This window comes from Manis javanica, chromosome 4 (genome assembly GCF_040802235.1).
Source record: "Manis javanica isolate MJ-LG chromosome 4, MJ_LKY, whole genome shotgun sequence".
NCBI classification, from domain to species: Eukaryota; Metazoa; Chordata; class Mammalia; order Pholidota; family Manidae; genus Manis; species Manis javanica.
The window spans coordinates 152,026,299-152,098,159 of record NC_133159.1 but is presented as its reverse complement, the minus strand read 5'-3'; the positions used below and the strand labels follow the sequence as shown (position 1 = coordinate 152,098,159).

Here is a 71,861-nt window from a genome sequence, read left to right as displayed (position 1 = left end):
GTCAGTGCCTTCACTTTCTCACTCTTCTCAGAGCGACTACGGGAACGAATTCATTAGGCGTTCGGTGGCAGAAGCTTCACGTGTTGGCACAGCCCTGTGGCACCGGCTCTTCTTAGACTGTTAAGGTCTGTGAAGGTCAGCCCACTGTCAGGGCATTCATTAAACCGGGCGATGATAGGTCATGATCGGAAATGCATGGAATAGTGGGGCGAGGACTTCTCTTGCTCAACCCACACCAGCTGCTGTCACTACAGGGAGAAGAAGGCAACCAACAGGATTTCCACTAAATACTAACAATGAGATTAGGTACTTTACATACACTGTTGTCTTTGTTCCTCACAAGAGCCCTATAAAACAGTTATCGTGGTCCCCATTTTATTGATGAGAACACTGAGGCTTAGAATATTTGTCTATTTGTCCAAGAACACTGAACAAGGCAGTTACAAAAACCAGATTCTTTCACTTGTCTGTGTATCTTAAAAACTCATACTCCTCCTCTTCCCCCTCCCTACCCCCACCTCAGGCTTCTGACTGTGTGAGAAAGAGGTGTGAGCTTTGGATCGGGAGTCAGAAGAAAGGAATTCTCATGACCTTGAACGCTCTGGGCTCCTGTCTCCTCATCCAAAAGTGGAAGAAGGATGTGGAGCCTGTAGCTGGTGCAGGAATGACCCAAAGTGCTTCCCAGTCAGCATACCGGGCTCTGCTCCCATTCCTTATGTCCACACACATGTGCTAGGCCACAGCTTCCCTGCACTCCCCAGGGAAGCCACAGATTAATTGCTTTGTTCACTAAATATTTATTGAGCACTTTCTAGGTACCTGACATTGTGCCTGGGTCACACTGATGAACAAGTTATGGATCTTGTTAGTAGGGGACATAGGCCATAAAAAAGCATTCACACATTTTAAAAAGTATCCAGAAAGGAAACACATAAGGCTTTGAGAAGAGTAGCTCGACTTTGGAGGGCAGCCAGAGGGGGCATGCTTGGGAAGGTGACATTTAAGCTGAGCCATTCAGGCTGAGGAGGAGGTAGGAGTTCTAGGAAAAGTGGTAGGAAGAGTTCCAGGCAGAGGGAGCAGCATGTGCAAAGGCCCTAAGGCTGGAGAGAACTTCACAGGTTTGAGGAGCTGAGGCTTGAATAAGTAAAGCTTGAAATACAGTCAGGAGCCAGAATCTGCAAGGCAGAGTTTGACAACTATGGTACAGGCCTTAGATTTAACTAAAATGCAGCAAAAAGCAAGAGAAGGATTTTAAATAGGGAAGAAAAGTGACCCAACACCCCCTGCCTTTCTTAAACCTAGTGCCTTTTTGGTGTAAATTCCATTGAAGTAAAACATATTCAGAAAAGTCCACATACATTATAAGTTCAGCTCGATAAATTTTAACAGTGTGGAAATCTCTATTTGCCAGCATCCAGATCAAGAAACAAACCATTACCCCAAGCTCAGAACCTCCCCTTAGGTCTCGTTCCATTCACTTATTCACTGGCTTATGTTGAAGCTAGCTCCTAGTGGCTAGCAAGTGGTGATCAAATTTTCAGGAATTTACGAGCTGATTGTTAAACACAGCCACTATTAAAAAGAAATGTATATAAGCCTCCAATTAAATTAGTTATGTTAAAAGCAATGAATGGTAAGAACTTCTAGACAATGCAAACAAATGTATGGTGACAGAAAGCAGGTCAGTGGGGCCTGGAGATGGAGTAGGGCAGGGAAAGTAGGGCAGGGAGAGGCAGGAGGCAGGGGTCATAAAGGGGCACCAGGATATTTTAGAGGCATTGGATATGTTTATTATCTTGATTGTGGTGATGGTTTCATGGGTATATACAGGTGTCAAAACTTACCAGATTGTGTACTTAATCCTGTGCAGTTTATTGTAGGTCATTTATGTCAGTAACACTGTCAAAAAGAAAAGTGGTGCCTGGAACAAATGCACAGAGTATTTGCTCAAAAAGTTAATAACTAGACTAGGAGGGTTTAAGGATGGTGGAAATCAATAGTGCAGTTGTACAGTTGAGGTTATTTTAATCCTGTATTCTCAGGTGACATTAGCTGTTGGGGCTTTTAAATTTGTATGTGAGTGAGGTGCTGGGAAGGTCAGCTAACACACAGGAAAAGGTAATAAATATTCAAAATTCACCACTTACTACATAGTCTACATTTGCTATTATTTATGCTCTTGAGGTTATTTGCATTTATTGTATCTGTCCAGTGGAAATCCCACATATGTATGCTACAGCACAGCTTTTCCTAACTCTGTATTAAGTGACATCATGTTAGTAGCATGAAATTGGCCAAGATTGGGGTATTTACACCAGGGATATCAGCCAATACTACAAATCATGGCTTTATTTTTTGGAGAACCAATTGTTAAACATTTATCAGCCCCCTACCATTACCCAAAGAGTAACCACTACTAGCCTGGCTTCTAAACCCACAGAAACTTTATCCTTAGCACATACTCTTTGGGATCCGATCTCTCTGGCTACATCCATATTGTATTTGAGAGATTCATCCATGTTGTCATGTGGAGGGAATTCACAGAGAGGAGAATGAATAGCAGTGGTACGAGGATGGGAGAGGTAGACATTAGTAAAGAGGTACTTTCTGACCAGATTGTGTATCCATACAACTATTGGATGTATTAGATAATATCTAACAGTGGTGTTAGAAATGAAGACAGAGTGTTGGGATGGAACCCAGTGTGATTGCCCTTGACCCCAGTGTCAAAGAGGGTCACAGCTTCAGAACAGTTTCTGGGACCAGGGACTGCTGTGGAAGAGAAGGGATTGAAGAGGTAACATGTGCCTCACCTAGAGGGGGCACCAGCCAAAGGATTTGTAACTGATCGTTGGCGGTTTAGGGTATACAGGAAATGAACATATGGTAGAGGAGACGAGACTCTTCCAGACAAGGCAGACTGCAGCCATGAAATGAAGACTCCCATTACTTTTGGGTAAAAAGCAAGCATTATTGTAGATCCTTTGTTTCAAAGACTTCTCTGGTTTGAAACAGGATGGGGAAGGTGACTAACACACAGGAAGAGAAAGAGGAGGAATTTTATCTGGGTAAAATTATACTGATAAGATATGGGAAGGAGAAAACAGATAAGGATTACAGGGAGGAGATAAGGATTCTATGGAGGAAGGTTGATCATTTTTTCAAGGTTCAATATACAAAATTATGAATGAGTTGAAGAGGAGGAAATATTTCCATTCTTTTGTGTTTGTTCATTCATCCATACACTTAATATTTATGTTTTACTCAGTAGGCTAAGCGTATGTGTTAAAGAGGCAATGTCTGAGCCTAGAACTTTGCTTTTAGAGGCACAGTCTTACTCTGATAGATGGTAGGGGTAAGACCAGGCTGTTCAAAGGAAGGTGGTGGTGGGGAAATACCGGGCAGAGGAATGAAGCCTGCTTTTCCTCCCCTCCCTCCCTCCCACCACAGGAAGGAAGATGCGCCCTGCCAGGAGGGAGAGCACTTGTCTCCTTCATTTCTCATTTTTCAACTGACTAGTATCCTAGTGTAGAACTGTCTGGATATCATGAGAACTAGTGTCAAGATATGCTCTGAAACTGATCTAGGATCCAGGGCAGTATCTCAGGGACCCCATAAATCGGAATAACCTCTTTGTGGGTTGAATTTTGTCCCCTCCAAAAGATACATCCAAGTCCTGACCCCCAGTACCAGTGAATGTGAACTTATTTAGACATAGGATCTTTTCAGATATAATTAAGGATCTCAAGATGAAATCATCCTATATTTAGGATGGGCTTTAAAGCCAACAACTGCTATCCTTATAAGAGAAAAGAGGAGGGATATTTGAGACATACAGACAGAGGGCAAAGGACATGTGAAGGTGGAGGCATTGACTAGAGGGATGCAGCCCCAAGCCAAGAAATGCCTGAGCCCCCAGCAGCTGGAAGAGGCAGGGAAGGATTCCCCCCAAGTGCTGCTGGAGGGACCCTGGCTTTGCTGACACCTTGAAGGTCTCCAGAACCGTGAGAGAAAAGTTTCTGTTGTTTGCAGATACCAAGTTTGTGGTGATTTGTTAGGTGATTTTCCTAGGGAAAAAAATGACACACCTCATTAAAAAGGCAGATACTTGGACCCTACCCCAGACACCTGAACAAGAATCCTTAACGGCAGGCCCAGGAACCTGCATTCTAATGAACTCTGGTAAAGTTTGTAAAGTTTGACAGCCACTGATAAGGAACTAACTGAGTGTGGCATCTGTCTTTGGGACTACAGTGGCCCGATCTCTCAAAAAAACTTTTTTTTTAGAAAAAGAGGAAATCCCATAGGCTGCCTGCCATTTTCTCAGCCAAGAACCCAGGATTATTAAGCAATGGTATGCGATACCCAGATTACTAGTTATTGGAGACTTACAATTACTTAACCACTGACTGCAGAGCAACAGGAGCCACAAGCCTAAAAGCATGGTGCAGGTCTCATTAGGCAGGAAATCTTTCTGATTCCATGTGTGCAGACACTAATAAGGAAGGCAGGCTGAGTGGTCAGGGGTTCGTCTCAGCAGGTAAACAGAAACCCAAGCTGGAAAGGTAATGGAGAATCTGGGAAGCCTTGATAACAAACACGACTCACACTCAGATTTGGATGAAAACTGACAGGCAAAGGAGGAAGGACTGAGCTCCTGAACTCTGTAAATGATACTGTTCGCTCCCTCAAAGGAAAGCAAGTACAAATTGTTGAAATGTGAGAGTTAGAGAAAACAATGCTTAGACCGGCTGATGGTACCTCTGGATGACCCAGGCAGATGACTGCCTTCTGTGTTGCCACATGAAATCTACATGTTTCCACCTTCAAACACTTACTGAGTGGCTTCTGTGTAGTGGGTACAGTGTTAGGTATAGTGACAAATATCAAGCAGAAAGAACCGCACCCTCAAGGAGCAGTGGGGGGAGATGGACAGGTGAGCAGGCATTTCAGGAGCACAAGGGAGGACCAGCTTTTTCTGGGAGCGTCAGGACGGTTTCAGCAAGGAGTGGCAGCTGGGCTGAGCTGGGAAGGTTGAGACAGGCATTCATCAGACAGGAAAGGGAGTGAGCATGAAGGTGTAAGCATGGCAACTCATATTCATTGAGCTCCTATTTTGTGCTAGGCACTGGACCAAATTCTTTATATGCAGTATTGCATTTAATCTCACCTGTGTGATGGGTGTAATTGCTTTTCTTGTCCTCTTGGTAGGGAAAACGAAGCACTAAGAAGCTGAGAAACTTGACCGGACTAGCAGAGTGTGGAGTCAGAATTTGAGCTCTTTTTCCCTGAGCTTCCCCCTGAAGCACAGCATGCTGTCTCCTGCGGGTGGGGTGAGGGGTGCATGGACAGATAGGCATCCCAAACTGGGGACCCCTTCTAATTCCGTAATTCCACTCTTACTCATTCACTCTTATTCATTCACTTATGACCCATTCCTTGGCCCCTCAGAGTCCCACTAGGCAGGGGAATCAGTGAGGGCATCAGGTGTAGGGGTAGGTATGGGGCAGGAGCCGGAAACGAGTGTGGAGATTGCTGCTCAACTGGGATGGGCCGCCTACTGCCCGACAGGAAGAGAGGTTCATTCCACATGTAGCATGGAGACACTCATGGCTCGTAAGCAAGGAAAAAGAACAAGAGAGAGTCAGTACTTTTGAAAGAATTTTAGTGGAAGATCAGTGAGGGTTGGGGAAGAGGGAGGGTTCAAGAAGAGCAGTAAGTGAGGAGGCTATTGGGATCCCCTAAGGGAAACCTGAAAAAAGTCTTAACTAAGGCAGTGGCAGAGAGAAGGGAGAGGGTATTTCTGAGAAGCAGTTAAAGATGGCCTTCGATTTTAAATACTGCAGGGAATTCTCAAAAAGTCAAACTGGAGGCTAAGGAAGGAAGAAGGGTTAAATCTTCAGCTTTTAGCTTGGTGACAGTAAATCGGTGCCATCAGGGGAGGGAGAAAATCCAACAGGAGGAAGAGTGAGTTGGTTTATCTGAGGAGGAGGAAAGAGGGATGGTAAGTAGGGTTATATTGCAAAGAGAATGAGATTCTTAGATATTAGGGACTTACTGTTGAATTAGAAAATTGTACTCACTAGGCCATACTGTTACACTTTTTATTTTCTATATATTTTGATGGTTTGACATCTTAAAAACCTGGGGGGGACTGCCCCTCTGGGGACTCTAGTGTCCTCATCTAGAAAATAAAGAATGCAGTGGGCCTTTGTGGTCTTGTCTGTCAAGGAGTCCCTCCTCTTGGGAATTGCTCTTCTTCTTTCCACTCCAATCATTTAGTCCCAGTCAGAGGGGTTATGAAGAATGGCCATTCTTACTCTAGTGAAGTTTGCATCCCAGAAACTGAACAGCTTGTGGTTCAGAGTGAACTATTCCATGCCTGTGGACCTGTGCTTGGCGTACTTCTCCCATGCCCCACCTCCCTGATCTACTCCTGTTCTAGCTACAAAACCTTCCTTAAGGCCCCTCGGTGAAGAAGCCCTTCCACCAGAGTTAATCATTCCCCCATTCACACTCCCTTTCTGTCTATCATTATGCGTCTCACACTGAGATAGGTATGTGGTTAGGTGGCTGTCTCCCTATCCGAGTGCAGGGAACCCCATAAGTCCTCAGCACTCAGTGCTTGGCCCAGAAGAGCCCTCCATTAGTGTTTTGTGTGCTGAGGAGTGAACGAGGGTGTCATCTCAGGAAGACAGACCTGCTGACAGCTCATCACTCTTCCCTGCCTGTTAAGAAAAAAGAAAAAGAATTAACAGATGGAGAAGAGTGTGCTTGGAGCCCAGTAGAAGCAGAGTCCAAAGCATTGGGAGCACTGCCTCCAGCACTCTGCAAAGCCCAGCAGATAGGACTCCTGGGAGACGCGATGGGTAGGAGTCGTGCCTGTCAGTAAGAAGATCCAGAACTACCTTGGGCCAGGCATGACCCTTCAGGATGCTTCCTCCTGTTTCTCTCACCCTAGCTATGAGTCCCCGTGATGGAAGTGTCCATGTCCGCAGTCACTCAGTTGGAAAGAAGTCACAGCTAGGCTGATATCCTTATTGCTGTCCACTTGCTCCTCATTCTGACTCCATGAGCTCAGATGGAGAAGGGGAAGCAGGGAGCACACTGACCAGCTGACACAAAGTTTGAAATATTGCTGGAAGTGCAGACATACCTGGCATGCCCAGACCTCCTTTTCTGAAAGAAAACTGCATCCAAATAATCTGGTGGCATTTGGCTTTGCCACATGTCTGAGTTAAACCATCTGCCTTGACCTCTAGTAATTGGACCGATTACCAATGTTCCAACAAAGACACCCATTTATAGGCATAAGTTTGGCCCATAATTTAGGGGATGGCTCATGTGAAACTCCCCCAGTGTAAGAACCCCATATAGCGTGGTGCCAAGGCCTATGAATCAGAGTCTTGTCTTGGAATGAAGCCACAGTGAGTGACAGGAAGCTGGTCCTGTGTCCCTGCATGAGAGGTCATTGTGCCAGCTCCCCTCAGGTCTGCAGGATGCCTGTACATGGTCCCTGAGCACATGTTGCTTTTAGCAGTTCTGTGGTCTTCCTTTCCGCCTGGTTAGCCTAACAACAAACTTATCACCTCAGGGCATCTGCGCTGATATTTCCCTTGCATCTACAAGAAACTAATATGCAGCTTGGAAATTATATTTTCGAGTGTGCTAGCACATCAATTTTGCTAAACTGATCAACCCTGCATCTTAAGTAATTTGAAACTAAATTCTGAGTCATGGTGATTCCCTGCCTCTATAGCTCAGTTGTCTTTAACTTCAGCTATATTTATGAGATTTGAAATGGTTTTAAAGTGTTAATCCACTAATTTCTATTCCTTACCCTTTAGTAAGGTACAGGGAATGGGCAGCCATTCCCTACTCTGGCTGAGGAGCTACTAGAACCTGCTGTATTTGATGTTGCATTGAACTTCAAACTTTTATTTTTTTTGAAGACTGAGAGCAATAGACAGAGGCTACCCTAGTGACTGGGGGGAAAGGGTGAGGACAAAAGGACGTATGTGTTTGAATGGAAAGTAGCTTCTGATATCCTGGACCACATAAACAGATGTGCAGACTCACAAGTGGGAGCATTTCTACAAAGAAGCAGAGAAGCCAGAAAATGCAAAAACGCCTCAAGTAAGAAGCCCTTACATTTGTTTAGCCCTTTGAAGTGGACCACGCACATCAACATGTGTTATCTCATTTGGTCGTCCTAGCTATCCTGCAAGCTGGGAGACACAGCCATTTGTTTATATTTCACACAAAGAAAACTGAGAATAGAGAGGTTATCCAGGGTTACAGGACTGAGGTAGCATGTGGGCCAGTTGCAAGCCCGATGAGTTTATTCGGTGGATGCTGGTCATTCATTTACGGTATGGAGGTCAACATAAGCACAAGCTTAGGAGTCAAAGAAAGCCATTTTCAACTCATAGCTTCTCTGTGTATTAGCTAGCCATAGGACCAGAGTAAGTCACTAATGTCCCTGGGCCTCACTCTCCTCATCTGTGAAATGGGGAGAATAATGCTGCGTGTCCTGTACGTTGCAGGTAATAAATGAGATCATATATTGCAAGTGTTTACCACTGTGCCAGAGCACAGTTAAGCACACAGTAAGTGTGCCTTCTTCACCTTCATGTTGTTGTTACTGTTTTAGTAGGAGGAGGAGGAAACGCTGAGGTCGGCCTGGTGGCAAGCCCTGTGCTCATTCTGCTGCAATGCACTGCAGTAATTTTTTTCCCCTCTCCCCTTACCACATATATTTTCCTTTCCTTTCCTTCTCTTCTACACAATTTTCCTTCATCTACTTTTCTATCACACATATATAGAGTCTCTGGCTTAAACACTTACTACCTCTTTTGTCTGTCTCAGTCTTTGCCACACAAAGCTACTAGAGCACCGGGACTCGGAGAAGGGGTGGGAGAGGCTCGCCGTGCTTCCTCACACAAGCCATGCCTTGGAGGGGACCTCAGCGTTCCCAGCATGTATTTTCTTGGTTGGGGTTTGCATGGTCCTGACCAAGGGACTAGATTTGAAGGTCTCCAGTAGTTTAATTAAATACAATTTTCCTTTGTGGCATATTAGCTGGGGTAGAGGTTTCAGGAAGGAGAGGAGGGACCAGCTGGGTTAGGCATGTCCAGCTGAACTCCCTTGTGATGCCTTTCACTCCTGAATTAATTCCCTGGACAAAGTGCCCTTTCTGACAACAAGATAAACAGGTTCACCTAGAGGTTGGCCCGCTGGTGTATAAAGCCCTTCATAACCACAGAGCTCGGCTCTGTCCATCCTAGACTCCACCCCCCAACCCCAGTAGGGTACAGTGGCAGGCATTGTGTTTTCAAGGAGGCTTCACACCCGCTGGGAATCTGAAACACAGGCGCAGCTTAGTGTGCAGAGATCTTTCTGCAGACCTGCAGGGCTGGGGCCAAATGACCGTCTCTCCCCTGCCCTCCCTGGGCTGTGGAAAAGACAGCCTTAGCCAACCTCACTACTCAAACTCCTGAGATGACTGGGCAGGTGGAAACCACTGGCTGGGCAGAAGGCTGATTTCCAGAGCTTCAGGGCACAGTAGGGCTGGGCTGGCATCTTTTAAGAAGTTGATTCTGAGAAACCTTTCTTCTGCGGTCATTCCTATTTTTAGAACAGTTCCACACCTCAGGAGCCTCTGCTATCCTTACCCCCTTGGAGAGACAGAAGAGTTTTCCACTGACTTGTCAAATGTTCTTACAGTATTTATTTGTTTGGATTTTTCCAAAACAGAGATTTAGTTTTGATCTTTTTCTTTCTTTCAGGCACATGCAGGTTAGGACACAAACACTGAAACATTGATAGCTGTAACCAAAAACATCTAACAGACTCTGAATATTTGCTTATATACATAAAAAGCAAGTTGGCATTGCCTCTGCCTGTAGGCTCTTACTTAAGTTAATGTGGACAACTTTGTAGAAGGTCTTGTGACAAACCGAATGAGCCATTGAGAGTGAGCCATTTATTTCAGCCATGAACTTTAATGAACTTTGTTCTGTTGCTTGATAGGAATCAGAGCCCAGGAAATTTAGAAATAGCACTATTCTGTCCTTGGACGTAAAGTACTCATTTTCCTTTGGGATCAAAGGTTTTGATACCCACAAATGTACTGTCAAATAATTTTCAACAAATGCATCAAAGCAATTCTAGGGGGAAATGCATATCTTTTCAACAGTTGGTGCTAGAACAATGGATAGCCCCATGAAAAAAACAAACAAAATAAACCTCAACCCCTATCTCAATGTCATACCCAAAAATTAATTTGAGATGGGTCACAGACCTAAATGGAAAAGCTTAAGCTGTGAATGTTTTAGAGGAAAATATCTCCAAGACGTGGGTAGTCAAAGATTTCTTACTCCACAGAAAGTAATAACCCTGAAAAACAAATTGGTTAAATTGAACTTTGTTTATCCAAGAGAAATGAAAACATGTTCACAAATTGTGTCTTCCAATTTCTTTTCTCCATATCTTTACCCATGTCATTCCCTTCTGGAATTCCCTCTGCCTATCCCCATCCCCAATTTCCACATGTACAAGTACTGCGCATCCTTAATGTGCTGGTTTGAGGAACCCTTCCCTGAACAAACCTCTGTATCCTCCAAGCCTCTTTGGTTCTCTTTCTGTGTTTCTCTTAGAATGTCCCTTTCAATATTGGTATTATGGTTACATATGGCGAATCCCCAGCTAGTCTGTAATAACTTCCCATGGCACACAGTCTCTGTTTTATCTTTGTACCTCACTGAGAGCTTTACACAAGTTATTTTGAACAAGTATTTAATGAATGAATGAGTGAACATCCATCCAATGACACACTGGACCTATGGTCAGAGGATCTTGGTCCAAGTCCTGGCTCTGTCTAGCAATGTCAGATAAATTTTATGATCTCATTTGCCTTTATTTGAAGATAAAATAACTAAAATGATTGTGGCACACTGTTACTTGGTGACTCCCCCATCCCCCAATGAACTATGCCACCCAACTTCCAAGCCTTTGTGTAGTCCCTGCTCACATGACTCAAGGCTTAGCCAAGTGTTTCGCTTTGACCAACGGAACATTCACAAGCCTAATCTTGATGAGCATAGCATATAGGGGCTTATCTTGGATTGCTGGCTCTTGGCAGCCCTGAGCTGCCATATACAACATCTGACTACTCTGCTGGGAAGACCAGGTAAGGAAGAGACCTTGTGAAAATAGATAGGCATTGACACTACATCCCAGCATCCTTGTTGAGCCCCTCCCAGACTGCAGAATGATGAGAAATAATAAAGTAGTGATTGTTATAGGCCACTAGGCTTGTGAGTGATTTGTTATAAAGCATTAGAGAACTGGGATCACTGCTTCCATCATGGAGTTGCTAGGACTAAGTGAGATGACATACATGGAGGGCTTCGGAAGTGGACTTGTGCTAAGCATGTGTGAGGAGCTGTTGTTTCTGAGCATATGTACAGGTTGGCATCTGTGCTCATTTGCAGAATACGTCCATCAGAGAACTAGCTTGTGCAATTTAAAGGGTCTCACTATCCCATAGGCATAACTTTTGGTTCATTCTCCCCCTCCTCCCTCTTACCTGGGCAGTGATCTGCCACCAAAGGGGAGGGGAGGGAATGAAAAATAAAATAAAATGATTTACAAATAGATCTACAGCCAAAGGAGGGATGATGTGCCCACTTTCATTTATCTTGTTAGGGGATGGGGCTAATTTGAGTACTAGTGGATGCTTGTAATTTCAGGACTCTACAAATACACTGGAGGACAGAGAAGGCTGAGCCAGAGAGAAAGGAGAGGGGCCACCATGGTCTAAAGGACGGGTCCTCAACCTGGTCCATGTCTAGAGCTGATCAGGCTCAAAGAAACCGAATCATATGGACCAAATTCCCAAGGGACTGGTTGATCAACCAAGATACTAATTTATTTATTTGTAATAAATTAATTTTTAAATGATGGTGTTAGGCTCTCTCCAGTAGTAAGGAAAACATTACTGTGGGAAACCAGGTTACTTGAACTGATAAAGGTTTCAGGGAAGAGTGAGGAAGGGCAAGAGACCATGAACAGGTGGTACATTTGGGATGTGCTGAGTGACGCTAGTGGGCTGATACATGAAGCGGAGGTTACACATCCTTTTGTGCACTTGGAATCTGCAGTCTGTTTCTAACCAGGCTGAGAGGATGCTCCTAGCTCTTCTAGTTTGTGGGTTTACGGGTAGGTGGATTGAAGGAAGGGAAATAGCTTCTCCCTCTTCAGAATTATGGTGGAGAGGGAGTCCCTTCTTTTGTGAAAAACAATATATAGAACTGAGGGATTTGGAAAGTTCATCAAATACCATTAGCTCCACACCCAGCTCAGACACCTTCTTTGGGATCCCTCTCCTAATAGTAAGTGCCCATCCATCCATTTAGCTCTTTTAAGACTGTATTATAATGTTCACATGAATGCTAGACCCTAAGCTATTCAAGTTCTTGAAGGTTAGAATTATGTCTTATTTATCTTTTTATCACCAGTGCTGCATAGTCCTTGGCATACAGTTGGTGTTCAATAAATGTAGGTGGCATAAGCTAAAAGTCTGATGTTTTCAGAAGTTGGCTAAAATTAGAAACATTACAACACTATCTCAGTAGAGATATCTCATGCTACCTTACCTTTATAACTTGAGAGTGAGGAAGACAAGGTCACACGCAGCTCAGAGAGAGAAGGCACTGGCCAGCAGTCACCCTGCCTGGGGCACCCTGGCTTTGTGGCCCTCCTGGTCTCCTGGCTTCTGGGTGCCTTCTCTCTTACCCCACCCTCCTGGGGGGCTCCAGGGAAGTAGAACCCGCCATATCCCATTCTAGAGACCTAACCCTTAGGAAGGCCTTTATTCTTCTTGAAAGAACATTTTCTTTCATCTGTGCCCATTCCTCCTTTCAGACCCTTTCCCAGATCCTGCTGCCTTGATATTAGCAAGGAGATGTGGGAAGAGAGAAGACTCTGCCTGTCCACAGCTTTCCAGGCCTGAGACCAGCGCCTGTGCCCACCCCATACCCACATCGAACATGGGGTCAAACTGACAAAGCAAGATGCTGCAGCTGCTCCTTGGGCTGTGAAGGCCAAGACCCCCTTAGGGAATACTTTACAAAATCACTTTATTGACCATGCGGCCCTTGTAACTGGACTCAAGCAAGCACCTTCATTTGCATTCTCCAGGAGCAAATATTCCTAAAATCCCTTTCAGTGTGTGTGTATGTCTGTCCTGCCCTCATTCATTTCAGGCAAGGGCGTATCCATGTCAAAACCACGCTGGACAGGGTGTCCAGCTCCATCAGGGACTCCCCTTTCCACCCTACTTTTTTATCACATTATAACTACAAAGTAGTTAATTTTCGGTGGTTGTGGATCAGGCAAGAGAGAGGATGCTAAGGTTAGCTCTGGCCAAGAGACATATTTAGAAGAGAATTTAACTCCCATTCGGTCTAAACCAGTCACTCTTAAACTTGGCTGCTCTTTGGAATCACCCTGGGAGCTTGAAAAACTAATGATACCCGGTTGTCAGCCCAGTGGTCTGATTTAATTGATCTGGGATGCGGCTGGGGCATTTATCTGCATATTTTTAACTGCCCAGGTTATTGCCAGGTTGAAAACTACTGAGATAAACTCCTCATTCTTTTTCCGACCCTGAAAAAATTAGATTCTCAGCTCGGGTTGATGGTATCAAGCACCTGTCCCTTCGCAGTTCGCCCGCGCTGCATGGTTCCGGAAAAATCCGCGCGCGCGACGATGCTAAACGAGCGGCGGCGGGGGCGAGGGCGGGGTAGGAGGGTGGGGAATCTAGTAGCCACGCCCCTGCACGCCTATCGGCGCGCGGTGCGGGCCCTGACGTCACTCTTGTCAGGACCGCGGCACATGGGCGGCCGGTTGCTCTTAGCCCGGCGCTGCGGGGCCGCCGAGCGCGGGGGAGCTGCGGCCGCCGGCGCGGGGAGGGGGGTGGGGTGGGACGGCACGCAGCCTCCGGTGCTGGCACGAGGGGCTGGGGCTGCGCGGTGCCTCGCGTCCTTCTGCAGCCGTCTGCATATTTTCTAATTTCTTTTTCTCAATTTTGAACATTCTACAAGACGAGGGGTTCGAGGCAGGTGAGAGCATCCTGCACATCGCGGTGGAGCCGAGCGCTCTCCCGGGACCGTCTGCACTGGGAATCCGAAAGTTTTTGTTTCTGTTTTCTTATGCAGATGTATTTACAAAGATACAAGTGATTTTTTTCTTCCCTCGTCTCCACCTCCTTTGAAAGCGAGTACTTTTGGCAAAGGAAGGAGGAAAAAGCTCTGCAACATTTTAGGGAGAGGTTAAGGTGGGGTTTTTTTGAGAAAAAATATTGAGTGCATCGCGATGGAGAAAATGTCCCGACCGCTCCCCCTGAATCCCACCTTTATCCCACCTCCCTACGGCGTGCTCAGGTCCTTGCTGGAGAACCCGCTGAAGCTCCCACTTCACCACGAAGACGGTGAGCGCTGCCCTCCTGTTTGCCCTGCCCTGGGGAGGAACGACGTTCCTGGGGTCCCCCTCCTGGGCTGGGCACGCCTGCTGTAGCATCCATCCCCCCTCCCTGTACCCTGGCACCCTGGCTCTGCTTTGATGAAATTGAGGCGCTCACCCATCATCCCTCCCCTCCTCAAAAAATGGGACTCCCTCCCTGAGCAACGTTTAAAATAGCACTGGGGACCTGGCCCAGCCTCCCTGGGTCCAGCTGCTTCGGCTAGGTGGGAGATGTAACTTGACAGGTCAGTTTTCCCTAGATTGAGGCTTATTGCACGCAGAGTGAAACCTCCAGAGTGAGGGCCGAGCTTGGGGCTGGGGAGGAGAAACCAAAGAGTCTGGTTCTATGGGCAGCGGGGTCGGGGGAAGGGTCTCACTGCGTAGCGTGGGTTTGGGGATCGTGCTGATGTTTCTGTTATTAGTTGGTATTTGGAACTCACGAGGTGTGAGCGGGGACGCGCGTTCCCCTGTGCTGGGTAATTCCTCCAGGGGAGTATTGGCTGGGGCTGGCGGGGGGAGTGGTCTCTCGGCTGGAAGCCGTGCACGGTGCACGCCTCCAGCCCTGACACTTTCCCCGTGCACTTTTCCTGGTGGGAAGGGAGCGCCAAGCAGGTTCACGTGTAACCGCACAGGAGCCTTCTCTGGCTTGAGCCCTTTCTTGGTAAGTCCCAAACCTCTCCCAGGCAACGTGGGCTGGAGTGGGAGAGGAGGGGGTCGGGCGAGGAGGCGCCTTACCACGCTGGTGCCGCCAGGAATTTGATGTTTGGGTCTATGAGGTTGCCTGCCTTAGATACACTGCAGCACATGCGAACTGTGAAACCCGCAGTGTTGAAAGATCATTTGGCTACAAATAGCTTCGGAGTACTCGCATCTTCTTTGCCAGCAGAAGACAACCTGTTGCATTGCTAGAGTGGAGGGGTTTGCTTTGCTGTCTGCAGAGCGTAGCTTCCCTTTAATTGTCCTTTAAGGAGTAGCACTGGGGAGGAAGGTGCTGCGTGCAGTCTTTTGCGTCTGTGGATGTTTTAAGTCAGATTCTCAGGAGGTGAGACTGTAGGGGATTAGAATGGATGGCGGTGGAGGCTGTGTCTCTCTGAGGAAGAACTCAGAAGCCAAATTCTGTAATCCCAGTACTAGCATGGGCAAAATCCAGAGCACTGGTTAAAGGTCCCATGGGATGAGTGATACTTGCATGTAGAAAGTAGCTGCATGCCCCCATCATAGGTATGTAATCACCTTTTCCAACAGCTGCTTTGACAGATTGCATGCATGTAAAATTTTTGTACATTGGATCATACTTAAGCATACATGTGGGAAAGAGGAGGAAGAAAACACTGTGAGTTTTTTTTTTTTTCTTCTTAAACTCCTTTTGTAAAATACAGTGTACTCCAGTGGCTTTAGAAGCAAACACATGTGGGCTCCGGAAGTTCTCAATTTTCTTCTCTGCCATTACGAGGCCTCGGTCAAGTTCCTTCAAGTCTCAGAGCCTCCATTTCTTCATTGTAAATGGAGAAGATTGCTCTTTGCAAGTTTATCATAAGATTTTTGGGAGATGATATATGGAAAGAGCTAGGTGTATAATAATAGCTCAATACATGGTTTCAAAGAGGGGTGGAAAATCCCTGCTTTACCAAAATTAGAATCACCAGCTCACAGATTAATTCAGGCTAAGTCCAAATGACCTCATATTGTAACTAATGAATTTCCTGGAAGATAAATCATGCCTGGTTATCGGCTGTTTTCTTAAAAATCACAGCAGTTCTATGCAATGGCATGTGACCTTCCCTTTGGGGATTTAGGTTATTTGTCTCCTCAAATAATGCACTGAAGACTGTGTTCTCTTGTTTGTATCCTAGATCAGTATGTAGCCCGGTCCCAAGGACTAGTGCCTTCTTTCCAAAGTAAATAGGAAGATGTTGAAAAACAGGCAGAGATCCATGTCCTGCTTGAACTTTTAACTCTAGATCCACAGAAGCCAGGTGCCGGAGAAGAACCCTGGCATTTGTGAGAAGCAGTTTTGTAGAAGAGACCAGGAGGGGTGATAAAAAAGTGAAACATTTTCTCTTTTCTTTTTTAAAGTCCAATTTTCCCCTTTTTTTCTGCAGCATTTAGCAAAGATAAAGACAAGGAAAAGAAGCTGGATGATGACAGTAATAGCTCGACGGTCCCCCAGTCGGCATTTTTGGGACCCACCTTATGGGACAAAACACTTCCCTATGATGGAGATACTTTCCAGTTGGAATACATGGACCTGGAGGAGTTTTTGTCGGAAAATGGTATTCCTCCCAGCCCGTCCCAGCATGACCACAGCCCTCACCCCCCCGGGCTGCAGCCGGCTTCCTCAGCTGCCCCCTCCGTCATGGACCTCAGCAGTCGGGCCTCTGTACCCATTCACGCTGGCATCCCATCCCCAAACTGTATGCAGAGCCCCATCAGACCAGGTAAACTCTCATAAGGTTCTCTGTTCAGCCAGGGAGGCACGTGAAAGTGAGGGGTGGGGGTGGGGCATAAACATCTAAACAATCAGGAAGGCTATAGCTCTAAAAGTGGATCCTGCATTTCACCCACTAACATCCCACTTCAGTGAGCATCCATATCATCTGGAGGGTCAGCTAAATGCAGATTCTACAGCCCTACCCTTAGAAGTCATGCATCTTTAACCAGCTTCCTAGGGGAATCTGATGCAGCTGACCCAAGGGCTGCAGTTTAAGAAAAACCAGCCCACAGTTCCTGATGTGGGTCATTTAGGCACCTATCTCACCTCCTGTCCCTTTTCCTCATTGTCCGGGCACGTATAGATACCAGGAGCTTGTTGAATGATTTGGATAGACTCTCTAAAAAGCTGTGGTTTACCTATGTTCATTCTTCTTTGGCCTTAGGAAAAAAAAATGTGAATTAGGGGTGTGAGGCAGACAGCTTTTCATCTGGTGTTGTCAGTGATTGAGAAATTGAATCAGAAGCAGCTCTCAGTTTAAGCATGGCTTAGCCTTCCTCAGCGCCAGGCCCCATCTCTCTCTGTCATTATTGCTATAAACTGAATTGTTGTTGGCCTTTTTTAATTTTTTCATATTTATCTGCCTATCACACTTAATCCGCTTTTATCAAAGCCCACAAGGTCACAAGGTTGGCTGTAAATGGTGTTGAAATATGTGAAAGATCCCCTGGAATGACCAGAACTTTAAAACCCGCTGCTAAGTGCTCAGATATAAACAGAGATTGAAGCAGCTCTGGCTTCATGACTTTAGCACCCTGTAAGGACAAAATGAACAGTAAGAAAAACCATTTCATGTGCACAGGTAACCAAGAACAAAGATTCACCAGATAAATTGTTAGGAAGGTCGCTGAGCTGAGGGCCTTAGATGCAGGAAAAGACAGACGCGAGACATATAGGAGACTTGTGCTAGAGATCATTCTTGAACCCCGTGTCCTTTACTGGGGTAGAATTTCTGTGACATGCAGAGCGAGATTAAAATGGAAGGAAATGATGCAAAGGAGAAAGAGAACACCCCTGTCTTGAAATATTGGTATTGGGGTTAAAGTCTTCCCACTTGGATCTCTCTTTGCTGGCCCCTTCTACAAAGCCCACTTGGAATTATACCTCAAAGCTACAGACTGGAAGGGGAATTAAGTCTTAACCTCTGGCTGCCCCAGGAGGCTACAGAAGTGTAGACTCCTTTATGTGCCCTGGAGCCTGTGTTACTTGGAATACTCAGCACCATTGTCTTCAGTTTCTTCCCAGGAACAGACAACCAGTGAAATACCTTTTTAAAGTGGGAAAACAGACAGGGAAAAGGGAACCGAGCCCTGGAAGAAGGGGACTGAGCCCTGGGAGAAGGCACTGCTGTGCTTCATTTATTCTGCTCTGCAGATGAGACCACTTTGTAGCTGTGTGACCTCAGAAAGTGACATAACCTCTCAGAGCCTCGGCTTCCCTTTGTATGGAAGGGTATAATTTCTAGTTGGATTGTTATGAAAATTAGAGCTAATATGCATAAGGGGTCAAATGCCTAGCACTGAATGTTCTTTTAATGAGAGTGGTTGTGATCGTTGTTACACCTATGTCAATTTTTATCTTTGCTTTCAGTCACTGTCTTCTAAAATATCTGCTTGAAGTAACTAGGTACAGTATGTAACTCCTCCTGGAGGGAAATGTCAGATTTTGACCAATAGTGACCATATTGGTGTGTTGTAATACTAACGCTTATATTCAATTGACAAGTATTTCTCAATCCCTTGCCAAGAACAGGATGTGTGCCATGTTTGAAATACTGTATTTTTTCCCAAGAGGTAGGCAAATATTGAATCCCCACATCTTGGTTCCTACTGAGAATCAAGAATTAGGGTTTGGGAATTTGAGGCTCCCTTAAAAGTCATTTGTCAGAACTCACTAGAATCAGGATCAGAAATGACGAGAGAAATGATAATGCCACCCTCAGATTTGCAGTCCCTGGCAAAGAACGCCTGATTTTCAGCAGCTGTCATTTTGTTCGGTTATGGAGGAAAGGCCCGGAGATCAAAGTGGACACCGGGAGGAAATACACTCTTCATTTAAATATCTTTTTTAATCATGGAAAGACACTTCAAAGTAATCTCATTTGAACTGAAAACTCAATGATACTCCTACCAAGAAAGGAAAAAAGTTAAAAGCTCTTTGAATACCAAATGCAGCTATAATAACAATAGTACTCTGCTATTCATACCATGTTGGTTGTTAAAAAGGTTCTAATGCGAAATAAAATTCTAGGGGATATGGACTGGGTGGAGAGTATCTCAGAAGCAAAACTGAAAAAGGAGGGTTCTCGATGGTTCTGTGTAATCACAGTAGTGCCAGAATAGAAATACCAAGTTCATCTTGAGGAACTTAAGTCCTCAGGAGAGAGGAGCCTAGATGTAGCCCTGGGCATTCTGGGAGTTGTATAATTTCAGTCTAGATCAGGGTTTGTTACCCCTGGCACTATTGATGTTTCAGGTAAATCTTTGTTGAGGGGCTGTCCTGCCCACTGAAGGATGTTTAGCAGCATCCCTGGCATCCACCCACTAGATGCCAGTAACACCTTTGCCCCTGTCCTGTGACAAGTAAAAATGTCACCGGTCACTGCCAGATGTCCCATGGGGACAAAATCACTCCTGTTGAGAACTGCAAATCTACATTTTCAATTTGGACAGCAAAATCTGGGCTTACTGGAGGATCCTATCACACATATGGGTGCTTCTTACTTCCTGTAATGCTTTCTGGCAAAACTTTGGAGAAGGTCAGGAGACATTAGGTTGCTGAGAAGAAATATAACATTAATAAGCTCATAGTTACATACTTTTTGTTGAGAAAACTAAGACATCAGGCTAATCAGGAAATAATTGCAGAGCAATTTTATTGAATATTTGTTTTCTGCTATTTGCTCAGCATGCTTCTTTTGAGTCATGCTCAATAGCATTGTGTCATTAGTACTATCTGTCTAGCTGAAAGGAAATGAAGCCGCAAGCTGACAAATTATGCATTCCTAGGTCTATCCCAAGTGTGTCTTGGAAAAACAAGGTGAGCATTCTTATTAATTCTTATACAATTGGCCATGACTGCCATCAACCCCCTTTCCTATTTTGTGTACCCATCCTTATTCCTCTCGCTAGCTATCTGAGCAAACAATGAATCAAATATCTGAATAAATACAGTTTTCCTTGAAGAAATAACCCAGGAATCCATTGAGGCCTCCTGTGGCTAGGGGTGATTGCTAAGCTTTCTGGAATGACATCTTAATTAAGGAAGAGTGGTGTTCCTGAAAGGTATCATCACCCGCACGGGCTTCTCAGGCAACTGAGGTGCACCCTCCTGGCTGTTCCCAGCCAGCAGAGGTGGCAGGAGTCATCCTAACTGCTTCAATATTTGCATTTCAGATGCTATCAGAGGTGGTCCCCCCGGAGTGCTCTCCTGGAGATAGGTGCTGGGTACTGGAAAAATAAGAATCTGTTTGCCCTGAGAATGAGAAATTGCTTTAAGGACAGTAGTCCCTTTAGGGAATGTCATCTTTAGCAGACAAAGACAGAGTTATTTTTAAATCACATGCTTGCAAAGCCAGATTCAAAATCGTTTCCTCTGCTGGTTTTTCTCTGAATAGCTTGAGGGGGTTCCACCACTGTTAGATCCATAGTCCCCTGAGAATTAAGTCTCTCCTTCTAGGACAGAGACCAGGTTATGATGAAGGCCGGTTGCAGAGTGAAATGAAAAACCCTCCATGTGGTGGTGTGTGGGGTCAGGAAGGCACAAGAGGGTGGGACAAGGAGCATGGGGAGGTCAGCAGAACCCATTGTACCTTTGCAAGATGGAATTTGTGTTCTGCTTCTGCTGACCTTCCTTTGTGATAGGGTTTTGGGGTGGAAGGGAAATGCTGACTGTGGGTTCTGAGTAATGATGTAGGGGAAATCTGTGCTGGTGGTTCTGGGATCATGGAATGTCCTGCGCAGCCAACAGGATTCTCTTGCTTTGCCCAACATCATGAGACGAAACTCTAGGTCCTCCCTCCCTGGAAGGGGATGCAGTGCATCTGTTTTCCATATCTGCAGGTTGGGAGCACCACGGCTGACAGTTGCTATGCACTGTGTCTCAAGTATCTCAGAAGTGCTTTTCATTCATCAGGAACAAACTGAGCGTGAAGGGAAGAGTCAGCTTTGTTCTAGAGGTGGGCAGACTTCTTTCTGTTTCTTCGAAGAGTGTTTCTTCTTCACCAGACCCTGTACAGGACAGGCTTTCCTGTTCTCTTGGCTTTGCCATGTTGTGACTTTCCCAGGACTGTAGTTCTTGGCTTCTGCCAAGAGATATTCTCAGATTGGTATGGAGAGTGGAGCAGTGTGGTGGTTACAAGCGTGTAGGCTGTGGACCCAGAGACTTGGGTTGAGTCCTGGACCCACGTAGGCTTTCTGTGTGGCTCTGTAACTGTGCTGCGTCACTAACATCAATTTCTTACCCTCTTTAAGCCTCGGTTTACTTGTAAGTAGAATGGAGACTATAAGCAGTCTCCCTTTTACACGGGGTTTTAGCAGGGTTAGATAAGATAACTCCTGACAAAGCTGGCACGGTGTGTGGTACCTGAATACTCTGTGTCTGGAGCTGTCATTACATGGGCGTGGCATGGGAGTAGGGGAAGGATGACTGTGCTCCCAACCCCCATTCTCTGTGTGGGCATTCATTCAGCCAGTCCCCTACTCTCTGCAAAAATAAGACATGCACTTTTTTTTTTTATTCCCAGCATGCCCAATCCGTATTCTGTGTAGCCTGCTTGACTTTTCACTCCTTCATCCTGGGTTAGGACAAGTCACTTGTCAGATGTTAACCCAGCAGGATCGCTTCTGGGTTAGCAACTCCAGTTCTGCCAGTATGGAAACAACCACTCCCTTGGTGCCCAGCCCCCAGCTCTCGTACGAGCCGGGCAAGCCTGGCTGCCTGCCCACATGACCGTGTGCTCCAGGCACGTGGCTGCACCCTGTGGAGCTCACACACTCTAGGTGGTATGCTGGCTTCCACCCTCCCTGCTTCTCTTCCCGGACAAACTACAGTAAGTGCCAGTGAGAAATTTTAATCCTGACCCTGGCATAAGAAAGCTGAGCTCTGTAGGGCACTTCATATGCCAGGGAAATCTGCCCTGATCAGCATTCTAGCCAGACCCCAGACTCAGCCCTCTCCTGTCTGCCGCCCAGAGGCCCTGTCTTCTCTGCACCACTGTGGCCGGCAGGATTCCTGTAGGCCAGCTCCTGCCAACATCTTGACAGAATCTTTCCAGTTCAGCACTGTGCCTACCAGACTAGAAAAATAACAATATAAAGACAGAACTAGGTAGAGGAGAAGGACAGGTGTGGGGAATGTGGGAAGAAAAAGTCCTGGCACCATCCTAATGTAGAAAGCCAGAGGCTGAGACAACAGCAGGGTTCACTAGGTCCCTCAGAGAGCTTCCAACCAGCACTAATAATCATTTTTACCCAGGAATCATTTTTTATGTCTCAGCAGTAAAAGTGGAAGGAAGAGGGAGGTAGTAGAGGAAGTACTAAGATTTTTTTTTAAATTGGAAAAGAATCTATGAGAGGGAGGTGTGTATGTGTGTTGAGGAATGGGGTCTGAATCTGATTCTGTAATGGGAATGGTAGAGAACATTTTTCCTTTCTTCTAATATTTGGGATTCTCCCACCAATGTCTCAACCTGAAGTCATTAAACCATTGTTGTGGAAAAAAACTTAAATTTCCTTAAGACCTAGGTGCCCACTGGCTCACCTTGCGTGAAGTCCTTCAGAAAGTGCCGTGTTTGAGACAGCTCTGTATGGGCAATATAGCAGTGTTTTAGAGCATCAGGTCCGATAAACAAGCAAACATGGGTGTGTATCCTGCCTCTGCCGTGCTTGCTTATGGTCCGGGGCAGGTCATTTAAATGATCTGAGCTTCCGATTTCCTGTCTGGAACTTTGGAATAACCATTGGACCAGTCTCATAGGACTGTCTCAGGTCACATGAGCCAAAGCATGTAGAGTACTTGGCACAGTGCCTGGCACGCAGCAAGTGCTCAATGACAATTGGCTGCTCTGGGCAGCATTCTCCCTCCTATAGGATCTCATTTCTCAGAGGAGAACTGAGCACTGGACTCACAGGGAGTCTCCATCCTTTAACCTTCCTAGCCAGTTAAGGCCTGTGGTCAAGGAAGTTGAATTTCTCTCTGCTTCTCTGCCTAGTCTTGCCTACCTCTCTTAGCCTCTGAGTTCTAGGTAACCTTTTATTCATTCCTCCTTGTTCATGAAGTTAAAACACTCAAAATGCAATTCAAGGAAGTTCTGGATTAGAAGATTTCTCCGTGACATAAATCAATCAGTCAACCGATTGATGTTGCTATTGAACTTTTAATAACAGGCATTCATAATTATACCTGAAGGAAATGTAATGATCTCAGGGGTAAAGAAACTGTAATGACGTGTTGTGATGCTGCATGATGAGAGAGGTCTAGTTTATCCTCCTGCTCGCAAGCAAGACTTTGCGGAAGCATTCCACAATAATAACTCCTCCTTCCCGCAAATGCTCTTTTAATGGATACAACCTTGATCTTTCTGCACCTTCATTTGCTCATCTGCAAAGTAGCATCTTTGCTGAATCTAAAGCTAAGCTACATGAAGGGCCGACATGGCTCCTGGCTCATAAAAGACCAGTCTTTATCGCAGTTCAATTCTGTTACTTTTCTCTTGTAAATGAAATGAAGATTAGAAAGCTGTAGCGGAAGAAGTTGAAGGAGTGAGAAGCAACATGGATGATCCCCAGAAACAGCATCTGCTTTTGCTTTGTGCAGCATCTTGGGGAGCACAGACAAGGTACAACCCGATTGCTGGTCTCAGGGCAATGGTAGTTCAGTAGGCAAGGTAGAACTTTCTGTAAAACGGATGAGCAATAGGACAAATAGCATGTCTTGATGCCAAATGATGAGTACACAGAGGTCTGCAATATCTACTGGGAAAAGGAGGATGAAAGAGAAGTCAAGAAAGTGAGTAAAAATTTAAAAATGAGTGAGGGAGGAGTGCAGACAGAGCAGCCAGACCTCACGGGAAGCAGCCACTGCCAAGGGCAAGAGTGCCTTTGGTGAGGCTTCCTGGAAGAGTTGGACCTTCTGTTGGGCCTTGGAATGAGAGGTGGAAGAGACAGACTTGTGAGTCGGCAATGGTGCAGTGGTGTTGTGGAGGCAGGGGTGCCCATGGAGTGTTCGGGGAACAAGGTGTAGATCCAGTTGACTGGTGCAGAAAATTCATGTGAAGGAGTCAAAGATGAATGTGGAGTAGCAGGTGCCAGCCAGACTGGCAGCTTCATGAACATCAGTCTACAGAGCTTGAACTTTATCCAGTAGGCAGTGGGGAGCCACTGAAAGTTTTTGGGTAGGGAAATGGCATTGTGGACCTTCCCACGTGGGTTCAAAGTTGATTTGAAACATTTTTAGATACTTCACAATCATTTCCTCTGGCAAGCCAGGACTTCCTTATTATTATTATTTTGAAAATAAATACTCTCCCTTGAACATCAAACAGCTTTTCAAAACACAATGTTCTAACGATCTAGAGAAAGTAATTAAAAAACACAGGGTTTAGGTTTCACTTACAAAGCCCATAATTTTGGTGATTGGGGGAAATACTCTTTGGCAAGGTAATAATAGTTTGGGGGATTTGCATGGTTCAGACTTTAAAAGTCCAAAAGGAGGCCTGGTCTCATAGGAGTAGAAAAATAGATTTTAATAACCCAATCCATTAAATTCATCACTTTTCAATGCCTCTGTTTTATAAAGCTTACTAGGTGTACAAACAAGTATATTCAACTGACTTTTATGAGTAGATTTTTTTTTTCATATATGTGTATCTGAGAGAGAGAAAGGAAAAGACAGCGTTAATGCCTCAGTGATACGAATAGTACTTGATTGTAAGGATTACCTGCAGCAGTAATATCAAACTAAAAATACTTAACCAAGTTTCTGGCCAGCTTATTAATTTTACTCCTGAGAGACAAAGGAATCATTATTATAGTTTTACATTCTTGAGTCCTGACTTTGTATTTGTGACTCCCTTCTTCCCTCCAACTGGAATTAATTGTATATCATGCTTCGATATGGTGGATGTGGGGTGTGCATATGTATGTTGTATTGGGAGGGCTGCTACCAGAAAGGGACTTTGTGAGAGGGGACAGGGTCTGGAGGAAAGGATGGGGGTGCTGAATGGCACTTGCATGAAGTGACTTGCTCAAGTTCCCCCGAAGTGTGCTCTGATATCAAGCCACGATTACAGAAAGCTGGAGAGCTTGCCATAATCCTAACCTGTTCACTTAAATAAAAATAACAGTACGTGTGTGCAGTTCCACCTCTAGCTATGTACAGTAGACAATTACAGAAGTGTTGGCAGAATCTAGTGTCTGCTGGGGAAAAACTCTACAGTTACTTGTTTCTGTTAAATTGGCTTCTGGTGGATACCTACTCCGTGACTAAATGTGAAAATCTCTAAGATGTTTGTTTTCCTTCTTTTCTGACTTTTACTGTCTCAGTTTCCTATCCATCCAGCTCCTAATGGAAATCCAGTCTCATTTTCATTCCTGAAAAATTACACAGTTCCATGGGCACACAAGGTTCCTGAAAGTTTGTGTTTAGAAGTTTAATCTAGGATTTTTTTTCTCTAATGATTTTTGGAAGAATGGTTTGGAATTTGGAGTCTTATAATAAGAGATGGCCTGTGGCAAATTAAACCTTTTTCCTCTCTAATCTTGCCTGGGAGACCCTAGATTCCTAAACACAATGACTGCATGCTACAGAAAGGTACTTGAGGGAGCTATAACACTAAATCATCTGTGACAAAATGTTCTCTTAGAAAGTGGGATTGCATAAATGGATCAGCAAAAATAAGTGCTTTGGCACAAACTCCTTGAGTGGGGAAGAGCAATGCTTTCTTTTCTAATTAGCTCTGGGTAACAGTCTGATTTGATGTCTTTGCTGTGGAACCCAGGCATGGAGAGTAGAGCCAAGAAGGAAAGTCTCATTGCACTTCTGTAAATTCTCCTGCACTTAATGGAAAGAGTTAAGCGAGACTGTCCATTCATGCACAGTAAATGCCTCTTGAATTGAATTGAATGGGAGAAGTGGAGGTGTGTTTAGGGAAAGATGCCACCAGGCCCTGACCAATGGGAATCCACACTGTAAACCAGATGAACAAGATCATCCAGATACCCAGTAATCAGATTACCCAGCTGAGAGGTCTCAATACCCCAAGATATGAAGAGTTCCTCTTAGGAGAGTGGCAAGCAGTTAAACTCCATCTGCCATAAGGATTGAACAAAGGACTTAGTTCACCTTAGAATGGATTCATTATGCTGTGGGCTAAGTTTGTTAGTATCACTGAAGGAGCTTATGGAGGCTTCTACTAGAGAAAACTTTAAAATGGGATAGAGATCTCAGATTCAGTGAAAATAATACTGCTTTTAAAAGACCAAAGGCTACTGAAGGATCTGTAGAGGAAAAAGTAGGTAATATAAAATGCAAAGACAGAAATAAAGCCATGATAAGAGTTTCTGAGAATAAGAAAAGATGAATTTGTAGAACTGATGTTGTAAGAATTTCATAGAATTCATTTCATTACCGTTGGTTTCTTTATATTAATATACTTTCCTGGGGAGGCTGATATCTTTTTTCCTAGTAGAAAATAAAGTATGTTTATTTCAAATGGCCAGTAACAGCACTGAATGATTTTTAAATTAATATTTACATCCATGTCAAGAAAAATAAGTATTTATTCTTAGCATATATTATAAGTGAAGTTTACCCACATATAAAAGGACATTTAGTGGTATTTAGTTATTGTATTCCTTAGACTCTTGAAGATGAATGATGAGAACTTTCAGTATTACAAAAACTGAATGTGAAGAAGCAATTCGAGCTTGCTGATACTCTATTTCTCTTTTTACCCTCATGATTGCTTGGCAACTTGTATTAATTCAGATTTTGTGATCATTTGATCTTTAATTGATTAAACTGAAATTTGTCTCTTTTTCTTCTTTATGATGAAAATATTACTTAACATTAATTATGCAAACATAATCTTAGGAGGCACATTTAACTTACTTGAGCACAGATTAGTCTTTAAAGACCTGCATGTACATAAATTAAATGTTCTTAATCACAGTGTGTATTAGCGAATAGCAGAATTCCTGTCATTTGGACATTTCTGTCATGTGGATTGGCATTCCCCCCAAACTGTTGCAGTTTATCTCTGACTGCCTCCCTCCCGCACTTGTGTCACCCCACTTAATTGTCATATTTTTTAACTTAAATTTTCATATCAGTATATGGACCCAAAAGAGCCTTTCTGTTCATTTACCTACAATCAGAGAGGATATCGCAGGGCAGGGGATGGTTGTTTTCTCTCTAACTTTACTCAGGAAATAGTAAACAGTTGTCCTGGTGGAGCAATTGCTGTCATTCTTCCTTTTGCTCATCGCGGCGCCACCTGGCGTGGTGGTTCCGGTGTGGCTCTCGGCTCTGCCAGTCCTGGCTCCATGACTCCTCTGCTTTGTTTTCTCCTCTGTAAGTCGGGGTGATAATACCTGCTCCAGGGGATTCCTGGAGGAATAAATGAGGTGCTGTATGTGAAGCACTTAGAACAGGGCTCCCTCTAAGAGTGGTAGCTGTCATTCCTTCCGTTTTTATTGTCTCCCTCCACCTCCATTGTCATCTCTGGGACCCTTAAGCAGGAGCGCATCTTGTGCTATAGAATGATGGCCTGGAAACGGCTGCCTTCGCTTCCAGGCACTGCAGGGAAGAAAAGGTAAAGAAGAGGCAGGGCTGTGTGTTGACATGTGTGAAAAGGTCTACTCCACCTGGAATGAAGCCCGGTCTGTGGTCCTGTAGCGGTGGGACTCCCTGCTCTGCTGGATGGCCCCACCAGGAGACAGGGGCCCCACGGGCCAGGGCCAGGTCATCTACCTCCGTCTCCCTTGCCATCCTCTCCCTGCCTGAAAGCTTGAGTGGGGCAAGGGAGACACAGAACTTGCGTATACTTCCTCCTGCATGCCATCAGATGTGTGACCTGGGTTTCTTCTTTTTCCTTTCTGGTCAGGCCTCTGGGTCATGCAGTGGAGACCTGGCAGTCCCCTGAGCTGTTGCTAATGGCCTGCTGAGTGTCAGGCAGGCCGGAGGGTCCCAGGGGTAGCCGACTCCCTGGCCTTCTGCTCCCCCTAGTGTAAATCTTTCAAACATGTTCTGCTTAACTCTCCCTGCCAAGATGGAAAAGTGACAGGAGGGCTCCACATAGGAAAAAAAGGACCCTCGGGTAAGTGGAATAGAAACCTGAGGAAATTGAGAAAACAAAAGTAGATAATTTGGAAGAAAAGTGTGAAAATAGTTATTATACAAAGGAGGCAACTAAAAGTTGATTAACTTCAGACTTAGGATTGACCTGATATGACTTTGTTTTTCAACCAGATGAGATGTGGAGTCCTTGGCACGGTCTTTAGGTTTTGATACAGTACGTTGTGTACTGTACATATGGGTGTGGCGGGATCAAGCTTTTAAAGGTACAGCAGTCCATCTTAAGGGAAACAGACTGCATCGCATTAAACTGGTCATCAAATCAGGCAGTTTTCCTCTCTTGAGAGGGACGTTTGATTCCATTTCAAGCTCTCTCAGCATATTTTTACATCTAACCAAATATCTCTGAGCTTTTATGAAAGGGTGGGCACAATGCTTCTATACTGAAATCAGCTAAATGTACATGAAATCATAGTAATACCCATAAAGCCAGGGTGGGCTAAGCACCTAATATGTAAGAGGTTGTAGGAAATCAACCCATATTAGAGACGACATTGGTCCGTGGAATTTAGTCTGCTTCTGAGAGGATTGAATGTTGTAGGTATGTTGCCAAAGGAGATTTTCTCTTCTCCATCAACCCTTCTTCCATTCTGATTACAGGCAGCTTAAAAATAAATGTGGGCATATCACAGTGGCCAAAAACCATGGAGATCAGGATGAAATCATTTTCAAGGCAGAAATAACATGCCTTGATAAAGACGTTCAGAGAAACACAGTCCTAACAGCATCAATATATCCTTGTTGGACCCCTTAAGTATGAAACTGAATTGAATTTGCAGTCAGAGGTCTCCTGAGAAGTCGTGATACTTTGGGAAAGTCATTTAAATTCTTAGCCCCTCATTTCATCACCTGGAAAATGGAGGCCTGTTTCACAGGATTGTCATGAGGGTTCCTCATAACATTAAATGGGCTGCTCAGTGAACAGACCTGGGACTGCCTGCTCAGAGTTATTACTTAGTAAGTTTCAGTTCAGAGTGAGACTCCAGTTTTTAAACATCACTTTCTTCTTGTAGTTCAATCTTTGGAGTCTTACTTCCAGATTGTGAGGCTGAGTCTTTGTGAACCCCAGGATGCTTTTTGAGGTACAAAGATCTAACTCATAGTCACAGCTAGGCTGTTCATTACCGTAAGCAAATTGTCAACCTCTCTGGGTTTTGCATCTCCATCTCTAAGATGGGAATAATCCAAGTCCTTCTTATAAGTATGTCCTAAACATGAAATAAGATAGCCAATTAGAAAATTGACCAAACAAAATTCAAACCAAAGTTTAAATTGGGTTAACATTATTTCCTTTGGGTTTTAGGTAGCAAGAGGGAAAACATGTAGCAACAGTGTCAAGGTAGACCGTTTACAAACAACACTCAGCCAGTCTAGGTTTTAGGGCTGGTTTGCCTGGACTGGGTTGTGTGTCCCTGGATAGGTTACTATACCTTTCAAGTCCTCGGTTTTTTATCTGTAAAATGTGGGTGCTCCTTTAGCTCTGTGACTCTGTGTTCTAAGACTATTATGAGCTGGAAGACTAACTTTCAAATTTTGGTGCAAAAATGTAATGCCCCTTGGGGTGATGGTATTACTCACAAGCAAGTAAATGCATTAAGAGTCTGACATTGTGCCACTCAGGAAGGATGACAGTTTAATAACTAAATCTGAAAAGCAAAAGATATTTGGTGCCTTTGGGGGGAAAAAATGTGACAGCATTAAAGCCAGCTACTTCCTTAAAAGTGGTCTTCATTCTGAATGAAGGAACCACTGGCTTCTGTCTGGTATTCAGCATTCCAGAGTAACCCTGAAAGGAAGTTGACTGGCTGGAGTCATTGCTCCAAGGGTTGGATTTTTTGGCAGTGGTTTATTAGCCAGAAAGACCAAGTTTTAAAAAAAGAAAAAAAAAAGAGGGGAAGAATCCCCAAGGCCCACAGCTACCTCTTTTGATTGCAACTTTTCTGGAAGGGCAGTGACCAACTATGCTTTTGACTTGCCTGTCTCGAGGGCTAGATTCAGTGTGTAGGATAGCCGAGCCCCCACCACGACAGACAGACAGACAGACAGACAGACAGACAGACAGACACACACACACACACACACACTCTCTCTCTCTCTCTCTCTCTCTCTCCCTTTCTCTCTCTCTCTCTCTCTCTATGGCAGTAGACTTCAGCTTGCAGCCAGCTTCAGTGGATTAGTAGATACCTGGAATGTCATCTTGCAAGACTGAAGCTTGGTCTGGGCTCAGTGGGAGGAGTTCTGTGATTTATTAGGGATGTCTGCCATGGGCTTAGACCATCCTCTTGCGAGGTGTTTGCTGTCCAGCAGAGCAGGTTGGGGAGATCCTGTAGTATTTGCCCCTCCACTGAGCAGATCAAGGACTTGGGCCAGTGCTGTTTCTGGTGTCGTGGAAAAGTGTGTTTCCAATTAGAACAGACATACAGACACCTTCTTTAAGAGGCACTGGAGAATTTACCAGTCTGCTTACAACTGGGGATTACCCTCAGTTATTCATACCAATGGAACCAATGTTCTGGGAGTTTCTTTCTCTTCAGCTTTAGAATGTGGTTTTGGTTTCTGCGCTGTTCATCTGCTTTCCTGATGATGTTTGAACTCTTCAGATTTTTCTTTCTGTAAAGAACCCTTGAGGAGGGGTAGTGGAATGCTCTTCACAGCTCCCCTATTGTGTTTCCCATAGCCAGCCAAACATCTCCCAGACCTCCCAGTCTCCCCACTTTAAATCCATGAATACACTGGAATTATAATAATTGCATTTTATTGAGCACTTACTCTCTGCTCATAGATCAAGGTTCCTGTGTGACAAGTGGCAGTTCCTGGAGTGTGTGAGGCAGTGGGGTGAGGTGGGCTCCAGGTTAAACATTGTCCATGGAGAATCTAGAAACACACTCACCGAAAGTGGACCCATCTTCCTCTGCTACTGTGATTTCCTATTCTTTCCAATGACTGCACTTAAAACTCTGCATACGATTAACTTTAAATTATCCTGAGGCCGTTTAAATGGTTTGCAGATTAACCAAGGTGAAGGCTCACCTGGGCCTGGGAGGCGCTCACTGGCTCAGCTGCTCCATAACGAGCTGGTTATGGCCAATTGCCTGCCCCTGGTCAAGGAACCGCACTGGGCTGCTGCAGGGGAGGGGAGAGGAGATGAGCAGCAGTGTCTCCTAGGGCCTTATGCTCCCTTCAGCCCAAGGAGCCCCCAAGCTCAGGAAGTCCTGCACTCTTCAGCATAATCCCGGAGAGGCTCCGGCGCTCCCTGAGGTCGTGGTGATCTACCCCTGCCACCTTCCAGCCCCAACACACTCTCCAAATTGGGAAGATCAGGTTGGCTGCAGATCGCAGTGAACTGGAGAGTCCTAACGATGAAGTGATCTGATATGTTGAAAGGAGGCCCAACAAGCAGGGGTGGCTGATCCCCCTTTCCTCCTCAGCCTGTGAAACGCCCTCGAGCCCCTCCAAAAGTGAGGACTGACAGGCCGAGACCCTGAGCAACAGATTCCTCCCGAGGTCATAGGAGGCCAAAGCCATATTGGCAATGAGGCAGGAGTCGCCACAAAAAGTAGGCTCCTTGTGGTACAGGCCTTTCCCAGGCAATTGTTTGGGCTGCTTATGATTCCCTCCCCACGGTTGCCTAGCTATGGAGAACGCTGACTGCATTTGCCAGGCCCCTGTGGGGGAGGGAATAGAAATATGTGTGTTTGCCGCACCTTACACCAGACCAGAGTACCCACAATTAAACCTGGGAATCAAACTGCCATACTTGAGATGATCTCAGTTTTGGGAGAAGGAGCCCAGAATCCCAGGTATACTCCAAATCTTGAGAAAGTGTCCACAAAGGGCTTTGGTTTGTGGTCTCCCAAGAAAGAATGAACATTTGCCTAGGATCATGTTTGATGGGGTTGCATGGATTGTTTTATGTTTTTGTTTTCTTTAGCAGCATTCACCTGAGCACCTGACATGTCTTTCCTTCTCTCTGTTCTCTGTTTTGCATTTGCCAGGCCTGGAAGGCCTTAGCTCCATTCAACTGAGTATGCCAACCACTCTGGTCCCTTTTCAGCAAGGGCCATGTGTGTCCCTGGGTCCTTCTCTCTGGCTCACATTTCCCCAAGGCTGCTGGTGTGTACAGTCTAGAGATCACATTTTATTAACACAAAGAAATCTGCTCAGGCTGCCTGGCTGTTGCAGTCACGTGGAGAGAAATGTGCTCCTTTGGTACACCAGCCTGCAGTTCTGTGCAAAATACAGCCGGGGGCTGGGCACCGAGCCAAGCTTACATTTCACTTTGGAACACACTTTCGCATCACTGCTTGGCAGAACATCCACAGTGGTGTCTATTTGGGGAGTAAGTTAGAGAAGTGTTGTTTCCCTCTTATGAGTGTTGAGAGATAGGTAGGACCTTTAGAACATGTCTGACTTTCCCCGTAGTCATCCTCAAGGTGCCCAGGTAATCAGGTGCTCCAGCTAACTGTGGCAGTGGCAGCTGAGAGAAGCCCCCTCCCTCCCAGGTTCTCCTGTTCCCCTTGCTAAATCAGTAAACATAGCCAGGACTTCCTGGGACAGAGAAACTTAGGCCAAGGTAATAACATCAAAACCAAAGTCCTGGAACTCTTGAGCAAACTGGTTACCCTCTCAGATAAAACAACTTTGTTGTCCAAATCTTTCTTTCCAAAGATCTAAGACTTTTCACATGTTGGTTCAAGGCCAACTATTGAAGGAAGGAACTTCAGCAAGCCGCCTGGAATGGCAGACACTGTTAGAATAAACAGATGGACCTCTTCCATTCAGTTTTCCTTTACTGGTTTTTTTTCTTTTTTTTTCTTCCCTTGTACCTTACCATATTGTAATACCCTCTCTTCTGCACCTTTACTCCCATCTCCACCTCAGTTTTCTCAGGGACTACGCTGATTGTTTTGCCTTTAGTTAAAATATCTAATTTTAGAAAGAGGAATTGGGCAAAAGAGGTGGTATAATGTACTTCTTTTGGTATCCCTGCAGTTCTTATTGGAGGCTGCCTGAAGCCTGACTTGGGTTTGAAAATAAAGTTGGTTCTGGAATTTTAAACCCTCCTTCAGAAAGATCAGAATGGTTCGGAAACAAAGATTTATTGGAATACTACTGACTTCCCTTCTCTCAGTGAAATAGACCCATCTTGTAACAACGGACTGAACATAAACTCTTCTTTCCCCATCTCACTAACCCATAAATCCCAGAGCGGTTTCCTGAGTGCCGGGCTTTATTCTGATTCTAATGTTTACTGCTTTGGAATGTCGCTTTTGCTCTCAGGACCATTCAGCAAAGGAACAACTGATCAGGATTTAAATAAGCTTTTTCTAGCAAGATGCCTGTTCCCGCCTGCTGCTTCACAGGACAGGCTGCCCATGGGAAACCCCCTTGTTGTAAAGGGTCCCCAGAAACTCAAGAACCTGGATGCTGGTCACTTGGTGCAGCAGCTTTCACTGACTCTGCAGAAGGGAGGTGACAGAGCCCATTCCACCTGTCTCAAAAACCTGCTGGTAATTAGCATAAACAATAATGCCAAGTTCTCACCTGTCTGGTAGAGGCATAAACTCAGTGGGGAGTGGGTGGCTAGAGTGCTACTTCACAGAGTAATACTGTTGCAATCACATCAGTCATTCCAGGTGAGGTTAGAGAAGGTTATGGGCGAGATGAAAGTCACCCTGCAGTTTCAAAGAGGTCTCCTGAAAGTATTGAGAAACGGTTGAAGTTCAGACATTTATCTGAAGCTTTATTCCCCTTCCCCTTGTGAGCAAGACAGGTATTTTTCAGTCACATTTTCTCTTTTGATCCACAAGAGCTCTGGCAGATGATCGAGATGACACGTAGTCAGCGTCAAGTGTCAGTTCTCCATTTCTCGTGTGGATTATCCGCTCGGTGTATTAGCCATGGTAAATGTGTAAGCCCTGGCTGGTTGCCATTTGCCACCCAGCTGAACACCTCAAGGCTTCCACCCCATGCCCTTACTAGGGGAAGCATTCAGGGAATGTGACTTCCATTTTATAATTAACTGAAGCAATGCACAGTGTACTTCTTAGTGCATCCGGATAGCAGGACAATTATCTGGACTGCTTTGAAAGTCAGGTTAAGTGGTTGGGCCTGAGTTTGGCCTAGCCTTATGCTAGTGTGAGCACGTTAATCCTGCAGGATCTTTTTATTTTACAGATGAATGTATGTTGAAACCCATCTTCCCAAAGCACTTCTGTGTACTCAGGGTAGGTGCCTGTGATGTTCTGCAATTGACTTGCAGGTTTCTCAGAGGTCAGGACCAAACTTTTATCTCCAGCACCTTAAATGCATGCTTTACACATAGTTGGTACTCAGTAAACATTTGTCAAATGACAAATAACAGACACATTGCTTTCATTATAAAGAGTACTCATGCACACTTTCATGTCTTTAGTGGTGCTGGCAGATTTTCACTGGACATGGCAAGTCTTTGCAAAGGGCCATCATGGTGTGTTGAGCCCCTTGGGGGTGGAGCTGAGTCAGGGCGGCCTCGGAGGAGACGGAGGGCCAAGAGATTCCTGCTGATGTACTGACCAGTCCAGGACCCTTCATAAGCCTTCGTGAGCTGTTCTGTGTAAAGAATTGGGATTTTCTGCTTGGTTTTTTAGTAGTCAAGGGTTAAGAATGTTTTTAGACAAGAGCATTTAGATACTTCCAAGTAAAGGTGGATATTGGCACCCCCTGATTTTCAATCCCTCAATGACAGACCTCACTGGAGTCAACAGCTCCAGCCTGCATGTTCCCAGATCACTTGTAAGAATTCTTCAAACTCATCTAACTGGGATTTTTAACTGAGTAAGCAGGGAAGTTCCATGTTGGGTTGGAGGAAGGGAGGAATGCAGGGAATGTAGATTTTTTTTTAATGCCAGCTTATACTTCTTTGGTAAATAGATGCAGGAGGATGCCTCTCCCCATGGCATGTTAGGACATAACTCCTTTGAGCTTACGGTTTGATTGGTTTAGGGAACAGTGCTTCTGCCCATACCAGCCAGCAACTGGGGCCACTGAAACAGGCACGAGCCTACTGGAGAGGAGCAGCCTGCAGGTGCTCACATGAGCAGTTGCAGCCCACCAGTGAGGCGCGTACTCTAGCACGAAGCTGCCGTTCAGGTTCGCTGCCCCAACAAGCAGCAGGTCAAGAGTTGGAACAGGTTGTTCCCTGGATTTGTGACGTCCTCAATGCTCCCAGTGCAAAATTCACTCTGAGCCCTCCCCACACTGTGTGCACACACCGGGGGGGGATAGTGTGGACTTCCTGGAGGCCCGTCGACATGCTCATTCCCTCTCATGTGCTTCTGTGTCTCCGTTCAGTAGTATGTTGGGAAAAATGACATCCCTTCTGCCAGGATGAGATAACAAAGGTCTCTGGATAGGACAGTGCAGAAAATGATTCGAACAAGCCATTTGAAAACTTACTTTGATTTAAAATATAAAAAGCGAAAACACACAGCAAGCACCCTTCTTCCTATCACCTCGAATTAATTTACTTGATATATTTACCATGTATATTCATATATAAGTGTACCACACATTCAGAACTGAAATAATTCCAAGTTTGTTTGCTCAGGTCTTAATCCCTCCTGGCACTTTGCATCCATTGTGTCAATCAATAAGCCTGTTTTTAGTCTAGTTAGGAAAGAAGGCCAGGCTAGTTCATTGGAACACCGCATTGCCTCCGGTTATACTTTGTCAGAGCGTGGGTGGGCGGCTCTGGCGCAGAGTTCCCCATGTCTCCCAATGGAATGTGGAAGGAATCTCCCTTAACCCTAGGAGAGACCATACTAGAGCAATCTGTCCTCAGTGCGGAAGGAAAACAGACAAATGCACAAACCCAACACCAGAAGAAGGGCTCAGAGCAGCCTGCGACCCCCTCAGAGTGCTGTGACCCTGACCCAACCCAGGGTTGGTGGCGTCAACGGGGATGTAGTGGAATGCCCGTTATGGAAGGCAGCTGCACTGGACCATGGCTACTCTTTCTCTCCTGAGTGGCAAAATCCTGAAAATCAAGTGGTCATTGGTGTGCACCACTCTTTCTCTGAACACAGAGCATCCATCAAATGGGATAGGTAGGAAAGAAACAGCACAATGACAGCTAACTTATTTTTGCTGCTCACTATATATAGTCCAGCACTTGGCTAAGTGCTTAACATGTATCATCTCATGAAAACTCAAAACCATCTCTGGGCACTACTATTAGTGTTAGGTAGGTACTATTATTACCATCCTTTCACAGATGAGAAAACAGGCCCAGAGAGCTGAATACAATGCTGAAGGGAGCACAATTCATAGACATTACAGCTGGAATGTGAAGTCACACGGTCTGGCCCCAGAATCTACACTGAGTAGCCACCCTCTGCTGCTTCTCAGTAGAAGGTGCTTTGCCCCATAGAGGGTGGCAGAACCTGTAGCCTCAGAACCCCTGTGTCCACGGTGCAACAGAGTGGCATATCTGCACTGGGAGCCTGCATGGGGAGGAAATAAAGGGAAAAGGAGCAACAAAAGTCAGGTCAGTCTGGGTGCATATTGCTGGGGAGTCTGAATTTAAAGGACAGAGAGAGGCTAGTTTTTGAAACACTTTACTCTTTAACCATGAAGGACTTAATTTAAAAATGAATTCTGTGCTTTTGTATGACTCTCAAATCCACAGTGTCTTCCAATATGTCTTAAAAGTGAAATACCAGGAAACAACAAACAGAGAGATCCAGGAAGATTTAGGGACAGTCTAGAGAGGTATTAAGAACATTTAATGCCTCTGGACTGAGCCCATACATAGCCACAGTACATATAAGTCAAAGAGAACAGGATTCATTCTCCTGGTGCCCGCCCTTTGCTGATCTGCCCCAGTGCAATAGGGAGACACATTCAGTCAAGAGAACCTTGGTGTCTTACGCATAGATTTCCCCCTTCAGCCCTCCTGAGAGGTCCACATAAAGAAGCATGTTTGAATATGTGGCCACAATGGGTGTCAGCTCTTCATTTTTCCATCAGTTGGATGAATGGAGGAAGCTGGAAGTGCTTATATACTGTGTTCACCTCCATGTGCTTTTCAGGGACATGCTTGGTAAGAGCTTCCCACAGACTCAAAACATAGGGGAAAATATCTTCTTGTAAGCTATGTGTGTGAAGCAGCCCAGAGCATGCAGCCTGCACTTGGTAAATATTAGTTCCCTTCCCCTCGCTGTGTGTTAGGGAAGTTGTATGAGTGAAGCATCAGCAGTTCGGAATGCAAAAATAGATCTCCATGTGAGGATGTGGCCTCTTTTCCCTGAGTGTGGACCAGATGTCAGGCTGCCTGGTGAGGACTCAAGGAATGTTACGGCTTCCTTCTTTGGGGCTTTGTTGCTTCTCCCCATATGGAGAAGCCTCCCTTTCCATGTACTTCTTGGATCTGAAAAACAAGAATGGAAAAGAGGATGGTATAACAATCTTAGAACTTAACTTAGAAAAATTCTCCACCTTACAACAGATTTTTATATCTGTTACTTGGATCTTACTTTCAAGTCTGATACTTGGTCATCATATCCTCATCCTTGTTACTTAAATAATAGAATACAATTAGTGGGGACCCACAAACAAATGGACATTCATTTTTGGAGCACATTTATCCATTTTATTACCAGACTCTTCCTGAGGGCCAATGATTTTCCAGGCACTGAACTAGGAAGTTGGGAATTCAGAGATACGAGAGATGTCATCCCTTGAATTTGAGAAGCAAGGAGTTAGATATATTATTGTGAATGGAGTGCTAAAGGGTCTGTACGAAGTAGAAGCAGGAAAGCAAGAGTAGTCAGCTCTGACTGGGGTCGAGAGGGAAGATCAGAGATGAACCTGAACTGTATCTTGAAGAATGAACAAAAACTATGTCAATAGGAAGGATACACTCATTGAGTTTTTCTTGACTGATACTGGGAGTTAATTTCCATTAAATGAAGAATTTGGATCATAGTATGAAGGCACATGAGACTGGAATAAAAAACAATTAGGGAAAAATGGAGAGTAAAGAGTGCATGTGGTGGCTAATCCATGAGGGAGCTGACCCCCTCCTACCCAAATAAAGGAAACTGTGCTGCCTCATTTGTACCTGGAGCTGTGCACTTCCAGGGCAGCTGAGCCCCATGTCTCAAACATGGTATGTTTAACGAAGATGTTGGGAGGTTAGAGGCGGCATAATTGATGTGATTTGACAGTTGCTGTGGCAACACACCCACTTCCAGAAAATCAGTGTTAGGGGGAGGGCAGGAAACCTTGTGGCACTAGCCCCAGGATGCTCTGGGCCCCACACTGCCTGTTCCAGGCCAACGATGTAGACAGACAGAAGACACATGGCCGACTGCCACCTGCCTTTGTGGAATTGACTCTGGAAAGATAAGAAGATTAGTAAACCAAAACAGAGATGACAGGGAATCAGTGCTGAGGAGACTGGGGAGGTCTGAGCAAGCATTGCCAGCTCTTTTCAGGAAAACATCTCCCCAGTGTTTGAATATGTTGACTGACCCGTGGATTTCTATGGAAAGTTGTGCATGGCATAAGTGTGTGCAAACCTCCCTTTACGGAAGCGGTGGCAAAGAATGCTTTGGGCATAAATAGTCCTGAGAGTGTTAAAAAGACTTGGGTTAATGAAAAACTGGTTTTGACAAGTTTGGGCTGAAGAGCCGTGTGATTGCCTTTGGGGTGCCCTCTTCTGGCAAGTCATGGCTATGACATGGTGTGAATACTGGTGTGTGTGTGTGGTGCATTTGGTTACAAACTTGAGTGTGCCAGCTACTTACATCCACAGGGGCTATTTACTCTACACCCCTGATTCTTAGTTTCACATGAAAATCACCAGTGGAGATTTTGGGAAAAAGTTGTTTTAAAATACAAAAAAAGTAATAGATGATCATTGTAAGATAAAGTCAGGACTGTGTCGGTGTACAGATTAAGCTCCTGTATCTCATTCTCAGATTTAACTGTCAACAGTTTCTTGAGTACTCCTCTAGACTTTTTGTGTTTACGAATGTATGTGTGTGTGAAAATACATGTGTATGCACACTTACACAGAATAGTACATATAGTGTGTATACGATACATAGAATATATATGTGTATGTATACTATTCATAATGTTATACAACTTGCCTTTTTTACTTAATATAATTTGGATATCTTTCCATATTAGTGCATATAGATCTGTCAGCTGCATTGTCTGGATAGGCCATAATTTGTTTAACAAGCACTTTTAACCTCTTTTCATTTTTCACTGCCATTCTTTATACATTTGCATGGCATATGTAAAGTTTAAATTCCTAGATGTGGAATTGCTGGATCAAAATGTTGAGGATCTGAAAAGATTATACTAGCTCACACTTCCACCAAAATATGTGTGTGCTATTTCCTCTTTCATTACAAAAACAAAAGCCCAAACAAATAAAACAAAACAAAAATACAGAGCCCATGCCCCATTCCCAGAGTTTCTGATGGAGGTGGGAAGGGTGCTGAGCATCCATCTTTTTAAAAAGCTCTTCAGGTGAATCTAGTCCCTAACCAGGCATGAAAATGTTGGCCTTGGAAAGAGGGGGTAAAATTAAGAGTCAGGGCTCTTAAAGGACGATGCTTCCGTCGTGCCTTTTCAAATCCAAGCAGCAAGACTTCCCTTAATGTGGTGGACTGGGGAAATAGAACCACCGGTTTCCTCTGAAGTTCCTGTTAAACTGGAGATCCCTATTTAGACAGACATAAACATTGAATGAATCTGTATTTATTAAAAGAGTATAGAATCGAAGCTACAAGAGCCAGAGAGGTAACACTTCAGTATGGTTTGATTCTTTTCCCACCATTTGTGATTATTTAGTCATAACCCATCTCATCTTTTAGTAGACTTTTAAGAAAGAATCATTTAATTCCTTTCAGTGTGGCCTCAGCATTCACTGAAAGTAGATAGAGTCTGTGGATATTAAAAGTCAATACCTCTATCTCCAATTTCAGTACGAAAAGTCCCTAGGCTGGCACATAGCTTACCAGCCTTGGGATTTAGAAGTATCTCCTTCCTCTTGCTTAGTTAGCCTCAATAGGATGAGAGAGATAAAAGGGACATTTCTTCTCTGGAAAAACCTGTTCTAAGAATTATCGGTCTTAAGGAATTATTCTGGTTATCGACTTTCTCCACAGCCTGTTTCAGAAGAAAATCACCAACCTTCGCATCTTTGATCTTTCACTTGAGATCTTGCCTTGCCATCCTCCTCTGAATGCCCCTGTTCGCTGAGCGGCTGCCAAGGGCAGTCAGTGTCCCTTGCTCTGTGGGATTAGGAAGCTGTGTGACGCCTTTGCTCCTCACACCCCCTGCCCCACCAACCTGAAGACCCTTTGTCTTTACCTAACAGCGAGTCTTTCTTTTCCTTTTTGAGGGAAATGACTCCCTCCCCTGCCACCTATCATTTGCCCAGCATATGTTGACAGTTGGTTTTCTTATCAACCAACTCACTCCCACGATTAGGTAAGAACTGCCTTCTGTTTAGGAGTTTTGTGTTGGGAAAGCCAGCCTGACAGGGACAGGGGCTTGTCATTGAAATGGCAAAGGATTTCAGAGGTGTTGGGACAGTCTTGGTCCAAGGAAAGGCTGCAGACCCTGGTGGGACTTGCCTTCTTGTGCCCGGTCCTGGTGGGCACTGGCTTGAGAAACTCAAGGGGAAACTGCAACAAATTAAGAACCTGTACGAGTGTTTACTAATGATATAGTGTCTGCTTTCTGTTTACCAAAGGCACAGATATTACCTCAGGCCTTTGAAATATAAAGGCAAATTTTTGTCCTATGCAGATTTCACCACAAACTACATTAGGCAGGAGCCAGATGGGGTTAGTTTAGCTAATCTTTGTGCAAGATGGAAAATTTCAATTTTTCTAAAATAACACATTTCTAAAAAATTGTCTGGTCTAGTATATTATTCTAGGGTATATTAGAAAACTTTGTGACTATGGGGTGACTTACTGTAGGCTTATAAGTGTGTGTGAAAATTTACCTGTGTCTCCCTTTTTCTCCCACCAATATGATGCTGGTAAAAACTAGATTTTTTAAAAATAAACCCTTCCATTTTTATTACTTGTTTGACTCAGTGGCTGTTTGGCAATTTTGCTCCCAATGGAACTTGAATTTATTTGAGAAAACTTGAGTGTATATGCCTTTTCTCAAGTCTTGGTTTACATCAAATATAAAACTCAGATGTCTGCTCACTGTGTTAATTCAGATTACAGATTGCTGCAACCTATACATGTCACTCTATAGTCCTCCCTTTCCCTCTGCCTAAATGACCGAGACTGAGCTGTCACTTTTTATATTGTAATCCCTCCCATGATACCTCATTACAAAGGTTCAAACCAGTTGGGCAACACCCAGACTCATGGAACAAATACTTGCAGCGGAAGCGCCCAGCAACTGCAAAGGCTGGCAGTATTAGGAGATTGCTCACCTTACCCCAAATGAGAGGCTGGGGACACAAAATCTGTTTTGTTTAGTTACCAGCTGACTCCATGGAGTTAAGTGGATTTTTCCCCCAAGAATCCATATCCCTGACTTAGCATAACCCCTCCCAGGCAGTAACTGCTGCCTAGCAACACTCATTTAGTTACCTTTCAGCATTATCATTAACTAATAAGGAGAGAGAGCATGTCCCTTTTCTGTGTGGTATATACAGCCTATGGTACAGACATCTCTGGGGGCTATAAAGGCTATAGAGAGGATTTTCATCTACTATCCTCTGTACCTCCATGATCCATGCTCCTTGAAACATATACTTGCCAGACCAAGAAGAGAAAAATAAAAAGATACAGGAACTTTAGGCAATAGGTGCAAAGACACCAAAGGGGAACACCTCTATTAGGCTGGCTTACGCAACATATCAAAATGTTCTCTAAGTACCCCTCACAAAATACTCCCCAGAGAATGGAAAGTGGACACGTGACATTCCAAGAAGCATATAAGAACCCAGAGTGCCTGCCACATGTCAGGGCCAGGTGAGTGTTGCTTGAAAGAAATTGCAGGTCACTAGCCTGTAGCACTAGTTTTGCTGGTGGACGTGTGTGGACGGAGGTGGAAGTGTAGGACAGTCAGGGCCTCGGGGCTAGCCCTGATTTGAATGTAGGCTCTTCCAAATTGGAATGGCCTTGAGCAAGTTACTTAATTTGTCTCATCATGTTGTTTCTCATTTGTTTAATGGAGGTAATAACGTAGCTCCTTGATTAGGAGGTGCAGTGGCTGCCCCTGAGGGATTCACGACATCATTAGGAGAACCATCTCTCTGCTCAGTCCCACTTCACCAGCTTGTCCAGGAACTAGCTTACCTCCTACCCTCCCGGCATCTCTGAAGTATCCTCCGTGGAGCGCCCTCCTACCTGTCCCTGAAACATCAGCATCCCCCCAGTGCCTTTCCGTTGGTTTTCTTCCCACTCTGTGCTCTCGCCTGGGGGATCTCAAGGTTACTAAGTCTGTATCCCTGGTAAGAGGTGCTCCTCATGCCTTCACACAGTCTGTGCCCTCCCTGCCTTAAGCACGCCTTATCCCTTTACTCATCTGGTCAATTTCAAGAATCCACCAAGATGCCAACTCCCTCTGAGAACCTGTTCCTGACACCCCTGTGCTCCCTCCAGGGATCTGGACTGGTGATCAACCTTTGAACTCCAACCTGTGGTTCCCTGGACAAAGCTCTCTCACAGCAGTCAGCACCTGTGCTCTGATCATCTCTTGGCTTACCTGTTTCCACCTCCAGACTATATGCTCCCAAGGGTTGGGTTCTTAGTCATATAGTCTCAGAGCCTAGTCCATAGTAGGTGCTCAATAAATGTTTGTTAAACAAGTGGATGTTTTTATCAACAAACCTTTGTGAATCATCTTCTATGCCAGGTATTAGCCAAGACCTGTGCCTGAAAAGATTCCCAACCTAATTTGAGAAAACATCATTGCTTAAAAAGTTATAGAGTCACTTAATCTGATAAAACTTCTAGGCTGCCATATGCCAAGTGCAATATGATGTACACAGTAAGTGTAAGGGGAGTTAGAAGTTGTCACAGTCAGTAGGAGGAGGGCTTGAATTTGACCTTGATGGATGGTAGGACAGATAGAGGTGGAAAGGATGTGAAGCAAGAATGTCCAGGACACAAGGCAGGCCAGCTTGGCTTGAGCAGAGAGTACGAGGCACAAACAATATGCTCGAATGGGTGGTCCTTGACTGCCGGACAGAGTTTGGACATGGAGGTTGGTGGGAAACCATTGGCTACCTTTGATTATGTCAGAGATGTTCTAGGAAGAGTAACCTGCTGTCTGTGTTGACAGATGGCACTGCAGGTAGTAGAGAGACCAGTGAGGAAGGTATTGCAGTTGTCCAAGTCCTTAGTAGGATGGCCTGTACCCGGGGGTGATGGGATCTGAACCACAAAGGAAACCCTCCACTGAGCTTCCAGGATGATTCATTGTCAGAGCTAGAATGAGCCTGTGCTATCATCCTAGCCTCCTCCTCCCATTATTTAATGGGTGGTCAGACTGAAGCCCAGGGAGTCTCCCCAGGGGTCCCATAACTGATAGGCTCTTTGCCTATCATTCCTCCTTCCTACACGAGAGGTGTGTGGTTAGAGTTTAAAGCACGACAGAGTGGAGAAATGGCTCTCGGGCGTGAGGAGACCTGGAGGAGAGCAGCTGGCCCCTGGGAGCTTGGAGGGAAAGTCTGGCTTCTGCCCATGGGCTTAGGGATGGCTGCAAGAGGGTCGGTGAGCCGCAGAGCACAGGGCAGCTCAGGCCTCTGGGAACTCCGGCGTGAGACAAGTACAGAGACTGGCCTGGGGCCGAGGCAAGGAAGCTTTGGAAAAGCATGTTTACTTTTGGGTACTCAACTTGGAGACTTGCCCAGGAAGGAATTTTTGTGGATCTCCTTGAGCAGCAGCAGAAGCACAGATGCACCTGACTTCTATTCATGTTCATCTGGAAATGGAGGCTTTAAAACAATCTTGTTTTTCTTACTAAGTTTGTTTGGTTTGGTTTGTCGGGGCAGGGAGAGGAGAGGGGCATTGCTCCAGGAGAGAGTGGGCTATGTGTTTGCACTGGGTTCCCAGGTGCGCAGTGAACATCAGCAAACCTTGTCACTTAGCTAGTCCCCTGCTTTGTGCTCGCCTCTAAATCCAAACAAAATATTTCACATAGCCCAAAGGAGAATAGTCAGTTTAATAACTTGCCAGGGCAGCACTTGGAAAACTGCAGGTTTCCAGTGACAAGGGCTGCACATTTTCACCAGCTCAGGCAATTAAAGAGACTCCAGGGACCTAGGTGGTGCTGACTCAAGTGGTGCATGCTGCCATTAAAGATGGAAAGAGCCTCTGAAAATAGACTCCAGGTATGGGAGAGCTGGTTTCTCTGCTTGATAAGAAGGGAGCCCCATCCTAGGGAAACCTGGGTGAATTGCCTAGGGGTCCACTTTCTCCAAGGCTAAAAAGTGCCCACTGGCCCTAACTATCTCTCAGAGTTGTCAGGAAGGTGGAATGAGGCTGTAGATATGCAGCCGGCAATGAACGAGGTCCCAATGCAGCAGGTAAATGCATACAGGAGGCCCTGTAATCGTCGCTTCTGGGAGAAGAACTGATGGTCTTTACCCGACACCCACCCAGGGGGCTCCAAGAAGAGGCTGAGGTGAGCACACGTTGGACTTTAGTGTCCACTGTATCCTCTCCAGATGTCCCTTGTGGCTTGTCCTCCAGTGTGTGGAGTTGCAGGTCATTTCAAGGAGGCTTGAAATGGTCATTCTGTCACTTCCACTGTCACTGTGGCAGCCCTGGGAGGGACAGCCACAGCACAGAGCAGCCGGAAGGCTCCCACAGGCTGGCAGGTGGCTGAGTCTGGCTTCCATTTCCCAGGTCTCCATCCCACCATGCCTTCCCTACAAGCAAAGAGCCTGCTGGGAGGCCTGCCCTTCTCCCGCCATAGCCCCATCCAGCTTAGGGAAGGCGTGGGCAGTGGCCCGAGTGTGAGGGAAGGGCAGTGCCTCTTATTTCCCATTCAGCCCCTCCTTATCTACCCTGGGAACCAGTGTCGTGCCATCTGTAATACACCTCACCCAGGCCTTAGTCTTGGATGCCATGAGTCACTTCTGGCCAATCCGTTACTTCTCTGCATGCTGAGGGGCTGTCATAGCCCCAGGAAGGGGCTCTCAGCCCACGGGACAGGAGACAGAGGGGCAATAGGGAGAAGCCAGTGGGCCCACATATGCCCTGACTGCTAGCTGGAACTCTTGTTCCCTCCCCACCTCATTGATTTCTAACATGCTGTGGCTGTGAGCTCCTCTGCTCTCACCTCTCAGGCGGTTCACGGAGGCAGGTTTCTTGCTGACACTGTTGGCAAGCAGCGTGATGATAAACACCCTTGGAATGAGAGGCCTCTTTAATCCAGTCCCAGCTCCTGCCAAGTTAGGAGCTGCCGAGTCAAGTCAGGGCCATTTTGGGTACTAATGTAGAATCCCACAGCAGAGAGCTTGTCCCTGACATGGGGTTATATGTGATGATGTCCCATAGGCTTCACTTGGGCTGCAGCTAGAGCAAAGTGGGAGCTGGGGGAGTATGAGGGAGGTGGGGGTGCAGCCTCTGTGCTCTCTGAGGGGTCTTCCCACGTATACCGCCCAGCCCACCCAGTCCACCTGGCAGGTGAGGGAACAGAATTCTGTGGCACAGTGACCGGCGCCAGGTTATAGGACTATTTGGGGCAAAGCCACAGTGAGTCCAAGTCAGTCCATGCTTTCTGATGAACGATGCTTATTTCACAGAACAGGTCAAAGCAGAGGAATGAAGGCTGGAATGGAACCTCAGCAAAGTTCCAGGTGTCTGCCTTTGCCCCAACCCAGACTAAGCATTAATTGGCATACTAATAACTTAAGGGTATAGATATAAAGCATGCCTCCCCCATGAAATGACCTTTGAAGCCAACTTCATATCCACAGAAGAGAATATACTACATACCCTCTCTACCAGGAGTCCTGGCCCTTCTCCTGGTAAGGCATAGTCTCTAGCTACCCAGGAGCTCATTAAGGATGCCAGTGAGTGAGATGCGGTATCAACAGGAGCCCCGGCCCTGTGGTCAGCAGTTGTCTTGTCAAATGCAGACATGCCCTTGGCATGAGGCTCACCATTCAGGAGGACTGAAGTAGGGGAGGAGGAGAAGAAGGGGAAGAAGGAGGGGGAAAAGGAAGTAGGGTGGCTGGCTGTCCCTGGCTTCCTGGGCGCTCTTATCCAAGACAGGATGCTTTTCCTGCCTCCTTGAGGGACCCTCTGCTGCCCAGGAACATGTGGGCTAGAGAGGGGGGATCCTGCAGCTCTTTGTCTCTCCTGCCCTTGGAGAGCAAAGTGGAGTAGAAAAGGCATGGGCTGTGGGTCCAGCAGACTTGAGACTGCCCCACCTTCCTCCCAGCTTTCTAGCTGTGTGACTTTATGAAGGTGATTTTCACTTCTCCAACCCTCCATTTCCTTATCCATAAAATGTGGGTCGCGGCCCACTGTGGGGCAGGCTGACGTTTGGTGGAAGGGTCTGCATCAGGCTCCCAGCCCAGGTCCTGCTGCAGGACTCTCCCTGGGGAAACTTTCCACTGAGGCAGGGTTAGGCTCTCTGGCCTCCATTTCTGGGAGTTTGCATGATTAAAAACTTGGGTTTTAGAGTCAGAAGGATTGGGAGGTGAGTCTCCAGTTCGTCTACCAGTTGAGCAACTTTTGGCAAATTGTTTAGCATTTCTGATCTTGTCTTAAACCATCTGTTTCCATTCCTGTATTTCCACACCTGGAAAACAGAAATACTAATAATTTCACCTTCGTACATCTATAGTAATGAGACAATGAGGTAATACATCCGAGGGCCTGGTGGATAGCAAGGGCTCTGCCCAGTTACCCACCAATATTACTAATACAGTTGACTCAGCAGGCTGGAGAGGCCTGCCCGCCAGCCCACGATACTTCATTTCATTCTCCCTCTCAGTAAATGGAAACGACAGACTGCCTTCCTGATGTATACACATAAGGGGTTCCGCTGGCTCTTCAGCGTCATGCCTTGCCCATATTTCTGCTGACAGCCTGTTACTGTGTGGAGAGACTGTTGGAAAACAGCCACTTAGATCAAAGCGATCTTTGCAGCAGCCTTTCAGTGTGTTTGCTTGGCAATCATGGACGGCACTTACTGGATGGGGGTCTTGTCTGAATTTGGCACAAAGTGTGTGTGATTTATTTTTGCCTTAAAATAAGTATATCAGCCATAGAAGTCGCCAGACACTTGAAGAGTATTGGGGTCATGACAGATTCCCAGCTGCTGGGGTCCAGAAGGACATGTCAGAGTTTAGTCTTTAGCTACAACTTTTCTTTCCCATCCCCTTTCTTTCTTCCTTCGTTTCCTTTTTATGATGCCCTCCTCTCCTTCCACATTCCCTTCCTTCCCTCTTTCCTTCATTTCTCCTTATATTCCTTCTTTAGTTTTTTAATTCCTCCTGTGTGTCTTCCTTGTCCTCCTCTGTCCCCTGTGCTTCTTCTTCCTTTTCTTCCTCTCGAGGGGTCTCAGTGGTTGTCTCTGGGGTACGTTTAACAAGGACTCCTCAAAGTGGTGTGTGCAGAGTGAGGCAAAGTCCATTCTTCTGAAGTAACGTTTTTATTTCTGACTTTGAAAGTGAAACATGCTTATTATAGATAATTTGAAAAAGAAAAGAAAAAGAAAAACAGTCCGCACACAGTCCTTGTTTGGATCTGGGAGTATTTATTTCTGGTCACTCAACAGTTTGTACTGAGTGTCCCTTCCGTGCAGGCTGGGGATGCGGCAGCAGATAAGACAAGGACCCTCCCACATGGTGGGCACATGCAAGTGGAGGGAGGTAGTTAACAAGTGTCAAAAAATGGAAAAGATAATTTTGCCGGGAGAGGGCTATTGTAAAAGTATCAGACAGGGTGGTTTGATAGGCAGTGGTCGGGGTGGAGAAAAGTTGGAGGGTTTGAGGAGATGGCATTTGAGCTGGTATCTAGATGATGCAAAGGGGCCAGGCAGGCAGAGAGCAGGCAGGGGTAGAGAGAACACTAAGAACAAAGGCCTGGGGGAGTCGTGTGTGAAGTATGCGAGAAGCAGAAGGGCCAGCCAGCATGGCTAGCATTTTGAGTGAGAAGGAACTTTGAATGTTATCATGTGTGGTAGTAGAAAGCTTTTGGGGGGTTTTCAGATAGGAGAGTGACCTGCATAGGTCTGCATTTTTAGAAGCTTCCTGATGGTTTTATGCAGAGTGCGCTGTCGGCACGCAAATGGAAGGAGAGAGAGCAATTGAGGATGTGGCAGTATTTCAGGGGAGGAACTGGGTTGGCTTAGCAAAGGGGCACAGTCTGATTTTTTTTTTAAGCATCTGTGATCATAGTATCTTTATTTTGTGTTTATAAGCAGACCGTTTATTGTGTGCTTTCCAGATACTTTGCGTTGTGCTAAGGGCTTTATTTATATAAACATTATCTCATTTGTCACACAACCCTATGAAGCAGGCATCTCCATCTTAGGTGAAGGAAATGAAACTCAGAGAGGTAGATAAGAAAGGAAAAATATAATCAATAATCCCTCTTCCTTAAAATAGATCTTATTAGGAAATGGGGTTATTTCTTTCCATTCTTTTATTCACTGACAGCCAGGCTTATAACGTATAAGTCGCAGAATCAGAATTCAAACCCAAGTCCCCATACATTAGAAAACCCTGCACTAATGTCAATGTTATTGTGTAAACACCCCCCAATACCCATGATACTGTTACCAAACAGTCACAAAGACTCAGAGGCATACACAAACAGAGGCTTATTGTTCACTTATCTGGAATTGCTATGGGTCAATCAGGTGGCCCTGCCAATCTTGGCTGACTCACATATCTGGAGAGCAGGTGACTTAGGCGGACCCAGCCAGGCCTGCTCCACGTGTTCTTCATCCCCCAGTAGGCTGAGCATGTTCATGGTGACCACAGAGTGTGAGGAAGAAGCAGCAGCAGCATGTAAGGCCTCATAGGCCCAGCCTTGGGATAGACACTGTCACATCTGCTACGTCTGTTGGCCATTGCAGGTCATAAGACCAGCCCAGCTTCAAGGGGTGGGGAAACAGCCTGCCTGGAACTGCAGAGTCACATGGAACAGGATGTGGGTAGAGGCAGGGATGAGACCTTTGGCCATTAGGACATAGGTGCCTTTGCAGAGTGCTTGATGTACGAGGTAATGGGTTTCTTCCATTGGAATAGGGACCAGCTAATTGGCCTCAGAGTCCAGAAAGCCCATATCCTTAGGATGTAGTTGTGAGGATTTTATTTAATCTCTTTATACATTATGAGCACTCTTTATTGGCTCTATAACATTACTACAGTCTTTTAAGTTAATCAGCTCCCTGCACTGTACGGGATTCTCAAAAGCAGGAGTATTTTGTAGTCAAGTAGACTGAGAGCCCTGATAACAGTTTTCTTTTGAAAGTAGTAGGTGCAAAGAGAATAAATGGTGCTATTTCAGACTGAAATGATGACCATCTGGGGTCCAGGAGGTCTTGACAAATAAACAGACCACAAAGTGGTCGTGGGAAGGAGAGAAAGATCTTGGATTGAGAACTAGGACCAGAGTTTGAATGGCAAGGAATTTCACCCATCAGTTCTAATGGAGAACCTTTTGGCCAAAACCAAATTACTTCTTTTCTCAGCTGTCCTTTAGGGAAAATAATGTTCATTGGCTGGATAATGCTCATCAGTGATAAACACTAGAATATACTATCTGTCCTGACATTATTGCTGCACATCTAATGCTTTGTTTATTTAACTGCCTGAATGAAGAGCACATCAGAAAGGTTGGAGGTGTTGCAGTTAGCCTTGTGTGTTAAATAGTAAATGCAACCAAAACTTATTACTTTGATGCAGCCATAAAATTAGACCATTGATGTGAGAAGAAGTAGGCACAGATTGCTGTTGTTCCCATTCATTGGTGACTTCTAGCTAATCATGAATGGAACACGAGATGCCAAATACTTGTTAAAGTATATAAGAATAAGAAACAACCTATCTTCAATTATATTATTTGGAGTTTTAATCATGCCTAACCTGTGACAGAAGCAGAGGCCAATTTGGGGCTTGACGGTAACTTCTCATCTCCTTCCAGATTTAAGCCCTTTGTTCCACCCTTTCCTCCAGAAATCCTCCTTGACCCTCATGGAAGTGACTTTCATCATGATGCTTTTAGAAAGAAAACATTGTTCCAGAAACTGTAGAGTTTACTTCATGGGACTCTTGATCTTGTCCATCCGGATCTTTTAAGGAAAGCCTTGGAGACACACCAAGTTTAGACTGAACAAATGCAAAAGGAAACCATATGATCATCTCAACAGATTCTAAAAAGGCATTTGAGGAAATGTAATACATTACAAAAGAAAACCTCTCAGTATAACAAGGCTGAGAGGGTTGGAACTGCCTTAGAATGTGGAGCAGTGCCTACTAGGATTCTAGAACAAATCTTCATACATAGGGTATGAAGTATTAAAAGCTTTTCCCATCAAAGCCCAGAATGAGCAGGGGTCTCTAGTCTCATCCCTTTGGTTCCTTATTATCTTGCAGAGCCTAGCTAGTATTTATATCGTTTACAGTCAGGAGCTATAAACATTAAAAGGAAGCTACAGCTCTCCCTAGAGACAGATGATAAGATTATTTACCTAGAAAACTCAGAGAAGTAAAAATGCTAGAACTATTAGAACTAAAGGAGAGTAAACTGGCTGGATATAAACCTACCATTTTAAAAACAGTGGATTCCTATATACTCGCAACAACCAATTAGAAAGTAATAGGAAATTTACACTAGGAACAACTATTATAAAACATTTAAGGGATAAACTTAGCAAAAAATGTGAAAGGCAAAAATGAAGAAAGCTGTAAGACTTACCTGCTAGAATAAGACAAGAAAAAAATGGAAAGCATATTATGGGTATACTCAACATTTTAAAGATATCAGTTGTTCCCAAATTAACCTATGGCTTTCATGCAATCTTCATTCAAAAATCCCACTAATAATTTTAAATATAACTTTATAAATGTATACTGAAATTCATCTGGAAGTGTAAGAATACCAAAGAAAATTTTCAAAAATGAACAAGAAGAGGGAAGAATTTCTTGCCCTATCATATGTCAAACCTCACTGATATTATTATGCTAAGACATTGGAAAAGATTAAGTAAAGCCCCTTGCTTATACTGTACACAAAAATAAATTCTAGGTGACTCAAAATTCTAAAAAACAAGTCAATTATAGTTGCATTAAAGTATAGAGTAATTATGGTATAATGAGTTATAAGAAATACATATTTGGTCATTCATATGACCAAATACATATTTCCCAGGTATATTTGGTCTTCATCCACTGTTCCTGAAAATACTGCAGTCTTAAAGGTGAAGTGTGTCTTGTCATGTTAATGAGAGACTTTTGGGCCCCCACCCAAGGACTGGAGGCTGAATCAGTCAGTGGCCAATGATTTAGTCAATCATGACTATGCAATGAAGCCCTCACAAAAATATCGGAGAAGAGCTGATTGCTCTGCTCTGCTCTGTAGGATCCTGCTTCTCACTCAGGAACAGCTTCTATGCTTGGGGAACCAGAACACCTCCATGTATCACGGAGCCCGGCCTCAAGCTCCACGAGGATAGAAGCTCCTTTATATGGGACCTTGCTTTATGTCTCTCTTCATCTGGCTGTTAACTTTTGTCCTTTATGGTATCCTTTATTAAACTGATAAACATAAGAGTTTTCCTGAGTTCTGTGAGCTGCTCTAGCAAATTAATGGAACCTAAGGGGGAGGTCACAGGGACATCCAATCTGTAGCTAGTAGGTCAGAAACACAGGTAACTGCCTGGGGCTTGTGACCAGCATCTGGAGTTGGGGGTGGAGGGCAGTCTTGTAGGACGGAGCCCTTAATCTGGAGAATCTGGTGCTGTCTCTGGGCAGAGAGCATCATGATCGAGTTGAGTTCTCGAACAGCCTGCTAGTGTTTGAGAATTGATGTTAGTATGTGTGGGAAGACCCCCTCCCATGTATTTACACACAGTGGAATCAGGTTCAAGAAACTGAATGGAGTTACACTACTATTACTGCTGTGTATAATATTGTTACACATATATATAGGGAAAAGACACCATCACATTTGGTGTCGGACAAGTGGGAATAACAGTAATATACACACGTATATATACGTACATGTATATGTGTGTGTGTATATAACTGGGGGTAGAGAAGGTATGAAAGTTAGAAGTCAAAGATTTCAAGATTTCACTACATTATAATGTAAGATCACATCAATAATGAGAAAAACCTATAAGCAAAGTTATAAAACCAAATCTGAGAGAAAGTATTTTCCATAGATAAAAGAGATGAAAGGATTGATTATATCCATAGTCTATAAAGAGTTCTTACAAATGAATAAGCAACAAAATCTATTTAAAAAGGGACAAAAGATATGAAGAGGTGAAAAAATAAAGGAGAAGAAATAAATAATAAACATGTCAGATGTTCAGTCTCAGTAGTAACAAGGGGAATACACATTAAAACAGTGCTGTCTGTGTGTATCACATTGGCAACAGTTTAAAATTTATATGTGTGTGAAAATGTGCTTTCCTGGATGTCGGTGCAAGTGTAAATAGGGCAGTTTGTCAGTACATTTAGAAATATAAGGTGTACATGCCTTTTGCATAAGCAGTCCACTTCTAGGAATCTCTTCTACAAAAATACATACTTAAAAATCCACCAGTTGGAGAATGATTAGGTAAATACTACTCACCCTTTAAAAACAACAGCGTAGTTGTATTTGTACTAAAGTGGGAAATGGTATATGGTATATTGGTATATTAAAAAAGTAATCTAAGATATGTGGGAAGTATAATTCTATTTGGGTTATATCATTTATGTATAAAAATCAAAGTTTGAGAGCTCCACACCAAATGGTTAAGAGTTGGTCACCCCTGGGAAGAGCAGCAAGGTGATTTGGGGACAGGGGAAAGGAGCCTTCTTGACACATTTTTGCATTTGTTGAAATTTTGCAGTGAACATCTTTGGTAATTTAAAAAATTATGTCAGTGAGGCATTCTTAAATTGAAAATTCTTATTTAAAAATTTTGAAAATCCACAAAGGTAGGAAAAAATAAAGATACTTCTTCCATTACCCTATGATGCTGTTGACACTTTAGGATAAAGAGACAAAAATGAGTTCAGCAGAGTTGACTCAGTAGAAAGTATAAATAAATAAGATGGCACAAGGGTCTCTTTGGGGAGAAAGGACCTGGCTGTGTTTTTCAGGTCCTTCACTGTTGGCTGGTTGATGCCAGGGGAAGCCATTGACCTCATGCAGTTAGGTGTTCTGCATTCTGCAGGTAGGGCTGACCTACTTCCCCTGGAAGAAAGGACTGGAGAGAAAGAATGCCAAGAAAAGTTCTGCTTAAATGTGAAGCATTATTGTTAGAACATTCTGAATGAATGTCAGAGCCCAGCATCTCAGAGGGCCCCCATTAAATGAGCAACACTCTTTGTAGAAGCTGAACTCTGAAGTAGGCACCACAGTGAGGGGTGGGGTGGGGATAAAACAGATAAAACACAGATGACCATGTGCTCTGGGGGAGGAGCAGTATGGGTGTATGTGTATAAAGTTTAACATTTATAAAGCAAGAAAAGCACATTTTAATGTAGCATAATTCACAGAATTCTAAAGTACTGAGGAGAAACTTGAAGTCACTTGGAGTAATTAGATTTGGGAATATTAATTCAGAGATGCTTCCAGAGGGTGGGAGAGGGTGCATGTGCCTGTTGCAGGGATTGATGGGGAAGGGAACAGGGGTGGTGGAGCGATGGTTGTAGTGACAGGGCATTGGGTAGCTTTGTTCTTAGGTTCAAAGGGAGTTTAAAAAGGGAAAATAAAATCCCCGTTTAACTCAGATATGGTTCATTTTTTGAGGCAATGTCAAGAGGCACAAGATCAAATCTAGCTTGACACCATCCAGTACAGAGCTCTGCGGTTTCTAGAAGCTGTAGCTGAGCTGCAGCTTAGCTAATGAGGAATCTCCGTCCTCTGCCAATACCTCAGGGGCCCATCTCTTCCTCTTTGGCAAGCAGAATACAAGGAGAGCTCAAAGCCGAGTGGGGACCTAAAAGGTCACCCAGAACATTCATTTTGCAAGCCCCCCACCAAGCCTTTCCAGAAAACAGACGAGCATGGTTTTACAGTTTAGCTAGAATGGGAGCCAAAGCCTTCATGCTTCAACTTGGGGAAGGTTTTAATGAAGCCTAGAGGATACTTCACACATTGTCCAGCCATTGGCAGTGAGAAAGAAGAGATGGGCCAAACACAGCCAAGCTGTATCCTCTCATTTATTCTCTGGGCGTGAAAGGAGCGATTGTAAAATTCAAATGACACTAGAAGTTAAGATTCAGAGCTCCCCACATAAACTCTGCAGTCTGTTATTAAGTTCACTTGCACCAGGAAGACACATTCTGAAATGCAGTAACCCTGTTGTTCTGTGGATGTTTGTGCATGTCGGTGGTTTGGCCTGGAGAACCCTCAAGTGGAAGCTGGAGTGTCTCCATTATGTCCTTTCTAAGTTGTTAAAATAGTTCTTGAGCCTCCTCCCTTCTCACTGCCCCCACTGCCAGGGGGAACACATATGTGGGTTATCCCATCAGCCTGGTAGCTGACCTCCCATCTCCAGTCTTGCTGCCTGCAATCCACTCCTCACACTGCCTGCGCCTTCTTTCCAAACGCTTGCCACTTTGGTGCTCCGAATCTGTCAGTGCCATTCAGGGCAATTTCTAATACCCCTGCTGCCTACCCTCCTGGACACACCTCTTAGAGTGATACGGCCCTCCACTCCAGTCTTGTGTTCTGATTGAGCACTACAGCTGCCCAGGACTACTTGCAGGCCCTCAAAAATGCAACCTTCTGTCATGTATTTGTCCCTGGATTACCTTTTCTTTGCTAATTCCTGTTTGTCTCAAGATGCAGCTATACCAAGTGTCATCTCTAGGAAAGATTCTCTCACCGCCTTTATGTTATGTCCTGTTCCTCCACACTCTGGCAGCACATGAGGTTTACTGCTAGCCCAGCTGATTCACTCAATCCTAACAGACTAGGTATTGGGCTGATTCCAACTGTCCTGGAAAACACCTGAAAGGTAAACAATCAAGAGTACCTGGCACATAGTTGGTGCTCCATAAATGTGATACAGGAAAAAATAAATGCATGTGTTTTTTAAAATGTAGTTTGTGGACCTCTGTATGTATGTGGGTTTTTGTTTTGTTTTGCCTGATCTGACGTAAGTCTGCTCAGCCTGCCGGGTTCACAGGTCATGCTGAGCATGAAGAAGGTGAGCGAGGCTAGAGTCATGTAAGTTGAGGACTCTCACCACTCATCCTGGAGCATCACCAAGTAGCTCCATAGAGTATTCATGAATTACAGCTCCAGTCTTGTTCCAGGTCAGCTGTTGCCAGCAAACCGCAATACCCCGAGTCCCATTGATCCTGACACCATCCAGGTCCCGGTGGGTTACGAGCCAGACCCAGCAGACCTTGCCCTCTCCAGCATTCCTGGCCAGGAAATGTTTGACCCTCGCAAACGCAAGTTCTCCGAGGAAGAACTGAAGCCGCAGCCCATGATTAAGAAAGCCCGCAAAGTCTTCATCCCTGATGATCTGAAGGTAAATTGGAACTGGTGATCAGGCCGGGGTCAGATGGAGGTGGGACTGAGAGGCGGATGGAAAGGGCGACTCCCGGAAGGATTGTGCAGTCTAGCAGACAGACGACTTGCGAATTCCCATCGTGTTTCTTGGCATGCGAGTCTAGGCAAGTTGCTTTCCCTCTGGGTGCCTTCTGAAATACACCTTTCATGTCTTGATAATGTATAGAATTAAGGAGAAGCAATAAAATATTGGAGTGATTTACAGTCCAGGAAGGAAGGAAACCTGCTGCTATCTGCAGGGAAACCTAATGAAATCCTAATAAAAGCAAACCAAAATGTTTCAAGGTTGGAGAAGAAACAGAATCATTTGGGAAGGGCATCTGGGCCACATAGTCCTTCAAGGGTCACCTTCCCTTTATGAGTTTACTGATAATCAAGTGCTGCCATTTCCCTGTAGGCTTCAGGGACTACCTACCAGCTGGGGATAGAACCTCAGCCGCCCACATTGCCACCTGTGGATGACCAGGGTGGGATTTTTTTTTTTTTTTTTTTTTTGAGAGGGCATCTCTCATATTTATTGATCAAATGGTTGTTAACCACAATAAAATTCAGTATAGGGGGGTCAATGCTCAATGTACAATCATTAATCCATCTCAAGCCTAATTCTCGTCAGTCTCCAATCTTCTGAAGCATAACGAACAAGTTCTTACATGGTGAACGAATTCTTACAGAGTGAATAAATTCTTACATGGTGAACAGTACAAGGGCATTCATCACAGAAACTTTCGGTTTTGATCATGCAATATGACCTATAAACCATCAGGTCAAATTTGAATATTCATTTGATTTTTGTACTTGATTTATATGTTGATCCCACATTTCTCCTATTCTTATTATTATTTTTATTTTTAATAAAATGCTGAAGTGGTAGGTAGATGCAAGATAAAGGTAGAAAACATAGTTTAGTGCTGTAAGAAGGCAAATGTAGATGATCAGATGATCAGGTGTGTGCCTATGGACTAAGTATTAATCCAGGCTAGACAAGGGCAGCAAGACATCCACGGATGCAGAAGATTTCTCTCAAAGCAGGGGGTGTGAGGTTCTGAGCCTCACCTCTGTTGATCCCCAAATTCTCACCTGATGGCCCCCCTGCGACTGTGCCTGTCTTAGGTTGTTCCTCCTTTGAGGAATCTTACCCGTCTCTGGCTAACCAGTCATCTTCCGGGGCCATACAGGGAAATGTAAAGTTGGTAAGTGAGAGAGAAGCCATATTGTTTGCAAAGGTTAGCTTTTTACTTCTTTGCAGATTTATGCCCTGTGGCTTCTATGCCCAGCACTTGTCTCGAGGTATCTTTACCACCTGGAGGAATTATGATACTCGGTAAATTCGATATGAGGCACGAATTCTATTTAAGGTTTGTAATTAGGAAGGAAGAAGAAAAGCTATAGATGTAGCATATGAAGGAAACTTGGGAGGATTGATTATTTCTTTGACATATCTTCTTGTATAGTACCTTAAGTATGTATAGGTTTTAAACTACTAACTAATTTGCACACACATATTAACATAATAGGAATACGGTGACATAAACAAAGCAAATCTATAATTACCAGCCATCTCCAGTGAAGCCAAGAAAACCATTTAGGCACCCTAGGCATTTGTGAAAATTTATCTATGATATGATGGATATTTTCCAACTGTACTTGAACCATCAGACAAATTAAAGCAGCCCATTTCTGGGATCTGTTCACATCCCATATGTTCTTTTAACCATAGATAGTCTATAGTCATGAGATTTTGGGGTGCTACAACTTGCACCCCTCCCAACTCCTGGTTGAGTTCCAACAGTACAGATCCAGTCAAATTCGTTGTCTCACTGTATGCACATGCCAGCCTAGACATCTCCCTCCTCCTTCTTATGGCAAGTCCAGGAGACGGTGGGCTGGATGCAGCCACAACCGCAGCATCGTCCGGATCCCTATGGAGGCTTTTTGATGATCATCCCCCGGCACGAGTCCTCCAGAGAGTGCTGATGCCGGAAGCTCCTCCTCATATCGTATCTTAGTTCATTTTCTGGGTATCCAAGCTAGGCCTTGATCTTCTGCGTAGAAACAAACAGACCCTTTGCCCACACTTTGACATGCCCTCTATACCACTGTGCAGAACTCATTGGAGGTCAGCACACAGTAACTGCTTTTTTTTTTTTTTTTAATTAAGAGAAAGGAGTATTATCAGAAAAGAGTACCTCCATAGCTGATCATCTGACGCCCTTTAAGTGATCAACATTAAGGATATTTAAAGCATGCGTTGATCTTTGATTTACCAATAGTTTTATCCTGTTAAGGAGTAATCCCGCTTTTCTTTCTTTCTTTCTTTTTTTTTTTAAATTTTTAATCTACACTTACCTGAAGAATACTATGTTTACTATGCTCTCCCCTATATCAGGTCCCCCCTAACAACCACATTACGGTTACTGTCCATCAGCTTAGCAAAATGTGGTAGAGTCACTACTTGTCCTCTCTGTGTTGTGCAGCCCACCCTCCCCTTTCTCCCTCCCCCCCATGCATGCTAATCTTAATACCCCCCTTCTTCTTCCCCCCCTTATCCCTCCCTGCCCACCCATCCTCCCCAGTTCCTTTCCCTTTGGTACCTGTTAGTCCATTTTTGGGTTCTGTAATTCTGCTGCTGTTTTGTTCCTTCAGTTTTTCCTTTGTTCCTATACTCCTCAGATGAGTGAAATCATTTGGTATTTCTCTTTCTCCGCTTGGCTTATTTCACTGAGCATAATACTCTCCAGCTCCATCCATGTTGCTGCAAATGGTTGGATTTTTCCACTTCTTATGGCTGAGTAGTATTCCATTGTGTATATGTACCACATCTTCTTTATCCATTCATCTACAGATGGACATTTAGGTTGCTTCCAATTCTTGGCTATTGTAAATAGTGCTGCGATAAACATAGGAGTGCATCTGTCTTTCTCAAACTTGATTGCTGCGTTCTTAGGGTAAATTCCTAGGAGTGGAATTCCGGGGTCAAATGGTAGGTCTGTTTTGAGCATTTTGATGCACCTCCATACTGCTTTCCACAATGGTTGAACTAATTTACATTCCCACCAGCAGTGTAGGAGGGTTCCCCTTTCTCCACAGCCTCGCCAACATTTGTTGTTGTTTGTCTTTTGGATGGCAGCTATCCTTACTGGTGTGAGGTGATACCTCATTGTAGTTTTAATTTGCATTTCTCTGATAATTAGCGATGTGGAGCATCTTTTCATGTGTCTCTTGGCCATCTGTATTTCTTTTTTGGAGAACTGTCTGTTCAGTTCCTCTGCCCATTTTTTAATTGGGTTATTTGTTTTTTGTTTGTTGAGGCGTGTGAGCTCTTTATATATTCTGGACGTCAAGCCTTTATCAGATCTGTCATTTTCAAATATATTCTCCCATACTGTAGGGTTCCTTTTTGTTCTATTGATGGTGTCTTTCGCTGTACAGAAGCTTTTCAGCTTAATGTAGTCCCACTTGCTCATTTTTGCTGTTGTTTTCCTTGCCCGGGGAGATATGTTCAAGAAGAGATCACTCATGTTTATGTCTAAGAGGTTTTTGCCTATGTTTTTTTCCAAGAGTTTAATGGTTTCGTGACTTACATTCAGGTCTTTGATCCATTTTGAGTTTACCTTTGTAAATGGGGTTAGACAATGGTCCAGTTTCATTCTCCTACATGTAGCTGTCCAGTTTTGCCAGCACCATCTGTTGAAGAGACTGTCATTTTGCCATTGTATGTCCATGGCTCCTTTATCAAATAGTAATTGACCATATATGTTTGGGTTAATTTCTGGGGTCTCTAATCTGTTCCACTGGTCTGTGGCTCTGTTCTTGTGCCAGTACCAAATTGTCTTGATTACTATGGCTTTGTAGTAGAGCTTGAAGTTGGGGAGTGAGATCCCCCCTACTTTATTCTTCTTTTTCAGGATTGCTTTGGCTATTCGGGGTCTTTGGTGTTTCCATATGAATTTTTGAATTATTTGTTCCAATTCATTGAAGAATGTTGCTGGTAATTTGAGAGGGATTGCATCAAATTTGTATATTGCTTTCGGCAGGATGGCCATTTTGACGATATTAATTCTTCCTAGCCATGAGCATGGGATGAGTTTCCATTTATTAGTGTCCCCTTTAATTTCTCTTAAGAGTGACTTGTAGTTTTCAGAGTATAAGTCTTTCACTTCCTTGGTTAGGTTTATTCCTAGGTATTTTATTCTTTTTGATGCAATGGTGAATGGAATTGTTTTCCTGATTTCTCTTTCTATTGATTCGTTGTTAGTGTATAGGAAAGCTACAGATTTCTGTGTGTTGATTTTGTATCCTGCAACTTTGCTGTATTCCGATATCAGTTCTAGTAGTTTTGGAGTGGAGTCTTTAGGGTTTTTTATGTACAGTATCATATCATCTGCAAATAGTGACAGTTTAACTTCTTCTTTACCAATCTGGATTCCTTGTATTTCTTTGTTTTGTCTGATTGCCGTGGCTAGGACCTCCAGTACTATGTTAAATAACAGTGGGGAGAGTGGGCATCCCTGTCTGGTTCCCGATCTCAGTGGAAATGCTTTCAGCTTCTCGCTGTTCAGTATAATGCTGGCTGTGGGTTTATCATATATGGCCTTTATTATGTTGAGGTACTTGCCCTCTATTCCCATTTTGCTGAGAGTTTTTATCATGAATGGATGTTGAATTTTGTCAAATGCTTTTTCAGCATCTATGGAGATGATCATGTGGTTTTTGTCTTTCTTTTTGTTGATGTGGTGGATGATGTTGATGGATTTTCGAATGTTGTACCATCCTTGCATCCCTGGGATGAACCCCACTTGGTCATGGTGTATGATCCTTTTGATATACTGTTGAATTCTGTTTGCTAATATTTTATTGAGTATTTTTGCATCTACATTCATCAGGGATATTGGTCTGTAATTTTCTTTTTTGGTGGGGTCTTTTCCTGGTTTTGGTATTAGGGTGATGTTGGCTTCATAGAATGAGTTTGGGAGTATTCCCTCTTCTTCTATTTTGTGGAACACTTTAAGGAGAATGGGTATTATGTCTTCTCTGTGTGTCTGATAAAATTCCGAGGTAAATCCGTCCGGCCCCGGGGTTTTGTTCTTTGGTAGTTTTTTGATTACTGTTTCAATTTCTTTGCTTGTAATTGGTTTGTTTAACTTTTGTGTTTCTTCCTTGGTCAGTCTTGGGAGGTTGTATTTTTCTAGGAAGTTGTCCATTTCTTCTAGGTTTTCCAGCTTGTTGGCATATAGGTTTTCATAGTAGTCTTTAATAATTCTTTGTATTTCTGTGGAGTCTGTCGTGATTTTTCCATTCTCATTTCTGATTATGTTGATTTGTGTTGACTCTCTTTTTCTCTTAATAAGTTGGGCTAGAGGCTTATCTATTTTGTTTATTTTCTCAAAGAACCAGCTCTTGGTTTCGTTGATTTTTGCTATTGTTTTATTCTTCTCAATTTTGTTTATTTCTTCTCTGATCTTTATTATGTCCCTCCTTCTGCTGACTTTAGGCCTCATTTGTTCTTCTTTTTCCAGTTTTAATAATTGTGATGTTAGACTATTCATTTGGGATTGTTCTTCCTTCTTCAAGTGTGCCTGGATTGCTATATACTTTCCTCTTAAGACTGCTTTCACTGCATCCCACAGAAGTTGGGGCTTAGTGTTGTTGTTGTCATTTGTTTCTATATATTCCTTGATCTCTATTTTGATTTGTTCATTGATCCATTGATTATTTAGTAGCATGTTGTTAAGCCTCCATGTGTTTGTGAGCCTTTTTGTTTTCTTTGTAGAATTTATTTCTACTTTCATACCTTTGTGGTCTGAAAAATTGGTTGGTAGAATTTCAATATTGTGGAAGGGGTGGGATTTTTTTAAGGAAGCTGATGGGTTTCCTGATGCTATTCATACATAATATTCACTCTGTATCTCAGGTAATGATCACTTGAATATTTCAACAAAAAAAAGTTCTCAGTTGTTGTTTTTCTGCTATATTATTTATAAAGTAAAATAGATTTACCTTAGCAAGTCAGAAACCATCTAAAACAAAATTAATCTGACACCTTTAATGGTACCTTAGGAAGAGAATTCAAAATTATGCCATGTCCCAGATAATAAAACCAAATAAAAGAATAATCATCCCAAAATAGAATCATTTTTGATTAGCCATTGCTTAGAATTTTTTGTGGTCATACTTCTTTCCAATCACATGGACAATAGAGATATGATTACATTCAAGGCATTGGAACTAAGCATGATTAGCCTTATTCTAATTTCTGACCTCCATTTTTCAAACCTAAATATAGTTCAGATGGAAAGTCACTCCTAGGCTGGGAAATCGGGAGTTTGGGACATTGTCCCAGAACTGAGTTAGACCAGTTACCTCTGCTTTTCCTGTTGAGAAAGAACACAGGAGGAACAAGTACAAGGCAGATTTAAATCACCATTGTCATCTACACACCTGAGACTACCTCCAGTGGTATGACATGGTCGAATGTCAGGGCTGAAAGGGACCCCAGAGATTCCTTAGAGCAAAGGGGTCATTTTGCATTTGAGGAAATGGAGAAGTAGAAAGGTGAAGTCGGGTGAGCACAGCTAGTTGGAGTAAAGCCTAACCCGGCCCCTAAGTCTTCTTGTTTCCAGAAAGATCACTGCAACATGCTGGCCCTGACAAGGGTCCTTGAGTGACAAACCAGTAGTTGCCATCCTGAGAATTGAAAGAGGAAAGGGTGCAGTAAAAATACCAGAAAATCTAAACAAGCCGAGGAATTGGTGGTTATTCTGGGATGGAGTAAGAAAGAGGTGGATGGGAGAGTCCTGGGCAGTTAAGGACCTTTTTTCAGCTGGAAATCTTTTCCTCATCTTGTGTTCTTAGCCATCCAATTCTGTGCATATCTTGGAACCATCTCTTTAGACCAGCGAGCCCATGCAGCACGGACTTCCATTGGATGGGAGGGTAGTTTCAAATTGTGCTGCTGAGTTGTAGATGGAACTTCCAGCTGGCCCTTCACAGGGTCTCTAAATTTACAAGTTCAGAGCACAAAGCAAGCTGACTTAAGAACCCAGGTAACCTTGCAACAGAGGCTGTGTGAAACAGACTGTGCTGGAACTATGCACATTAGTGCTATGATGGCCAGGCCTGACCTTTTCACAAGGCAGGAGGGGAACAGACAGGAACATTCTCCTGCCAAATGTCCTTGGATTTCCTTTTCTGTGAGTGAGGTCTCAGGTTACAAACTGTGATCTCACATGAAGCAAGAAGTAGATGAACATATTTTTCCTTCCAGCAGAGAGGACAGAGGATGGGTGGGAGAGGCGTCTGCAGTCCCCCAGCACTGGACAAACAAATTGAGGGGATGGCTTCACCAATAAATGGGCCTCCCCACAGCTGTCTGATCTTCCTCTGTTGAGCCATTCATTTGGGTTAGCATGCTCCCTTGGGAGAATTAAGGGGTGGCATACTGGGATTCCTAGGTGAGAATCCATTTGATCATCTTGATGTCATAATACTTTTAAACATCTGTTCATTCACTTGACAAATATCTTTCAAATGCTTGTGTGTGCCAAGGCCTGGGGTTACTGAGGTGAGCCAATACTGATATTGTTCCTACTCTCAAGGAACTTCCACTCCAGTGAGAAAAAGGGAGTGTTGCCATGGCAGGAGGGTTCTGACAGGGGGAGGAGGCCGCAAACATGAACCCTTGGGAAGATGATAGGGCAGGACTGAATGGGCGCTTGTGGTGTGGTGGTGACTGGGTAGCCTCATGGCATCTGTAGCTGGAAGATAGAGGAGAAGGGGACAAGAGATGGAGTACCAAGTTTATCAGCTCCACTCAAAATCCTGCTCCTTGCCCCCCAGCCACTCTGTAATAACAGAGAGAGGAGAGCTGGTTTTTCTCATCCAGGGAAAGTCCTTATTCCATCAGTCATCCCTGCCTTCTGCATCCTCTGCTTCACTAGGATTCTCAGCTCCCCTTCTGCCTGAGGTGGCCCCCATTCCACATCTTCCCTAGCTCATCTGTGTGCATGGACAGGTGAGGCTGGGAAATGAAAGCACCTTAGAAGTGAGAAGAGCTCTAAGAGACAGAAGAGCTAGTTTTTACCCTGAGGTCAGCTGGGGATTCCCTGGTCCTTAGCTGCAGGTGCCAAACCAAGTCCACGGCCTGTGGGTACTCCCCCCGCCCAGCACACACACAGCTTATGCAGTTTCCCAGGGGCTTGTTCTACCATTCATTCATCTCCCAGGCTCCTGTCCCCCTGTGTGCAGGTTCTGACACCTCCCAAGGCAGCTCCTCTTTCGAATGATCTTGGAAACCCTACCCCCAGGAACGCGATTTACTGACGCGACCAATGGGATGGAATTTGGGCTTATGACAAGTAACCACTCAGGCAACTGCCGTCAGAACTGGGAGCTTCACTTGTTCATATGCCTTTAGGTCCTCTTACCCCTGTGAAGCCTTTCACTCTCCACTCCTCCTGGGTCTCTCCATCCAGCCGGCCTGGCCCCTCTCCCTTCCTCCAGTCTCCTGCTCCCTTTCTGAAGCCCAGACAAGAAAACCCATTGATAGTCATTGCATACCTGCCTCAAACTTATTACCCAGGTATTCTTCAAAGGACAGCCTTCTCTGAAAGAAGGATGTGTGTACCAGCTGTTAGGAAGATCATTTTTTTACTTTGTTATATTTTAATTATGAAATGTAGAGAAAGCCAGGGGTTTTTATAAGTACCAGCTTGGAACAGCAGACAGGTGACTGCACACACTTTTCTGTCTTTGTGCAGGGCAGATGTCTGCTAAGGGTAATGGGCAGGTGTGGGGGTGGACCACTGACCTTAGACCTCCCCTGCAGCCTTGGCTCCAATCCATGTGACCTTCTCCCCTGCCAACTGCCCCTTGGAGTCCTGGGGGCGGGTAAGAAGTGGCCTCACCCATTTACTCTGGGTGGCTGGTGACTCCAGGTACTAGACTTGAAAGGATCAAGGGATTTGTTGTTGCAAGTTGTTGAAAAAAGAGGATAGCAAAATTTGCCAGGTGACACCATAAATGAATTTGGGAAGGTCTAAAAGAAGATTTACAGGTCCACCTCTTCCTGGGAAGGTTTTCCTTTTTCTGGCAGGGGGAGGAGCAATGCAGGGAAGGGATGAATTGTTTTCACATTGGCCACATTTAAATATTACTCAGCCTAATTTAGGCCTAGAAAACAATTAAACAGGAAGTTAGAGTAAATTATTTAAATGTTAGCCACCAATATGAGTATACTGATCATCGGCAGGTGGAAATTTAATTTTGGTTTTTAATTACCAAAGTATATATACCCATTATATAATAATTTAATAGTTTAGAATGAAAGAAAATAAAAGGTAAAAGATCCTACCTCTCTCCTTGGCCTCCTTCCTTGATTCCCCCTTTTAGAGGCACAATACTTTTAATAGCTTGGTATAAATCCTTCTGAGCCTCTTTTTATGAATATACATTATGGTTTATTTAACCAAAATGGGATGAGGCTAATTTATCTGCAAATTGCCATTGTTTCCACCCACAGAGTGGTAGATAATCAACATCTTTTTGGTTCAGCTGGATCATTATTTTTAATAGCTGCAGTGTCCTTCTGTATGACTCTACCATAAGGCAGTTATTAATCTCTACTGATCATTAGTTTTTCCCTATTTTTTGCTATTACAAACAATGCTGCAGTCAGAATGTTGTGCCTGTGTCCGGGTGCACATGCATAAGGAATGCTGTATAGGAAGAGTGAAGTTCCTGCATCAAGGTGTGTGCATTTAGATAGTAGAGAGACTGCCAGTTGCCTTCCAACAGTCTAGGATCACCTTACATCAAAAGCAGATGAGCCCACGGAAGAAAAGGGGCCTTAAGGTTTCCGCAAAGAGAGTAAGAGAGCTTTGGAATGCCACTGGGGTGCGAGGGGAGCCACCTGCCTGCGTTCAGCCTCTGATCTCGCCTCCTCCTCCTGGGCACAAACCGCCTGGCAGGCAGAGCAGGAGCGATGTGACGGGTCGGTCCCCGCTGCAGGCAGCAAGCGCCCCGTGGCCCGTTCTCCCGGGCCTGCCGGCAGGGTAAAGGAAACAGGCGCAGGTTCCGACACCGGGGCTGCTGCCGCAGCACAAGCCTGAGGCCTGCGGGCGCCCGGCTGCCGCTCAGCCCTGCCGAAATCTAATACCTTGTTTCTTCGCCCTTCTGTCACTAATGAGCAGGATGACAAGTACTGGGCCCGGCGTAGGAAGAACAACATGGCGGCCAAGCGCTCGCGCGACGCGCGGCGGCTGAAGGAGAACCAGATCGCCATCCGCGCGTCCTTCCTGGAGAAGGAGAACTCGGCGTTGCGCCAGGAGGTGGCCGACCTGCGCAAGGAGCTGGGCAAGTGCAAGAACGTACTCGCCAAGTACGAGGCCAGGCACGGGCCCCTGTAGGACAGCATTTTGAGGGCTGGCTTTGGAGAAAAGGGACAGCTCATTTCCCGTCTGATGGCGCCGCACCCGACCCAGCCTCGGTGACATCAGCACGTTACCAGAGGCGGAAACAGGACTGACTCGCGTTTGGGTGTTGCGCGCGACGCCGGGCTTGTGCTCCCGTGTGGGGTCAGCGGTGCGCGCCGCGGCCCTTTGCACTTGCCGTTTTAAGACAGCCCTCTCGTCATCTTTCAGTTCCAGAAAAGAAAGGTGCCCCGGGTCAGCTGGACTGTGGAGACCTCTCCTGGGTTTTCCTGCCCCGCCCTCCTCCCCTCCTGCCCTTTGGGCGAGGCTTCCTGTGCTCTCTCCCCAACTCTTCCAGGGCCCGCTGCTTGGGTGGCTAAGAAAGGTCCTGGTAAAACAGTAGATCTGGGTTTTCAAGATTGCCAGCTCTTGTTTCTGTTAATCTGTAAATTAACCATGCTAATAAGGTGCACAGAATAATTTAGCACTACACTGCAGCTCTCTCTATTCTGTTATAGGTTGCTTTCCTCAGATTTTCTGTTTTGGTGATAATCGTTTTCAGATTTAAAGTGCTGTTTAGATTTATCAGATCCCATATTTACTTACTGCTATCTACTAAGTTTCCTTTTAATTCTGCCAACCCCAGAGAAGTAGGAGTACTATTAGAGAACACAGAGTGTGTTTTTGCACCGTCTGTACCTAAAGCAATAATCCTATTGTGCGCTAGAGCATGCTGCCTGAGTATTACTAGTGGACGTAGGATATTTTACCTACCTAAGAATTTCACTGTCTTTGAAAAAACAAAACCTACAGTAATGCATTTGAGCATGCCCAGAACATCCCCAGGACAGGAAAGAGGGAAATGTCAGGTCTAAGAGTGAGGGGTTGATTTATCAGTGTATGAGCCAAAAAATGCATCTTGGAACAGCTTATCACATTGTTACATTTGCTTTTGTTTTCTCATCTCTCTTGTATCCCTACCCCCACTTTCCTAGTTCACTTTTTCCATATCTCTCTTGATATTCAAAACAACTCAATTAAGATTCAGTTTTCCTCCTTTTTGTAATATATGTATTTTTGTGAATTATACCTTGCTGTTTTAAAAAATCAGTTCAGTTAATAAGTTGATGTTTTGTAAAACCCTTTTTCCTAGTGGTGTCACTTTTGAATGTTTCATAAATCGATGATTCTGGAACTTATGTTTCTTACTCTGTTTGCTTTGAAACGTATGTGCTCTTATGAAGTGGACTTCTGAAAAATGAATGTAAAAGACACTGGTGTATCTCAGAAGGGGATGGTGTTGTCACAAACTGTGGTTAACCCAATCAATCTAAATGTTTACTATAGACCAAAAGAGATATTAAATTGTTTAATGTTTATACAGAGTAATTATAGGAAGTTCTTTTTTGTACAGTATTTTTCAGATATAAATACTGACAATGTATTTTGGAAGACGTATATTATATATAGCAAAGAGAAAAGGAAAACTATTTCATGTTTTAAAATTATATAGCAAAGATATATATTCACTGTTGTACAGAAAAGAAGCACTTGGGGGGTTTTGAAATCTTTAATATTTTAAGCCTATCACTGATACATCAGCATGTTTTCTGCTTTAAATTAAAATTTTATGACAGTATCGAAGCTTAGTGTGACAAATCCTCCTCTAAAATCGTTAAGGGGCTTTCTTGTTTCCTATTAGGTCTCCAAAAGAAGTCAGTCAACAACATCCAAAAGCACAAAATGGATGTTAGTCAAATATTTATTGGATGATACAGTGTTTCTTAGGAAAAGCATCTGCCACAAAAATGTTCACTTCAAAATTATGAGTTCCTGGAATGGAATATGACTGCAAGTACCCCAGACAATTCTGTTCTCCTCTGTGGGCACGTGCGTCTTTTGCAGTATAAGGTTGATATCGTTGTTATGTGTGTGGTTTACAATTTGGCCGATGTTCTGACTTTAAAGGTGATTGTTCTTTTGTTTCACTAAGTTGTGTAATGTCAAGAGATTCTGCTGTTACTGCAAAGAAACATTTCGTGCTAGATTAAAATACCCTTTCATCGATGGGATTTTCCAGTTTTCCTGCCTCCAGAGTATCTCATTCTTTAATAATGTGGTGGTCTCCTTGTCAAGCTGTCAGCAATGCTTCTCGGAGTATCACAGGCTTGGGAAACCTGACTAATAGGCTATTCCTGACTAATAGGTATCCCTTTTGCCCTGAGCTATAGGGGACAGTAGGGAATGGGGAGAGTATTGAAATTGAAATACATTGTTCAGGCAGATAACTAATAAAACCTTTGGCAAACTTAAGGAGAATAGAGTAAGTGATACTCAGAGACACAAGTGGACATGGAGTTGACCTTTCTGTAGGCAAAGAGACGAATTGCAGCAGTTATTAAATATCAGCAGTTACTAAAACAGAGACAGGTGGTATCTTTAAGTAGAGAAGTGTTGAAGGATTGCATCATAGACCATCCAAATTCACTGAGGTGTAAAAAAAGTAGTTGAAAAATTATATTTGAGCACTGGTCTTTCTTGGAATTAGGTTGTTTGTACCAAAAGAGAACCACAAGTGTTGTTTGTGGAAGAAATTAAAAGATCACAATAAAATGTATTATTTGGTGTGCCAGAAGAGGTTTCAAAACCTCTCCTTGTTTTAAAAATGTTTAAACTTTGGAGTCTGTACAGGTCCATTATGTGTAGGCCAGTGTCACCACACACAACATGAGAACTCAATCCTGGATTCACTGCCTTTTGTCCAAGGCAGTTAACCAGTAAATAAGTCAGTTGTAAATGGCATGGGAAGCCAGGGCCTGATTTGGAATGACTTGGATGGACCAGGGTCAAATGAGTCCTGCAGACTATAAAAGATTCCTGTTGTCATTTGTCACCTTTCCATCAAAAGCATCTTTCAGAGATGAATTACTTGGCCATCAAACCTGAATCTAAATCATATCATGCCAACATCATTTAGACACAGTTTGGACTGAGTGGCCTAAGACTTCCTGACAAGGTCACTTCTTTGGACTAGACTTGCAAAGGGAGGCCAAAATTGATCAGCCTGTCCTGCTCATGAGAATGGGGAATGAGAGGACTGCGCGTGGTCAGTTCCTTCTCTTGAGAAAGTGGCCACCTTTTGACCATTCAAAACCCACAGGGGCATGCCTGATAAGCCTTTCATCTTTAAATATGACATCTGTGAAACCATTCCTCAAAGCAAAAGGTCCATTCGTTTAAAGAGTGCAGATGGGATTTGGGCATTGGGAGGGTAGGAAGCTACTAGATAATGGAGAGTTTCCTCCCAGTTTACCAGCTTTGTGAGGGATTCCACATAATCCTAAATGTACATGGAAAAGGTCTTGGGTTTGTTTTCAGAAGAATCAATTTTAAGTGGAGCCCCAGGGAACCCCACCACCCCAGGGTAAAATGACAGCCATTCTATAAGATGCAAAGTTACACTGCTTTTTCCAGTAGCTTGTCTAATTTCCCCCTAATGTTCCTTTAAGAAAACTCAAACATTCTCAGAGTTGATGAGAGTGATCCCAAGGCAGGCTAGCTTGGCCTGCTCGCCGGTGTGGAGTACAGAGGCCAGGGTTTAACCGGGGTCAGCAAGCTGCCAAGGACCAGAGAGCATGTGGCAGACACTGTCTGCTCTATGTGTGCCAGCTTCCTGTTGAGGGCTCTGAGGTCCCCCCTGGGGAGGCCAGGGTCTCCTCCAGGTTTTCCCTACAACTGATAATGTTATTTTTCAAATGAGCAAGGTCTTATCCTAGATCTTGCTCCACTGGATTTGGCAACTAAAGTCAGTGCATTTTGCCGAGTGCCAAGTGTGTGCAAGTATTCAAGTCATAATATCTTTCACTTTGGAGCACCTTACCAAATAAAACAGTAATCCATCATTATCCTTTTGGCAACACCACAAAGCTTGCATCGTCTAAACAGGTACAAGTTCATGTGAGGTCAGTTTAATTGTACACCATGGCATGGGTGGTATTTATGTTGTTAAATCCAAACCTTTATTTGTCTGTTACTCTTTATGTTTAATAAACTTTGAATTTTTCCCTTTCTTCCATGTATTTTTCTTGACAGTCTGCCAGAAATTAGGTTCTGTTCCTAGTGCTATCACCAAGAAACCATTTACAGATATTAATTACGTAGATGATAAAATGATAATACTATACAATTAGTGATAAATTAAGGACTTATGTGCCAGACACTATGCTAAACACTTACATGGAATATTTTATTTACTCCCATATCAACCTTATGACGTAGAGGCATTGCTGTCCCCACTTCACAGGAGAGAAAATAGAAGGTTTGGGAGGTTAAGTAGTTTATCTAATGTTACATAAAAAGAGTGACAGAAATGAACTCTTATCCAGTGAATGGGCATCATTTAGACTGATGGTTTCCCAAAACCAGTTCAAAGACTGATTTCTGGTTGGATGTATAAGAATCATCTGGGAACATATTACAAGACTAGCGATCCAGTGATTCTGAATCAGTAGATCTGGGATGGGGCCCAGAAATCTGAATTGTTTAAAGGCACCCAGCTAACTCTTGCGTGTGACCAAGTAACTGGAGACAAGAATTTATAGGCTTGGCCTTAATTTGAGTTAATGAGTCTTAGTGGATCCATGTAGAAGCTTCAAACCTTAAATAATTACCTGAAATTGTGTGTGGGTTTTTGTGTATAACACATATTTATTTTTCTGTGTAGGTGATCCATAGCTTCCCCCAATAGACAAGAGAATCTGTGATGCAAGATGAAATAAAGACCCCTGATTTAAGGGAAGGTTGATGTGGGGTGGTCCCCAGCACAGGCATCCCATTAAATCACCTGGGGAGCTCAGCTCACTGGCACTGTGTGGGTCACAGCCCAGACCGAGGGACTCAGCATCTCTGGCTGAGGGAAGGGGCTCCGTAATAAGCAGCCCCATTATCCAAATCTGTGACCTTGAGCAGCTACTAAGCAGCTTTGAACCTAAATTGCCTCATCTGTGAAATAAAGGAATAATCTCCACATCTGAGGGGTGTGGGCAAAACTCTTGAAGTAACAAGTGCACAGTCTCTGGTGCACCATAGGTCCCCAGTAAATAACTCGTGATGTAAGGAGGTTATGACCTCATACTCGCACATATGTGGGGGCCTGGAGAGTAGAATGTGTGCCTGGAGTAGTTTTCCCAATTCAAATTTGAGACCAGTTGTTCCTTCCTGCTCAGAAGAAGGGGCTGGTGGCCGGAGAGACCCTAGACTCTTAAGATGGCAGGAACCAATATAAAGCCCAGCTGTGTAGAGGCCCGGTCACTGGCCAGCCCTCCATCCCCA

General features: G+C 44.3%; 1 protein-coding gene across 2 annotated transcripts; it reads left to right on the top strand.

Annotated features, from left to right (window-relative positions):
- Positions 1–13,899: 13,899 nt before the first annotated feature.
- Positions 13,900–70,600, top strand: HLF (HLF transcription factor, PAR bZIP family member). Of its 2 annotated transcripts, none has more exons than XM_017646987.3 (4): positions 13,900–14,494; positions 16,629–16,964; positions 55,863–56,083; positions 66,309–70,600. In XM_017646987.3, exons 1-4 carry the CDS (start codon positions 14,380–14,382, stop codon positions 66,525–66,527), a joined length of 891 nt encoding a protein of 296 aa, XP_017502476.1. In that variant the 5' UTR covers positions 13,900–14,379; the 3' UTR covers positions 66,528–70,600. The 2 variants fall into 2 exon arrangements, with proteins under 2 accessions (XP_017502476.1, XP_017502485.1); XM_017646996.3 differs by having other exon boundaries at positions 13,903–14,494; positions 66,312–70,600.
- The last annotated feature ends 1,261 nt before the right edge of the window (positions 70,601–71,861 follow it).

Excerpts from the sequence above, each read along its gene's own strand:
- HLF (XM_017646987.3), top strand. The coding sequence starts at position 14,380 with ATGGAGAAAATGTCCCGACCGCTCCCCCTGAATCCCACCTTTATCCCA. Across the intron at positions 16,965-55,862 it reads GCAGAGCCCCATCAGACCAG|GTCAGCTGTTGCCAGCAAAC; the intron begins GTAAACTCTCAT and ends GTCTTGTTCCAG. Across the intron at positions 56,084-66,308 it reads TCATCCCTGATGATCTGAAG|CAGGATGACAAGTACTGGGC; the intron begins GTAAATTGGAAC and ends GTCACTAATGAG.